Source organism: Phyllopteryx taeniolatus, chromosome 2 (genome assembly GCF_024500385.1).
Source record: "Phyllopteryx taeniolatus isolate TA_2022b chromosome 2, UOR_Ptae_1.2, whole genome shotgun sequence".
In the NCBI taxonomy this organism is placed as follows: Eukaryota; Metazoa; Chordata; class Actinopteri; order Syngnathiformes; family Syngnathidae; genus Phyllopteryx; species Phyllopteryx taeniolatus.
Window position 1 is genome coordinate 39648442 of NC_084503.1, and position 60948 is coordinate 39709389.

The 60948-nt window shown below is 44.3% G+C and overlaps 1 protein-coding gene across 1 annotated transcript; it reads right to left on the reverse strand.

The window, feature by feature from the left end:
* Positions 1–34424: 34424 nt before the first annotated feature.
* LOC133474460 (uncharacterized) lies at positions 34425–60009 on the reverse strand. Its single transcript, XM_061766210.1, has 13 exons — positions 59883–60009; positions 56438–56634; positions 55781–55915; positions 54201–54318; positions 53815–54001; positions 52850–52991; positions 52573–52728; positions 52411–52466; positions 46896–47071; positions 46349–46749; positions 45795–45891; positions 35648–35948; positions 34425–35534 (listed from the first exon to the last, which is right to left on the reverse strand). The coding sequence occupies exons 1-13, from the start codon at positions 60000–60002 to the stop codon at positions 35341–35343; spliced, it is 2280 nt and encodes a 759-aa protein (XP_061622194.1). The 5' UTR covers positions 60003–60009; the 3' UTR covers positions 34425–35340.
* Positions 60010–60948: the final 939 nt, after the last annotated feature.

Here is a 60948-nt window from a genome sequence, read left to right on the forward strand (position 1 = left end):
CCAGGTCCTCAGAACTGGGTTATTAAAAGAAAAGTTATTAAAAGAAAAGTTAAATTACTGTATATATAGCGCACAAAAAAAATCATTTCAAGGCACGTTCCATATGGAATAAGGCTGACGCTCTAACCAGTCGGCCACCAGGCCACCTGCCACAAACACACAGCTTTTATTTTGGTACTTTCGTTTCTTGGCAGCGTGGATTTTCATATTAACTAAATATTTAGTTCAACCTGAAACATATAGAATTAGATTTAGCATTTAATTCACACCAGGTTTTTCAACATGTTTTGAAGCTAAATGTGACAAAATGTTGCCGTTATTTTTGGTGTGAGCAGCTTTACAAACGGCAGCCCATTGATATAACGTACTGGTCCGGCCCACTAGAAATCAAATTGGGGTGAATTTGTGTGAAATCAAATGAGTTTGCCACCTGCCCATAGGTGGCACAGTGAGAAAAGTGGTTCGCATGTCTGCCTCACAGTCAAGAGGTTCTGGGTTTGAATGTCAGCTCAGGCCCTTCTGTGTTGAGTTTGTTTTTCCTTGGGTTTTCTCTGGGTGCTCTGACATCCTCATTTCCAAAATATACATGTTAGGTATGAATGTGTGTGAATGGTTGGTCCTGCGACTGACTGGTGACCGGTCCAAGGTATACCACACCTCTAGCCCAGTCAGCTGGGATAGACTCTAGCTTACCCACAACACTAATGGGGTCAAGCACTGTAGAAAATCGAAGGGTGGATAGGTACCTGGCAACTCGTTCTTTCCACCTCAACAGTCCCCGCAATTAGCAGCTGTTCTCTTTGTTACTTGAAGGCAGAGTTCTTCTTCATCTTCATCGCTCAGACAGAGGGTAATGAGTTCTATGCTATTGAATTTACTGTCAAGCTTCAGACCCACCACACACAAAAAGCATACCATTTTTAACTGTACAGGTGTGTATTACAAGTATCTTTTAGAATTAAAATTATTCCAACAAGAGGAACTTGTGAAGTTATTCTGCAAACTGAAATATTCTCCTCATATGCAAAGAACAATTCTATGCTGGAACTGAAATTTTTAACACACTTCTCAGTGGGCATTGTTTGTCTCGTGCCTGGTTTTTGGTTTTCAAATTGATTCATTGTTTTGCCATTTCTTTGAACCGAAAGTAGTCGTTCATTTAAAACAGGTGTATTGACTGAGTGGAGATTTACCACAAGGAAGTAAATGTTCTCATAACAAAATAATAGGCTTATCTAGATCAGCATCACATATCATTTGACATGAAAATGTTTATAAAGCCAAAAAGGATTATCTGGATTCATGAGGGCGAGACCATTTTTACGGTCTGCTGCATTTTAAATATCTAGTTTCATTTTCTGTCACGGAAGCAAGCTTCTCACATCTGCATTACTTACTGTTTGGATGCCAGTTCAAAAATTAGCAATGTACTCCGATAAACTTGAACAAGAACAAACATCCATGCAAATTAATATCAGTCTTTGGTCTATTAATTACCTTCGCATACATTTTTGAGGGGCTGTGGGGTAAACGTGCAGATCAGATATACAGTAACCTGTCAATGCGAGCTTGACGTCATCGAAAAATAGACCTACACACCTGCGTCTGCCCAAAGAGACAGAAAACAACAAATACAACACAGCTGTAACTCTAAATTACAGCAGAAGCCTATCTAATTTAAATATGCCGTAAATACTGGACATATGGTGGTATCATAAATAAGGAAAATAATGGAGCCGGTGGAGTAATGTGGAGGTTACACTCATTTAAAGGGGAACCAAAGCTCCCAAAATTTTAAAGAAATAATACTTTGTGTGTGTCAACACTATTCCAAACATTTTTATATTGCTTATGTTTAGCTCTGGACAGGAAGACACATACGGTTTAAGAAATCTATTGCTGTCTTTGGGGCCAATATCACATGTTGAATAGGTAGGCTGGATGAGTGGAGCTCCAACCTTTAGTTCCCTGCCCATCTTCATTCCTTCCTACATAACGTCACTGTTGTCATATGCAGTGTTATACTGTTCTGTTTATTTTTGCTCTGTTATCGCTTTTCTCTCTGTCTGTCCAGATATACAACCTATGGTACCACAGTGTTTACGGCTCTTGTGGTGTCAAGGCACAGACTGTATATTATAAAAATCTCATGGTACACCACCAAACAAAAAATTTACACAAGGTATACACTGTACGTATTAGGGGTGGGAATAGAAAACCGGTTTCGACTTTGAACCGGGTCCAATTGATCGATTCCATTGGAATTGCACACCTCCAACAATAGTGGTTCTCCTTAATGATCCTTTCATTTCCCAGCATAACGTCACTTCCCGCCACGTACCTATTGACGCTGGTCCGCTTGAGCCAGAAGTACACATTTCTAAGTCACCGAAAAATTTCGCCAGCTGAAAATGAACCAAGTGCATTTTTGGACCGAAATACTTTGATCACTGAAATATCCTGGCCGAGATCTTATGTTATGATGACAAAAGGAAAAACCGGGACATGCGCTAGACAGGAAACGGGCGTTAGCCTCAAGTCACAAGCCAAAACTATTGAATCTAACGCTGGCAGCGGGACCAAAAATCTAAAGCATAAGCAAAGCAAAGCAAATTTATTTATATAGCACATTTCATGCACGAGGTAACTCGATGTGCTTTACATGATTAAAAGCCTTTAAAAACAAAGAAAAAAAACATCTTATAAACATTTGTAAAAAAGAGTAAAAACTAAGAACAATTAAAACAGCATACAGTGCAAGAAATATCATTTAAAAGTGGAAATGCTCCAAAAAGCATGAGAAAAAGGAAGAGTTTTAAACCTGCACTGAAAAACATTCACACTTGGGGTTGACGTCACTTCTGTTGGCAACTTATTCCATTTGTGTGTAGCTGCTTCACCATGTTTGCTTTGGACTCTGTGCTCCACTATTTGACCTGAGTCTGTCGCTCTCAGAGCCCTTCTGGATTTATATTCCATTTGCATTTCTTTCATGTATTTAGGACATTTAGTGATTTATAGGACAGCTGTAGAACTTTAAAATCTATTTTAAAGTGGACTTTAGAACTGGAGTCATATGCTCTGACCTCTTTGTTCTGGTCAGAACCCGAGCTGCTACATTCTGAATGAACTGCAGCTGTTTTATGGTCTTTTTAGGGAGTCCAGTCAGAAGACCATTACAATAGTCAAGTCAACTTGAGATAAAAGCATGGATGAGCTTCTCCTGGTCTGCTTGGCACATGCAAGCCTTCACTCTGGATATGTTCTATGATATGATGGTAGGAGGCAGTTTTAGTAATTGATTTGATATGACATTTGAAAGTCAGATCGGAATCTATCAGTACACGAAGGTTTCGCACTTAGTTTTTGGTTTTTAAAGAGTGTGACTCCAGGTATTTACTAACAGCAATCCTCTTTTCTTTATTGCGAAAAACAATTATCTGAGTTTTGTTTTTGGCTTATCTAATTATTTATCTGTTTTAGACAGTGACACAACCCCTCAATTGAACTATAATCATCTGGAGACACCGCTAGATATAACAGTGTGTCATCTGTATAGCTTTGATAGTCCAACTTAAAGTTCTGAAGAATTTGACCCAAGGGTAGCATATACAGGCTGAACTGGAGGGGTCCAAGAAATGACCCTTGAGTGACCCCATAGGTCATTGCCATTCGAGATTGAACATTTCCAATGCTTACAAAATAAATCCTTTCCTCCAGGTAGGACCTGAACCATTTAAGGACTGTTTCATTTAGTCCTACCCACGTTTCCAACTTGTTCAGCAGTATATTATGATGTACCGTATCAAAAGCCGCACTGGGGTCCAACAAGACCAGAATTGACAACTTTCCTGACTCAGTATTAAACATTATATAATTTAGCACTTTGATAAGAGCAAATTCTGTACTGTGATGAGTTTGGAAACCTGATAGAAATTTGTCAAACAGTCCATTTTAAGTTCAAGAAATTGAACAAGAAGAATTTGATTCAAAATAACTTTCTCGGCAATCCTGGCTATGAAAGGGAGATTGGAGATGGGTCTATACCTTGCTAACATGGAAGCGTCCAGCGTTATATTTTTTAGAAGACGCTTAATGGCAACTGCTTTAGAAAATTAACCTGACTGAAGTCAGCAATTGGTTATTTGCTGCAAATCAGTTAGCACAGACTTCGCAGTAGCTTTGAAAAAGTCAGATTGTATTGAGTCAAGACAGCTCGTTGTTGGTTTTAACTGCTGAACCGTTTTCTCTACAGTTTTTTGGTCAACTGTATCAAATTCTAACATGGTAATAGAGTTTTTCCTGAGTGGCTTCAGATGTAGTATCATTTTGCTGATTTGTGCTGATATTCAACCAGATGGATTGTATTTTTTCACTAATATAACAAGCAGATTCATTGCATTTAAGAGCTGTTAGGAGTTCTGGAGCGATCTGTTGCGGGGGGTTGAGCTTGTCAACCACAGCAAACAGAGTGCGAGTATTGTTGAAGTTCTTACTGATGATTTCATAAAAGTGTTCCTGTCTAGCCCTGAATAACTCTTGGTTAAAATTACAAAGACTTTGTAGAGGTCATAGTCAATTTAGAGTTGATTTTTTCTCCACTTATGTTCTGCTTTCCTACACTTTGATTGAGAGATCTTTACCATCATTGTGCTCCTCCATGGTGTTCTAGGTCACCTGAAGATTGTCCATCCATCCATCTTCTTCCGCTTGTCCGAAGCCCAGACTTGCCTCTCCCTTGCCACTTGCTTCAGCTCTTCCGGGGGGATCACAAGGCGTTCCCAGGCCAGCCGAGAGACGTAGTCTCTCCAGTGTATCCTGGGTCATCCCCGCGGTCTCCTCCTGGTGGGACGTGCCCAGAACATCTCACCATGGAGGCTTAATCAGATGCCCGAGCCACCTCATCTGGCTCCTCTCAATGCGGAGGAACAGCGGCTCAACTCTGAGCCCGTCCCGGATGACCGAGCTTCTCATCCTATCTCTAAGGGAGAACTCGGACACGCTGCTGAGGAAATTCTGGCCGCTTGTATCTGGGCTCTTGTTCTTTCGGTCATGACGCACAGCTTGTTACCATAGGTGAGGGTAGGAATGTAGACTGACCAGTAAATTGATAGCTTCACCTTTCGGCTTAGTTCATTCTGCACTACATCAGACCGATACAAATTCCGCATCACTGCTGACACTGCACCGATCCGCCCGTCGATCTCCCGTTCCATTCTTCCCTCACTCATGAACAAGATCCCAAGATACTTGAACCCCTCTCTTGGGGCATGATCTCATCCCTGACCTGGAGAGGGCACTACACCCTTTTACGACTGAGGACCATGGTCTCAGATTTGGAGGTGCAGATTTTCATCCCAGCCGCTTCACACTCGGCCGTGAACCAGTCCAAAGAGAGATGGATCACGGCTTGAGCCAACAGAACCACATCATCTGCAAAAAGCAGAGATGCAATACTAAGGCCACTTAACCGGATCCCCTCTATGCCTCGGCTGCCCCTAGAAATTCTGTCCATAAATGTTATGAACAGAGTCGGTGACAAAGGGCAGCCTTGGAGGAGTCCAACCCTCACCGGAAACAAGTCAAACTTACTGGCACCAATGCAGACCAAACTCTGACACTGGTCGTACAGGGACAGCACAGCCCATATCAGGGTGTTCAGTACCCTATACTCCTGGAGCACACACCACAGGACTCCCCGAGGGACACGGTCGAACACCTTCTCCAGACGTTCCCAGCGGACCCTCACAATATGTTTGGGCCTGCCATGTTGGACCGGCTTCTTCCCCCACCATCGGAGCCAACTTACCCCCAGGTGGTGATCAGTTGAGAGCACCGTCCCTCTCCTCACCCAAGTGTCCAAGACATGCGGCCGCAAGGCCGATGACATGACCACAAAGTCGCTCATTTAACTGCAACCTAGGGTGTCCTGGTGCCAAGTGCACGTGTGGACACCCTTATGCCTTAACATGTTGTTCATTATGGACAATCCGTGGTGGGCACAGAAGTCCAATAACAGAACACCACTCGGGTCCTGATCAGGGGGGCCATTACTCGCAATCTCGCCCTTCCAGATCTCACTGTCATTGCCCACATGATCTTTACAGTCACCTAGCAGAATCATGGAGTCTCCAGCGGGAGTGCTATATAGCACCTCCTACAAGGACTGCAAAAAGTGTGGGTAGTCTGAACTGGTGTTTTTTGCATAGGCAAAAACAACAGTCAAGACCCGTTCCCCCACCCGGAGGCGGAGGGAGGCTAGATTCTTCATTCTAGGCGTGTTTAATTGAACAAAGCTGACATTAAGTGAGTCAGTCACTCGTGGTGTAGTGGTGCACTCGCCTGACTTTGGTGCGGGCAGCGTGGGTTCTGTTCCCACTCAGTGACGGTTTGAATGTGGGTGCGAACGGTTGTCCGTGTCTATATGTGCCCTGCGACTGACTGGCGACCAGTTTAGGGTGTAGTCAGTGTTTCGCCCAAAGTCAGCTGGGATAGGCTCCAGCGCTCCGCGACCCTAACCAGGATAAGCGGTGTTGAAAATGGATGGATGGATAATATTAAGTGGAACCTTGATAAAACGGATTTCGATATAACGGTCATTGGATAAAATGGACGACCAGGACTGAACAATGTGTCCAAAAATAGTTTTCATTTGTCACTTAAACTGGCGTTGACAAAGTCTGTTAGTTCCAGAATTGGCCACTGTTGTTTACTGGCGCTGTGGCTGAATGCAGACAGAGAATGGGACTGACGTATTTCCGGGTCACAGATATACAGTATGATCAATGAAAATGAAATGAATGAAATCAATTCTAGAAGACGTACCTATGTGGTGGCCATGTTGAATGTGGTGTATAGATGTGGCACCCATGTCATGATGATTTTTTTTGTTGCACTATGGTCTATTGTGCAGTTGAGCGCAGTGTAGAGAGAAAGGGAGCGGCATGGCGGCAGTGTTGACTCTGAGGAACACAAAACACAAGTCTCTGGAGTCTGGAACATGCTATTTTTGCTACAGTAAATGTTTTTGTTAAACCGTTTGACTTTGGCAACGGTTTTAGAACAAGGAAGCACACTAATGACTCGCGGCTCGTGAAAGCAACTCGCCTATGATGAGTACTGTACGTCAACGTCACCATAACCAAGCACACCGGCATGGTAAGTTTCGATAAAATGTGAACCTCTCAAACATTTTCAAGTTCTTTTTCTATTTAGTTACAATTACTTTGTACAGTACTGGACGTTTTAGGCCACAAAAAAAATAAAAAATATATATTTCAGTAATATGGGTGTATATGGCTTCACAAAAAAGGGCTTCAATGTAACTGTGAAAGAATTCATTACTATTATAGTTATCTTGTTTAAAGCATATTCACATTTCGTAGAAATTCCCCCACGCAGATTTGTGGACGAGACAAGGAGGCTGTCTGGTTCACACTTACTCAAGCTGTCAGTTTCACACTTGCTCAAGTCGACGTGTAACTATGCTGTCTGTTAGAAACTGTTAGAACAACAGGAAACGATCTAAGCATTTTTCCGGTGCACCTGCGCATTTTGGTAAAGTTCCACTGTGTTGCATCCTGCTTTGCTTCAAATAAACAGCGGACGAGGGCAGCAATTCTTTGACAGACTTGGTGAGCACTCTCCCAGTGAATTGCTCTGCTGTCCCTCGCGAGCAGAAAAGGACAATCTTGGTTGGTGTGAGTTCACTTCGATACAGTCCTCAGGCTTATCTCAGTTGTTTTGAAGAAACTTCTCTGACAGTAACGCACAATGGGTTATATCGGATGACCTCCGCGCCCCTATTAGTCCGTTCTATCGAGATTCCACTGTACTTGCAGGAAGTCATGACTTATTCAGTTGTATGAATGGCAACTGGTGGATACACTGTTTTATTGTACCTTCTTCCATCTAATGGAAGGGCATTTAATTGTTCTGTGTTTTACTATACAAATGCTGGGTCTCCGCTCTGCCCCCAAGGATGATCTCCTCACCTCATCTCCTGAGCTGGTTTACGGTCAGCCACTACGTGTCCCGAAGGAGTTCCTACCGGATGCTGGAGCCCTCTGGTCTGCCACCTCTCACCAGGCTGTGTCCCGGGCGGTTGCCGAGATTTTCGTCCTCATTCCAATATCTGACCACTGTCTCCCCCAGTCTTATGTGTCCACAGACCTAACGTCAGCCAAGTAAGTCTTTGTCAACCACAATGGCCATTGGACCCCATTGCAGGCCCCCTAGGAGGGGCCGTTCCGTGTTGTGGAGGTGAGGGCTAAGAGCTTTGCGATGAAGATGGGAGATAAACCAGAGCGGGTCACGGTGGATCACCTACAGCCTGCTCGTGTGGATATTGATGTGCCACCCCTCGGCAGGGGCGCCCGCCCTCTGCAGTCTCCAGCCCCGGTTTTGGCCCAGACTCCGGACCCACCCAGGGCCTCTGAGCCCCCTCCTAATGAGTGCAGCAATTCTGGCCACTTAATCCGCCCTTCCCGTTAATGAACCCCGGTCCTCAGAACTGTGAGGCAGACATGCTAACCAGTCGACCACCATGCCACCTTAACCCTTTCATTTAAAAAAATAAAATAAAACATCCTCTTGATTGCAGCAACCATAGGACCATTAGTCTGTTAAATGGAGATCAAAAGTTTTTCACAAAGGTCTTAGCCATCGGTTTGCAACCAGCCTTGCCCACCCTGATTGCCACAGACCAGACCGGACAAGGAACGTGCAGGAAGGGGGAGCGTGAGCAGGTGAAAGAGCTCGACAGCGTGGATGGAGTGGGCAGCGCAGCGGGAGGGTACTGGTGGAGACAGTCTTGAGCAGAGACACATGAAATGTCGTGTGGATTTTGAGGGATTGAGGGAGCTGCAACTGAACCGAGGTGGTGATGACTTTAGTGATCTGAAAACGACCAATGACGCGTGGAGTGAGTTTACGTGATTCGGTCTGGTGAGGAAGGTCATGGGAGTCGAGCCAAACCATCTGAACCACCTTGTATACAGGCGTAGGGGAGGGATGAAGATCCGCCAACCGCTTGTTTCTTTCGGCTGACCGAGCCAGCGCAGCCCTGATGTCCTTCCTAATAGAGGAGGAGTACCAGACGTAAGTGCTCCCTCACCGAAGGAACCTCCACCGCGTGTTCCTGTTCCTGGAAACCGTAGCATGCCATGAAGGGAGACATAACTGTGGCGGAGTTGGTGTAGGAGATGTGGGCCGGATGACTCCGGAGGCAAGGGAGTTGCGGATGTAATTTTTCATAGCTTCCTTTTATAGTCGGGAAAGTATAAAGAGGCGGCAGGTGATATCCTGAGATGAGCGGGCTCAACGGTGGCATTTGGTGGGAGTTGCCCGTCCAGGGCCGTAACCTTTTTAGGGAACGGGAGGGGTTCTGGAGCTGACAAGCCAAGCACCTCATGAATAAAGTTGTCCGCGCCGGAGTCGATGAGGGCTGTGACCGGGGTATTGCAATCGGGACCAAGGACACACGAGGGAACGGTCATACGGGAGGGAGAGCAGAGAGAGGTGTAGGTTTGGCTCACCACGGCGCTCTCGGTTCGTGGTGAGTCCTGTCTTTTGGTTTTATTGAGCAAGTGGCAATGAAGTGGCCTGGCTGTCCACAATTGATACATAATCGTTGCTTGATGTGGCGCTGTCGTTCCAGAGGGTCTAATTGAGTCTTGCCAAGTAGCATGGGCTCCTCCAGTCTAGTGAGGGGTGAACACACAGGAACCTAGGTCCCAGAGTAAGGTTCGGGAGGAGGAACGTGAGGTTCTTTGCACGGGAGAAGGCCTTGGTCGGAGGCTTGGGAGGAATACTCACGGGGGTGTTGATGAGGTGGAGGTTTGTGGACTGCATCTGGGAGGACAGGAGAGATACTTGCTGTGTGTGGGTGCTTAATGAGTCCATGATTTCGTGGAGTGCTTTATCCTGTCTGCCTATGAGGGAGCCTTGGTGGGCAAGTGCTTCCCTCAACGCTTCCGGTGTTGCTGAGTCCAAAAGCAATTGGTCGAGTGGAAATATTTGTTCGATATATTATCAAAGTTTGTGTCACAATATGTAATCGTATTGGTATTGGACTGGACCCAAAAGTAGACCGAGGCGGAGTGAGTAGATGAGAAAGGTTTATTTGGGGGTAGCTCAGGATTTGTATTTCCAAGGCGTGATAGTAGCCTGTAGGTACAAGGAACATGCAGGAAGCAGGGGCTTGAGCAGGTTAACGATCTTGACGGCGTGGTTGGAGTGGACAGCGCAGCGGGAGACAGGAGTAACACTGGATGCAGAGAAGAACACAAGTGGATGAGTACAAGTGCGGGTAGCTGGGTAATCAACTTACACACAAGAGTAGGAATCATGAGAGTGGGCCTGTATACCACAAATGAGTGTGAATACTCTGGTGCTGGCTCCCTAGATCTGGCAGGCTTGTTTGCAGGCAGTGATGAGTGCTGATTGAGAACAGGTGCGCTGGCAAGGAGGTGATGATTGCTGGAGGGAGAGAGAGGGAAAAGCGAGACACAAAGCGCCACCCAAGCTCCAAAAAGGAACTGCAGAGCACAGATCACGACACTCTGTGTTGAGTTTGTTTTTCTCCATGTGCTTCTTTGGGTTTTCTCTGGGTGCTCTGACATCATCATTTCCAAAATATACATGTTAGGTATGAATGTGTGTGAATGGTTGGTCCTGCGACTGACTGGTGACCGGTCCAAGGTGTACCACACCTCTAGCCCAGTCAGCTGGGATAGACTCTAGCTTACCCACAACACTAATGGGGTCAAGCACTGTAAAAAATCAAAGGGTGGATAGGTACCTGGCAACTCTTTCTTTCCTCCTCAACAGTCCCCGCAATTAGCAGCTGTTCTCTTTGTTACTTGAAGGCAGAGTTCTTCTTCATCTTCATCGCTCAGACAGAGGGTAATGAGTTCTATGCTATTGAATTTACTGTTAAGCTTCAGACCCACCACACACAAAAAGCATACCATTTTTAACTGTACAGGTGTGTATTACAAGTATCTTTTAGAATTAAAATTATTCCAACAAGAGGAACTTGTGAAGTTATTCTGCAAACTGAAATATTCTCCTCATATGCAAAGAACAATTCTATGCTGGAACTGAAATTTTTAACACACTTCTCAGTGGGCATTGTTTGTCTCGTGCCTGGTTTTTGGTTTTCAAATTGATTCATTGTTTTGCCATTTCTTTGAACCGAAAGTAGTCGTTCATTTAAAACAGGTGTATTGACTGAGTGGAGATTTACCACAAGGAAGTAAATGTTCTCATAACAAAACAATAGGCTTCTCTAGATCAGCATCACATATCATTTGACATGAAAATGTTGATAAAGCCAAAAAGGATTATCTGGATTCATGAGGGCGAGGCCATTTTTACGGTCTGCTGCATTTTAAATATCTAGTTTCATTTTCTGTCACGGAAGCAAGCTTCTCACATCTGCATTACTTACTGTTTGGATGCCAGTTCAAAATTAGCAATGCACTCCGATAAACTTGAACAAGAACGCACATCCATGCAAATTAGTATCAGTCTTTGGTCTATTAATTACCTTCGCATACATTTTTGAGGGGCTGTGGGGTAAACGTGCAGATCAGATATACAGTAACCTGTCAATGCAAGCTTGACGTCATCGAAAAATAGGCCGACACACCTGCGTCTGCCCAAAGTGACAGAAAACAACAAATACAACACAGCTGTAACTCTAAATTACAGCAGAAGCCTAGCTAATTTAAATATGGCGTAAATACTGGACATATGGTGGTATCATAAATAAGCAAAATAACTGATAAATGGAGCCAGTGCAGTAATGTGGAGGTTACACTCATTTAAAGGGGAACCAAAGCTCCCAAAATTTTAAAGAAAGAATACATTGTATGTGTCAACACTATTCCAAACATTTTTGTATTGTTTATGTATAGGTCTGGACAGGAAGACACATACGGTTTAAGAAATCTATTGCTGTCTTTGGGGCCAATATCACATGTCGAATAGGTAGGCTGGATGAGTGGAGCTCCAACCTTTAGTTCCCTGCCCATCTTCATTCCTTCCGACATAACGTCACTGTTGTCATATGCAGTTTTATTCTGTTCTGTTTATTTTTGCTCTTATCGCTTTTCTCTCTGTCTGTCCAGATATACAACCTATGGTACCACAGTGTTTAAGGCTCTTATGGTGTCAAGGCACAGATTGTATATTATAAAAAATCTCATGGTACACCACCAAACAAAAATTTTACAAAATGTATATGCTGTACGTATTAGGGGTGGGAATAGAAAACCGGTTTCGACTTCGAACCGGGTCTAATTGACAGATTCCATCGGAATTGCACACCTCCAACAATGGTGGTTCTCCTTAATGATCCTTTAATTTCCCAGCATAACGTCACTTCCCGCCACATACCTATTGACGCTGGTCCACTAAAATCTTCGCCAGCTGAAAATGAACCAAAAGTGCATTTTTGGACCGAAATATTTTGAGCACTGAAATATCCTGGCCGAGACCTGATGTTATGATGACAAAAGGAAAAACCGGGACATGCGTTAGACTGGAAACGGGCGTTAGCCTCAAGTCACTAGCCAAAACTATTGAATCTAACGCCGGCAGCAGGACCAAAAATCTAAAGCATAAGCAAAGCAAAGCAAATTTATTTATACAGCACATTTCATACACAAGGTAACTCAATGTGCTTTACATGATTAAAAACCTTTAAAAACAAAGGAAAAAAATCTTATAAACATTTTTAAAAAAGAGAAAAAAATAAGAGAACAATTAAAACAGCGTACAGTGCAAGAAATATCATTTAAAAGTGGAAATGCTCTAAAAAGCATGAGAAAAAGGAAGAGTTTTAAACCTGGACTTAAAAACATTCACACTTGGGGTTGACGTCACTTCTGTTGGCAACTTATTCCATTTGTGTGCAGCATAATAGCTAAATGCTGCTTCACCATGTTTGCTTTGGACTCTGTGCTCCACTATTTGACCTGAATCTGTCGATCTCAGAGCCCTTCTGGGTTTATATTCCATTCGCATACCTTTCATGTATTTAGGACCTAAACCATTTAGTTATTTAAAGACCAACAGTAGAACTTTAAAATCTATTTTAAAGCTGACTTGGAGCCAGTGTAAAGACTTTAGAATTGGATGAATATGCTATTTGTTCTGGTCAGAACCCGAGCTGCAGCATTCTGAACGAACTGCAGCTGTTTTATGCTCTTTTTAGGGAGTCCACCCATTACAGTCTACTTGAGATAAAAGCATGGATGAGCTTCTCCTGGTCTGCTTGGCACATGCAGAAGGCAGTTTTAGTCATTGATTTGATATGACTGTTGAAAGTCAGGTCGGAATCTATCAGTACACGAAGGTTTCGGACTTGGTTTTTGGTTTTTAACGAGCGTGACTCCAGGTTTTTACTAACAGCAATCCTCTTTTCTTTATTGCCAAAAACAATTATCTTTGTTTTGTTGTGGTTTAATTGAAGAAAATTTTGGCTCATCTAGTTATTTATCTGTTTTAGACAGTGACACAACCCCTCAATTGAACTGTCGTCATCTGGAGACATTGCTAGATATAACTGTGTGTCATCTGCATAGCTATGATAGTCAAAATTAAAGTTCTGAAGAATTTGACCCAAGGGTACCATATACAGACTGAACAGGAGGGGTGCAAGAAATGACCCTTGAGTGACCCCATAGGTCATTGCCATTCTATGAGACTGAACACTTCCAATGCTTACAAAATAACTCCTTCCCTCCAGGCAGGACCTGAACCATTTAAGGACTGTTCCATTTAGTCCTACCCACGTTTCCAACTTGTTCAGCAGTATATTATGATGTACCGTATCAAAAGCCGCACTGGGGTCCAACAAGACCAGAATTGACAACTTTCCCGACTCAGTATTAAACATTATATAATTTAGCACTTCGATAAGACCAAATTCTGTACTGTGAAGAGTTTTGAAACCTGATAGAAATTTGTCAAACAGTCCATTTTAAGTTCAAGAAATTGAACAAGAAGTTGATTAAAAATAATTTTCTCGGCAATCCTGGCTATGAAAGAGAGATTTGAGATTGGTCTACAGCGTGCTAACATGGAAGTGTCCAGCGTTCTATTTTTTAGAAGAGGCTTAATGGCAACTACTTTAAGAGCTTTAGGAAATTAACTCGCCTGAAGTCAGCAATTGATTATTTGCTGCAAATCAGTTAGCACAGACTTCACAGTAGCTTTGAAAAAGTCAGATGGTATTGAATCACGACAGCTCCTTCATGGTTTTAGCTGCTAAACCGTTTTCTCTACAGGTTTTTGGTCAACTGTATCAAATTCTAGCATGGTAATAGAGTTTTCCTGAGTGGCTTCAGATGTAGTATCATTTTGCTGATTTGTACTGATAGTCACCCTGATTGATTGTATTTTATCACTAAAATAACAAGCAAATTCATTGCATTTATGAGCTGTTAGGAGTTCTGGAGCTATCTGTTGCGGGGGGTTGAGCTTGTCACAGCAAACAGAGTGCGAGTATTGTTGAAGTTCTTACTGTTGATTTCATAAAAGTGTTGCTGTCTAGCCCTGAATAACTCTTGGTTAAAAATAACTCTTGATTTTGAGATCTTTACCATCATTGTGCTCCTCCATGGTGTTCAAGGTCACCTGAAGATTGTCCATACAGCCATCTTCTGCTTATCCGAGGTTGGGTCGCGGTGGCAGTAGCTTTAGCAGGGAAGCCCAGACTTCCCTCTTCCCAGCCATTTCCTCCAGCTCTTCCGGGGGCATCACAAGATGTTCCCAGGCCAGCCGGGAGAAGTAGTCTCTCCAGTGTGTCCTGGGTCGTCCCGGCAGTCTCCTACTGGTGGGACATGACCGGAACACCTCACCAGGGAGGCCTAATCAGATGCCAGAGCCACGTCATCTGGCTCCTCTTAATGCGGAGGAGCAGCGGCTCAACTCTGAGCCCCACCCGGATGACGGAGCTTCTCATCCTATCTCGAAGGGAGAACTCGGACACCCTGCAGAGGAAACTCATTTTGGCCGCTTATATCCGGGATCTTGTTCTTTCGGTCATGACCCACAGCTCGTGACCATAGGTGAGGGTAGGAATGTAGACTGACCAGTAAATTGACAGCTTCACCTTTCGACTTAGGTCATTCTTCACTACATCAGACCGATACAAAATCCGGATCACCGATCTGCCTGTCGATCTCCCGTTCCATTCTTCCCTCACTCATGAACAAGATCCCAAGATACTTGAACTCCTCCACTTGGGGCATGATCTCATGCCGGACCTGGAGAGGGCACTACACCTTTTTACGACTGACGACCATGGTCTCAGATTTGGAGTTGCTGATTTTCATCCCAGCCGCTTCACACTCGGCTGCGAACCGGTCCAATGAGAGATGGATCATGGGTTGATAAAGCCAACAGAACCACATAATCTGCAAAAAGCAGAGATGCAATACTAAGGCCACTAAACCGGATCCCCTCTACGCCTCGGCTGCCCCTAGAAATTCTGTCCATAAACGTTATGAACAGAATCGGTGACAAAGGCCAGCCTTGGTGGAGTCCAACCATCACCGGAAACAAGTCCGACTTACTGGCAGCAATGCAGACCAAACTCTGACACTGGTCGCACAGGGACAGCACAGCCCATATCAGGGTGTTCAGTACCCTATACTCCCCAGCACACCCCACAGCACACCCCCAGGACTCCCCAAGGGACACGGTCGAACACCTTCTCCAGACGTTCCCAGCAGACCCTCACAATACGTTTGGGCCTGCCATGTTGTACCGGCTTCTTCCCCCACCATCGGAGCCAATTCACCACCAGGCGGTGATCAGTTGACAGCACCGTCCCTCTCTTCACCCAAGTGTCCAAGACATGCGGCCGCAAAGCCGATGACATGACCACAAAGTCGATCATTTAACTGCAACCTAGGGTGTCCTGGTGCCAAGTGCACGTGTAGACACCCTTATGCCTGAACATGGTGTTCGGTATGGACAATCCGTGGTGGGCACAGAAGTCCAATAACAGAACACCACTTGGGTTCTGATCGGGGGGGGGGGGGGGGGCATTACTCGCAATCACGCCGTTCCAGATCTCACTGTCATTGTCCACATGAGCTTTACAGTCACCGAGCAGAATGATGGAGTCCCCAGCGGGAGCACTATACAGCACCTCCTACAAGGACTACAAAAAGGGTGGGTACTCTGAACTGGTGTTTTGTGCATAGGCAAAAACAACAGTCAGGACCCGTCCCCCCACCCGAAGGCGGAGGGAGGCTAGATTCTTCATTCTCGGCATGTTTAATTGACCAAAGCTGACATTAAGTGAGTCACTGGTGGTGTAGTGGTTCACTCGCCTGACTTTGGTTCGGGCAGCGTGGGTTCAGTTCCCACTCAGTGACTGTGTGAATGTGGTGCAAACGGTTGTCCGTGTCTATATGTGCCCTGCGACTGACTGACGACGAGTTCAGGGTGTAGTCAGCCGTTTGCCTGGAGTCAGCTGGGATAGGCTCCAGCACCCCACGACCCTAACCAGGATAAGCGGTGTTGAAAATGGATGGATGGAGGGATGATATTAAGTGGAACCTTGATAAAACGGATTCCGACATAACGGTTAGTGGATAAAATGGACCACCAGGACTGAACAATGTGTCCAAAAATAGCTTCCATTTGTCACTTAAACTGCTGTTGAGAAAGTCTGTTAGTTCCAGAATTGGCCACTGCTGTTTACTTGCGCTGTGCCTCAATTTAGACAGAGAATGGGACTGACGAGAGAGAAAGAGAGCGGCATGGCAGCAGTGTTGACTCTGAGGAACACAAAACACAAGTCTCTGGAGTCTGGAACATGCTATTTTTGCTACAGTAAATGTTTTTGTTAAACCGTTTGACTTTGGCAACGGATTTAGAAGAAGGAAGCACACTAATGACTCGCGGCTCATGAAAGCGACTCGGCTATGATGAGTACTGAACGTCAATGTCACCATAACCAAGCACACCGGCATGGTAAGTTTCGATAAAATGTGAAACTTTCAAACATTTTCAAGTTCTTTTTCTATATATTTACAATAACTTTGTACAGTACTGGGAGTTTTAGGCCACAACAAAATTACAAAACAAATATTTCAGTAATAGGGGTGCGTATACCCTAAAAAAAAAAAAGTGCTTCAATGTAACGCACAATTGGTTATATCGGATGACCTCCCCGCCCCTATTAGCCCATTCTATCGAGGTTCCACTGTACTTGCAGGAAGTCATGACTTATTCAGTTGTATGAATGGCAACTGGTGGATACACTGGTTTATTGTACCTTCTTCCATCTAATGGAAGGGCATTTAATTGTTCTGTGGTTCACTATACAAATGCTGGGTCTCCGCTCTGCCCCCAAGCAGGACCTCCTAAACTCATCTCCTGAGCTGGTTTACGGTCAGCCAATACGTGTCCTGAAGGAGTTCCGACCGGATGCTGTAGCCCCCTGGTCTGCCACAATGTTGGAATGAGGACGAAAATCTCATCTCCTGAGATTTTCGTCCTCATTCCAACATCTCACCACTGTCTCCCCCAGTCTTATGTGCCCACAGACCTAACGTCAGCCAAGTAAGTCTTTGTCAACCACAACGGCCATTGGACCCCATTGCAGGCCCCCTAGGAAGGGCCCTTCCATGTTGTGGAGGTGGGGGCTAAGAGCTTTGTGATGAAGATGGGAGATAAACCAGAGCAGGTCACGGTGGACTGCCTCCAGCCTGCTCATGTGGACATTGATGTGACACCACAGCTGGCCCTGCCCCTCAGCGGGGGCACCTGCCCTCTGCAGTCTCCAGCCCCGGTTTTGTCTCAGACTCCGGACCCACCCAGGGCCTCTGAACCCCCTCCTAATGAGTGCAGCCATTCTGGCCACTTAATCCGCCCTCCACAACGTTGACTCTTTCTCTTGGCATGGTTCATGATTGAGTGTTATTTTTTGACTTGAGTTATGGTGAATTCTTGGGCGGCCTGAGTGGTGACCCACAAGAGTACTCACCAGACATTTGGGAGTGGCACAACCATTGGAGAGGCTTGCTTCGCCTAAAGTTAATACTGATTTGGCTGACTGAATCGGGGCCTCGATGATGACGTCAGGACTATGTTAGATAATTGGACAGCTGCAGACTGGTACATCGCCGTGCCTGATGGGTTTGTGGTAGAATTCTATAAATCCTATTTGGAATTGATAACTCCAGATTTGGTTAACCTGAATATCAAATCTTTTTCTCACAGTAGATTACCCCCAACTTTGTTTGAGGACAATTTCACCCTTTTATCCATCCATCCATTTTCCATACTACTTTATCCTCACAAGGGTCGCGGGCGTACTGGAGCCTATCCCAGCCATCTTCGGGCGAGAGGTGGGGTACACCCTGAACTGGTCGCCAGCCAATCGCAGGGCACATATAAACAAAGAACCATTCGTGCACACATTCACACCTAAGGGCTATTTAGAATCTTTAATCAACCTACCATGCATGTTTTTGGGATGTGGGAGGAAACCGCAGTGCCCGGCGAAAACCCACGCAGGCACGGGGAGAACATGCAAACTGTGAGGCAGACGTGCTAACCAGACCAGCCGCAGACCAGATCTGGTTCTTGTGTGGACAGAACTCCTCATTTAACAGCAGGCGACTTATTAATATCATTGGTTCCCCTCACCGTGACGTACCTGAGGTCGTAATTTCATTGGAGGCAGAGAAAGCATTTGATAGGGTCGAGTGGAAATATTTGTTCTATATCTTATCAGGAGTTTGTGTCACGATATGTAATTGTATGATATTGTACTGGACTCAAAAGGAGACTGAGGCGGAGGGAGTAGATGAGAATGGTTTATTTGGGGGTAGCTCAGGGTTTGTATTTCCAAGGCGTGATAGTGGTCCGTAGGAACAAGGAACATGCAGGAAGGGGGAACATGAGTAAGTTGAAGAGCTTGACAGCATGGTTGGAGTGGGCAGTGCAGCGGGAGGGTACTGGTGGAGACAGTCTTGAGCAGAGACACATGAAATGTCGAGTGGATTTTGAGGGATTGAGGGAGCTTTAACTGGTGATGACTTTAGTGATCGGAAAACAACCAATGAAGCGTGGAGTGAGCTTACATGATTCGGTCTGGTGAGGAAAGTCACGGGAGGTGAGCCAAACCATCTGACCCACCACAGACATAGGGGAGGGATGAATATTCCGCCAACCACTTGTTTCTTTCAGCTGACCGAGCCAGCGCAGCCCTGACGTCCTTCCAAATAGAGGAGGAGTACCAGACGTAGGTGCTCCCTCACCGAAGGAACCTCCACCGTGTATTCCTGTTCCTGGAAACCGTAGCATACCATGAAGGGAGACATAACTGTGGCGGAGTTGGTGAGGGAGTTGTGGGCCGGATGAGTCTGGAGGCATTGCAATCGGGACCAAGGATACACAAGGGAACGGTCATACAGGGAGAGCTGTTGGTTTGGCTCACCACGGCGCTCTCGGTTCGTGGTGAGTCCTGTCTTTTGGTTTTATTGAGCAAGTGGCAATGAAGTGGCCTGGCTGTCCACAATAGATACATAATCATTGGTTGATGCGGCGCTGTCGTTCCAGAGGGTCTAATTGAGTCTTGCCAAGTTGCATGGGCTGCTCCAGTCTCGTGAGGGGTGAAGAGGAGGTGGCAGATGTTTCGATGAGAAGTGGAATTGCCCGAGGCGCTGTGCCCGCCCGCGGAAGGTACCACCCTGTGCGTTCTACCCCCTTTCTCTCGATCTCTTTACCACAAACGATTGCCCAATTTAATAGCTACAGAGATTAATTCTTCCAGTGAGGAAGGCACCTTACTCCTTGTCTTTGAGCTGCTCAGAAAGTCCTTTATTGAAAATACTCTTCAACGCGGCTTCGTCACACCCACACTCACCCGCTAGAATCCGAACATCTATGTAGGAAGAAGCCACAGAACTCGAGCCATGAGTGAGGTCTAGGAGGCGCCAAGTGGCTTTCCTGCCCTTAACGCGGTGGTCGCAGACCAGAGAATTTGTCAAATGATGCCAACACTGGCGAAGAATTATGCCATAGCGCGGGAGCCCACTTTGCGGCTTTTCCGCGCAGGAGATTAATGATGAAAGCTATTTTGGATTAGTCAGTAGGGTAACTCAGTGGTTGCAGATTGAATACTAGTGAACATTTCAGTAAGAACTGACCACATGATCCTAGGTCCCCCTTTATACAATATCCTTGATTGGCCTTTTTGAAATATTAAATATTATTATTATTTATCTATTTATTTTTTAATAATATTTAATCTTTAAAAAGGGCAAACAAGGATATTGGATAAAGCAAAACTACACAAAGTCCCACAACAGATAACAACCAAACCAAAGTAACAAAGAAACACTCTAAAACTGGAAAAAAACTATGACCTGTGAGTAAGACGTGGAATTGTGGATTGTCCCTATCTGGACAATGACACCTGACAATGACATACCACAATGACAACGACAACTGGCGACTATGACATGGCAAAGACATGTGACAATGACAATGAACCGACAAGAACTGAAAGAAACCAGGGAACTAAATACAAACAGATTGATGAGACAACGAGGAACACCTGGACAACACACGAGTGGCTGGAGAGGGCTGATTGGTCGACACAAGGTAGACGAAAACAATTGGACACAACAACCTAATGAGCACACGACAAACATGGAACACAGGAAAACATGGAACAAAACTAAACACAACCCAAACCAAAACACAGACCATGACAAGTAGTGCTACACCCAGTGAGAGGAGGACAGGACAAGATAGGACAGGATTGAACAGGACAAGGGCAGGAGGGGAAGCTTGCAGGACAGGTACCTGACCGGACCTGACTGTAGAACTGAAATGTGGTGGGTGTGGCTATGTGAATTATAAATGTCTATAGGACCACAGTGTAAGTCAGGGTATACCCAAGAAATTCTCAGTCATAAGTTATTTGTCACAATGAGTGAGTGGCCCCACACACCGCAAATAAGTCCTATATGTATGTGTCTGCAAGATAATTGACACCGTTTTGATTGTCAAAAGGTGTTCTGTAATTGTTGTGCCTGGACCGCGGGGGCTGAGGACCCCACCCCACCCAATTGAAAGGCAGGGTCAGGCCAGGAGTCCATCCGAGAGCGGCCCGTTGGACGGGACACGCCCCAGACCGAGAGATTCAGGGCGGTCCATCGGCCCCACTAAGGCAGCCCGACAACCGGCCACCCAGAGGAGGCCGCAGGGACCCAATGCCAGCCCCCAATCCAACACCCCCCCTCACCCGCCACTACTGCCCCCCACCCGCAGGACAGCAAGATGCCCCCCCACCAACCTGCAGGGCTCACAATGCAGCCAGTCCCCGCCCAGTCCAAGAGCGACACGGTGCACCTTGTTTGGTGGAAAGGAGGGAGCCCACAAGCCAAGCAGCCATCCAGCTCGAGGGGCCCAGCCTCAGGAGCACCGCCATGAGGCTAATGAAAACTCCAGCACCTGCGGAACATGGGGAAGTCCACCAACAATGCCCGCCTGGAGATCCGCCAATTGAGTGTGTTGAGTAAAGTGTGTTCTACGGAGCACTTTATATTGTATAAGCTATGAATTTGTGTTCTTCGTCATCCTAGACATGTTGTTAAATATCTGTATCCAGTAATTATGGTCAGAAGACTTAGTGAGGTCTTCTTCCCATTTAGTTATTGGTAAGTGCATTGATTTATTGCATGAGATTAATTTATAAACTTTTGGGAGTTTTTTTTTTCCTTTATGGGAGAAGGGTGAAGGGTGCTCTGAAGTGTTGGTATTCTTTTTTTATTTCTGCATTTAATTTATTGTATTGAAGGAAGTTTCTGCCTGTTATTTGAAATTCTTGGAACAGTTCATCCCCTCCTTGAGCCGTCACCTTATCGTGGTGGAGGGGTTTGTGTGTCCCAATGATCTGAGGAGCTAAGTTGTCTGGGGCTTTATGCCCCTGGCAGGGTCACCCATGGCATACAGGTCCTATGTGAAGGACCAGACAAAGCACGGCTCAAAGACCCCATATGAAGAAGACAAATTATGGACTCAGGTTTCCCTTGCCCGGACGCGGGTCACCGGGCCCCCGCTCTGGAGGCAGGCCTGGGGTTGGGGCGCGAAGGAGAGCGCCTGGTGGCCGGGCCTGCACCGATGGGGCCCGGCCGGGCACAGTCCGGAAGGGTAACGTGGGTCCCCCTTCCCATGGGCTCACCACCTGTGGGAGGGGCCATAGGGGTCGGGTGCAGTGCGAGCTGGGCGGTGGCCAAAGGCGGGGACCTTGGCGATCCGATCTCCGGCTACAGAAGCTGGCTCTAGGGACGTGGAATGTCACCTCTTTGGCTGGGAAGGAGCCCGAGCTGGTGTGTGAGGTCGAGAAGTTCCGACTAGATATAATCGGACTCGCCTCCACGCACAGCTTGCGCTCTGGTACCAGTCCTCTCGAGAGGGGTTGCACTCTCTTGAGATCTGGAGTTCCACATGGTGAGAGGCGCCGAGCAGGTGTGGGTATTTTTATTGCTCCCCGGCTCGGCGCCTGTACGTTGGGGTTCACCCCGGTGGACGAGAGGGTAGCCTCCCTCCGCCTTCAGGTGGGGGGACGGGTCCTGACTGTTGTTTGTGCCTATGCACCAAACACCAGTTCAGAGTACCCACCCTTTTTGGAGTCCTTGGAGGGGGTGCTGGAGAGCGCTCCCGCTGGGGACTCCATCGTTTTGCTGGGGGACTTCAATGCTCACATGGGCAATGACAGTGAGACCTGGAAGGGCGTGATTGGGAGGAACAGCCCCCCCGATCAAAACCCAAGCGGAACCCAACCCAATCTGGGATTCAACTTCCCGACGGACCCTCCTCTCCACCACCCCTGAATAGACCTTACCAGGGAGGCTAAGGAGTGTGATCCCCTGTAGTTGGAACACACCCTCCGGTCCCCCTTCTTAAAAAGGGGGACCGCCACCTCAGTCTGCCAATCCAGAGGCACTATCCCCGATGTCCACGCGATGTTGCAGAGGCGTGTCAACCAGGACAGCCCTACAACATCCAGAGCCTTGAGGAACTTGCCACCGAGGAGCTTTTTAACCACCTCGGTGACCTCAACCCCAGAGATAGGAGAGCCCGCCTCAGAGAACCCAGACTCTGCTCCCTCATGGGAAGGCGTGTCTGTGGAATTGAGGAGGTCTTCGAAGTATTCTCTCCACCGGCTCACAACGTCCCGAGTCGAGGTCAGCAGCGCCCCATCCCCACTATACACAGTGTTGATGGTGCACTGCTTTCCTCTCCTGAGACGTCGGATGGTGGACCAGAATTTCCTCGAAGCCATCCGGAAGTCTTTCTCCATGGCCTCACCGAACTCCTTCCATGCCCGAGTTTTTGCTTCAGCGACCACCAAAGCTGCGTTCCGCTTGGCCAGCCGGTACCCATCCGCTGCCTCAGTTCCACATGCCAAAAAGGGCCGATAGGACTCCTTCAGCTTGACGGCTTGTAATATAAATATTATTGGTAAATAGTTGTTGTATGTGGTCAATTGCATATTGTTCCCAGATGCTAAAATAAAGGGGTATATTGTTATGTTTTGAAATCTGGATTATGCCAGATTGGGGAGAGCATACGGGGAGCTAATTGAGATCCTGTAGCTTCTAAAGTTTGCCACCAAGCCGTTAAGGTGGATGCGATTATTGTATTCTTGAAACATTTATGGCGTTTAAGACTTATAAATGGGATTTTTATGCTTGTCCTCCCCACTGCCTGCCACCTGTCCAGGCCGCCGCCTGCCAACACATCCAGGACCACTTCCATTACCTTCCTAAATAAAGCTGTTCATCACAATCTATCTGCCTCCACCTTCTCTTGGGTCCAGCTCCTCGCACATGACAGAATACTTTGGCCATCATGGACCCAGGAACTCCGGAGGCACTGATGAACGCAGTCACCCTCCAAGGCACCCACATAGGAAGACAAGAAAAAACTCTCCAAGAACTCATGGAATCCCTACACTCTCTCACACAACAAGTTTTCCTCCTTTCCTCAACGATGCTATCCAAACTTCCTCCTGTAAGTACGCCTTCCGAGCCCGCAGCCTCAGAGCCACCCTCCCTCAAAGAACCGCTGCCCGAGCCCTACTCCGGGGACCTAGGTGCATGTAGCCAGTTTTTACTCAATTGCTCACTGGTTTTCAACCTTCAACCATACAGTTATCCTACCGAACAATCCAAAATTAGCTTATGTCACTAACCTTCTCCACGGCCCAGCAGCAAAATGGTCCACTTCCTTATGGCAAAACTCCTCCCTGGTACTCCACTCATTTGATTCGTTTTCCAACAAACTCTGTAAAGTATTTGATCACCCTGTAAAGGGCAAAGAAGCCACCCATCGTCTCCTCTGGCTCACTCAGGGTGCAAAGTCAGTAGCAGAATACTCCACTGAGTTCCGGATATTGGCAGTTGAATGTGGGTGGGATGACGCGGCACTTAGGGGGATTTTTTCTAATGGCCTCTCCGAGCAACTCAAGGATGAGCTCGCGGTCCGGGATGAGCCCTCCTCTCTCGAAGATCTCATCGGCCTTTCCATCCGTCTGGATAACAGACTGCGAGAGAGAATACGAGAGAGGGGGGGTTCGCTTGCGCAAAAACCCTCCCACACCGTGCACCACGCCGTCAGCTTCTCACCCGCCTCCCGCACCGTCTTCCGCACTTCCATCACTCCCCGTAGCCACTGAAGAGCTTATCCAAATTGCCAAGACACGGTTAAATCCACAGAAGTGTCAGCGGCGTGTCATCCAGCAGCTGTGTATCTACTGCGGTCAATCCGGTCACTTTATTTCCTCGTGCCCCCTCCGACCAAAAGACCAGGCTCACTGCGTCCCGAGAGCGTCGTGGTGAGCCAAACATCTATTCCCTCTTGCTCTCCCTCCTGCATGACCGTTCCCGCTTGCATTATAGTTTTGGATCATGACACCCCCATCAATGCCCTTATCGATTCCGTTGCCGATGACAGTTTAATTCATTAAGCCATAATTCACCAGCTCGAAATCCCTCTCCAACCACTTCCTTCTCCCAAAAAAAGACAGCCCTGGATGGCCGAGTCATATCCTCTGTCACCCACCAAACAGTGCCATTCACTCTGTTTCTCTCCGGAAATCACCATGAGGACATTTCCCTTTTTGTTATTCCTTGCCCTGAGACCCCATTAGTCGTCGGTATTCCCTGGTTTATACTACATAACCCTGCCATAGACTGCACACGTTGAGCTATAACTGGAGGGAGCCCTCACTGCCACTCACACTGCCTGCGTTCTGCGATACCACCAAACCTACCACCATCTGCCACGCCCGTTGACCTCTCCCGAGTCCCTGAAGAATATCATCACCTCTCCCTTGTTTTCAGTAAAGATCTGGCCATTTCTCTCTCTTTTTTTGTTTTGTTTTGTTGAGAAGAAAGACACCACTCTCCGCCCTTGTATAGACTGCTGTAGACTTAATGACATCGCCATTAAAGACAAATCACCACTACCCCTCATTGACCTGTCATTTGAAACCCTATGCGATGCCCAAATATTCACCAAATTGGATCTACGAAACGCCTACCACCTCATCCATATCCGAGAGGGGGATGAATAGAAGACCGCTTTCAATACCCCTCTTGGACACTTTCAATACTTAGTCATGCCATTCGGATTAACCATCGCCCCTGCAGTCTTCCAAGCCTTCATCAATGACGTTCTCCATGACATCTGTAGCATCTGCACCACTTGCACATTGACTGAGGAGTATCTGCTACATTTGCACAATCAACATTGTCCCAGATTATCGCATTACTATTCACTTTAAACTGCATACACTCCTTGAAGTCTCGGCGCCCTTTGCACAATGGTCATTGCACCGGACTCTTGCTATATTAGTCATTCAAACTGCTATCAGTGCTAGAGGACTCTGGATCTTTTTGCACAATTGTCAAAAAAATTATAATAATTGTACCGGCATTACCAGATAACTAGCAACCCTTTATTGCTCAGTGACTGTTTTTCTCAATGTTTTTATGTCTCAAAAGTGTTCTCTTTCAATTGACTGTCTGTCAAATTCCTTGTGTGTTTTTTGGACATACTTGGCAAAATAAAGATGATTCTGATTCTGATGGTCATGTTAAACCAGCTCGTTTTTGTTTACCTGGACGACATTCAAATTTTTTCCCCAGAAGAACACCATAATCACATACGCCAAGTCCTGGAGCACCTCCTCGAAAACCGTCTGTACGTCAAACCGGAAAAATGCGAATTCCACCTCTCTTCTGTACATTTTCTCGGCTACATTATTGCCAAAGGTCAACTGCAACCAGACCCCTCCAAAATCCAAGTAATCATAGACTGGCCAATTCCCACCACCCGGAAAGCACTGCAACATTTCCTTGGATTAGCCAACTTCTACCGCCGCTTCATCCGCAATTACAGAAAGGTCGCACTTCCCCTCACCAGCCTTACATCCATCAAGTCTCCCTTTCAGGGGACCCCGGCACCATCCCAAGCTTTCAAGCAACTCAAAACCCTTTTTACCAGTGCTCCCATCCTCCGCCACCCCGACCCCTCCCTCCAGTTTGTGGTCGAGGTTGACGCCTTGGACACGGGGGCAGGGGGTGTCATCTCGCAGCGGGACCCCACGACCCAGAAACTCCACCTCTGTGCTTTTTTTCCCGTCGCCTGTCCCCTGGCGAGAGGAACTACAACGTCGGCAACCGAGAGCTGCTGGGCATTGTACGGGCCTTGGAAGAGTGGAGGCACTGGCTGGAGGGACTGAACTTCCATTTATCATTTGGACTGACCACAAGAATCTCTCCTACCTCCGTACCACCAAATGCTTTAACCCTCGACAAGCCCGCTGGGCCCTCTTCGTGAGCAGGTTTACCTTCAGCCTCTCCTTCCATCCTGGATCCTGAAACAGCAAACCAGATGACCTATTCAAATTTTTCACACTCCCCTCCAGTCGAGAAGAACCGGAACCCATCCTTCCTTCCTCGTGCTTCGTTGGAGCAGCCACTTGGAAAATTGAACAGGTGGTTAATGAGGCTCAAAGACTCACCCGGATCCCAAGACCGGGCATCCAAACCGCCTGTTCGTACCCGATTCCACACGCTCTGACGTTCTTCAGTGGGCTCACAACTCCAAACTCACCTGTCATCCCGGCATCACCCGCGCCATTCAGTTCATCCGGCAGGTGGCCCAGTCTTGTTCAAGACACCCGAAAGTTGGTCCAAGCCAGCTCCGTCTGTGCCCGAGGGAAGTCTTCACACTTGCCCACAGCTGGGCTGCTGCGTCCAACCCCTCCTCCTGGAGCTCATTCCTCCCGTGGATTGAGTACGCCCACAACTCCCTCACTAGTTCCGCTGCCGGTATGTCCCCGTTCATGGCTTGCTATGGGTTCCACCCACCTTTATTCAAGGAACAAGAGCAGGAGGTGGCAGTTCCCGCTGTTAAAGACCACATCAAGAGGGTCCAGGCCGTATGGAAGGATGTCCGGGCGGCCTTGACCCGATCCGCCGAAAGGAACAAAAGTCTTGCGGACCTTCATCGCTCTCCTAGATCCGAATACAAGGTGGGTCAGTCAGTTTGGCTCGTTTCACACGACCTCCCACTTCAAACGGAGTCTCCATGTTTCATCGGTCCTTTCCCCATTACTAAAATCATCAAGCCCACTTCCGTCCAATTAAAACTTCCACAGTCCTTGAAGATTCATCTCACATTCCACGTCTCTTTGCTGAAGCCTTTCTCCACCTGTGCCCTGACATAAAGGATATCGCTATTTCTGACCATTTTTGTGTATTCTCTGAATTACAAATTTTCCAAAAGTTCAGACAACCTCTATGTCTAGTAAGAAAAGGTACATAAATGAGAGTACCGCCACTATGTTTATGGAGACCATAGCTGTGCCACATACTGTGAATGCTGAGACAGTTGATGAACTTTTGGATCATTTCACCTGGAAAATCTCAAATGTCATGAATGTTGTCGCTCCTATTACAACCCCAATTCCAATGAAGTTGGGATGTTGTGTTAAACATGAATAAAAACAGAATACAATGATTTTCAAATCATGTTGAACCTATATTTAATTGAATACACTAAAAAGACAAGATATTTAATCTTCAAACTGATAAACTTTATTGTTTTTAGCAAATAATCATTAACTTAGAATTTTATGGCTGCAACACGTTCCAAAAAAGCTGGGACAGGTGGCAAGAAAGACTGAGAAAGTTGAGGAATGCTCATCAAACACCTGTTTGGAACATCCCACAGGTGAACAGGCTAATTGGAAACAGGTGGGTGCCATGATTGCATATAAAAGGAGCTTCCCTGAATTGCTCAGTCATTCACAAGCAAAGATGGGGCGAGGTTCACCTCTTTGTGAACAAGTCTGTGAGAAAATAGTCGAACAGTTTAAGGACAATGTTCCTCAACATACAATTGCAAGGAATTTAGGGATTTCATCATCTACGGTCCATAATATCATCAAAAGGTTCAGAGAATCTGGAGAAATCACTGCATGTAAGCGGCAAGGCCGAAAACCAACATTGAATATCCGTGACCTTCAATCCCTCAGGCGGCACAGCATCAAAAATCGACATCAATATGTAAAGGATATCACCACATGGGCTCAGGAACACTTCAGAAAACCAATGTCAGTAAATACAGTTCGGCGCTACATCCGTAAGTGCAACTTGAAACTCTACTATGGAAGGCAAAAGCCATTTATCAACAACATCAAGAAACGTCGCCGGCTTCTCTGGGCCTCAGCTCATCTAAGATGGACTGGTGCAAAGTGGAATAGTGTTCTGTGGTCCGAGGAGTCCACATTTCAAATTGTTTTTGGAAATTGTGGACGTCGAGCCCTCCGGGCCAAAGAGGAAGAGAACCATCCGGACTGTTATGGACGCAAAGTTCAAAAGCCAGCATCTGTGATGGTATGGGGCTGTGTTAGTGCCAATGGCATGGGTAACTTGCACATCTGTGAAGGCACCATTAATGCTAAAAGGTACATACGGGTTTTGGAGAAACATGTGCTGCCATCCAAGCAACGTCTTTTTCATGGACGCCCCTGCTTATTTCAACAAGACGATGCCAAACCACATTCTGCATGTGTTACAACAGCGGTGCTTTGTAGTAAAAGAGTGTGGGTACTAGACTGGCCTGCCTGCAGTCCAGACCTGTGTCCCATTGAAAATGTGTGGCGCATTATGAAGCGTAAAATACAACAACGGAGACCCCGGACTGTTGAACAGCTGAAGCTGTACATCAACCAAGAATGGGAAAGAATTCCACCAACAAAGCTTCAACAATTAGTTTCCTCAATTCCCAAACATTTATTGAATGTTGTTAAAAGAAAAGGTGATGTAACACAGTGGTAAACATGACCCTGTCCCAGCTTTTTTGGAACGTGTTGCAACCATAACCATAACCATAACCATAATTCTAAGTTCAGGATTATTTGCTAAAAACAATAAATTTGATCAGTTTGAACATTAAATATCTCGTGTATTTGTCGTGTATTCAATGAAATATAGGTTGAATATGATTTGCAAATCATGGTATTCTGTTTTTATTTATGTTTAACACAACGTCCCAACTTCATTGGAATTGGGGTTGTAAAATTAAGACAATCTTGAGGCGACCTAGAACAGCGTGGAGGAGCACAATGATGGTCAAGATCTCTAAATCAAAGTGGAGGAAAGCAGAACGTTAAGTGGAGAAAAACTCACTCTAAATTGACTATGACCTCTGCAGACAAAGTCTTTGTAATTTTAACCAAGAGTTAATCAGGACTAGACAGCAACACTTTTCTGAAATCATCAGAAAGAACTTCAACAATACTCGCACTCTGTTTGCTGTGGTTGACAAGCTCACAACCCCCACGAATCAGATAGCTCCAAAACTCCTAACAGCAGATAAATGCAATGAATTTGCTTGTTATTTTAGTGAAAAAATACAATCCATCAGGTTAAATATCAGCACAAATCAGCAAAATGATACTACATCTGAAGCCACCCAGGGAAAACTCTATTACCATGTCAGAATTTGATACAAAAAACTGTAAAGAAAACGGTTCAGCAGCTGAAACCATCAACGAGCTGTCTTGACTCAATACCATCTGACTTTTTCAAAGCTACTGCAAGTCTGTGCTTGCTGATTTGTAGCAAATAATCAATTGCTCACTTCAGTCAGGCGAGTTTCCTAAAGCTCTTAAAGTCGCTGCCATTAAGCGTCTTCTAAAAAAATAGAGCGCTGGACGCTTCCATGTTAGAAAGCTATAGACCCATCTCAAAACTCCCTTTCATAGCCAAGATTGATGAGAAAGTTGTTTTTAATCAACCCAGCAATTTCCTAAACTTAATTTGTCTTTTTGACAAATTTCAATCAGATTACTGAACTAATCACAGTACAGCCTGCTCTTATCTAAGTGCTAAATGATATAACAAATATATATAACAAAACTGAGATAATTGTTTTTGGCAATAAAGAAAAGAGGATTGATGTTAGTAAATACCTGGAGTCACTCCCTATAAAAAGCCAAGACGAAGTCTGAAACCTCGGTGTTCTGATAGATTCCGACCTGACTTTCAACAGTCATATCAAATCAATTACTAAAACTGACTTCTACCTTCAGCTCATTCAGAAGTCTGCAGGTCGGGGTCGGACCAGAACAAAGAGGTCAAAGCATATTAATCCAATTCTAAAGTCTCTATATTGGGTCCCAGTCAGCTTTAGAATAGATTTTAAAGTTGTGCTACTGGTCTATAAATCACTAAATGGTTTAGGTCCTGAATAAATGAAAGAAATACTAATGGGATATAAACCCAATGGGGCTCTGAGATCGACAGACTCAGGTCAAATAGTGGAGCACAGATTCCAAAGCAAACATGGTGAAGCAGCATTTAGCTATTATGCTGCACACAAATGGACTAAGTTGCAGACAGAAGTGACGTCAGCCCCAAGTGTGAATGTTTGAGTTACCTTGTGTATGAAATCAGCAAAATAAATAAATTTGCTTTTCTTTGCTCTAAATGGAATCATTGAGAATACATTTATTTGAGGTCAGGTTTTCATTTTTATTGTGGCTATTCTTCCCAGTAGTGATATCGGCAAGTTATTCCAGCGTATTAAATCAGCTGAGATTTTTTCCAGAAGTGGTGTGTAATTTAGATTGGTTAGCTCTGTGAGTTTTGGTGAAATATTAATACCTAAATACTTAATGTTTCCTATAGGAATGGGGTAATCTGGGATTTGATCTACAGGATTCCATGAGTTTGCTGTTATTGGGAGCATTGTTGAGTTTGTCCAGTTGATAGAGTAATATGATAATTGTGAAAAGGTTTTAATGAGATTGAAGATGGCTTGAAGAGATAAATCGGGTTTCTGTAAATAAAGAAGAATATCCATCCATCCATCCATTTTCTGAGCCGCTTCTCCTCACTCGGGTCGCGGTCGTGCTGGAGCCTATCCCAGCTGTCATCGGGCAGGAGGCGGGGTACACCCTGAACTGGTCGCCAGCCAATCGCAGGGCACAAACAAACAAACAACCATTCGCACTCACATTCACACCTACGGGCAATTTAGAGTCTCCAATTCATGCATGTTTTTGGGATGTGGGAGGAAACCGGAGTGCCCGGAGAAAACCCACACAGGCACGGGGAGAACATGCAAACACCACACAGGCGTGGCTGGGGATTGAACCAGTCGGCCACTGTGCCACCAAGAAGAATATCATTAGCATACAAATTGATTTTGTGTTCTGTCAGTGGTGAGCAGATACCTTCAATACTAGCACTCTGACGTATAGTGGTAGCAAGTGGTTTGATTAATATTGCAAACAGCATTGGTGAAAGTGGACACCCTTGTCTGGTTGCTATTTGTAGAGTAAAACTTTGTGATGTGATCCTGTTCGTGGTGACTGTCGCTTTTGGCGAGGTGTATAATGTTGATATCCAATGTATAAATTAGTCTCCAAAGCCACATTTGGAAACGGGAAAGACCAGTTAACTTTATTGAAAGCTTTCTCTGCGTCAAGTGACATGATGATTGCTTTTAGATTTTTACGCCGTGACATGCTTATTAAATTTAAGAGACGTCTGACATTATTTGTGGAACTTCTACCTTTAATGCAACCTGTCCGGTCAAAGTGGATTATGGACGGGAGTACCTTTTCAAGTCTCCCTGCAAGGGCTTTCGAGACAATCTTGATAAATAGCCAGGAGAGTTGGGTCTTTGCCTGATTTTAGTAGTAAATTAATTGGAGCTGTGTTCATATGGCTACTAATTTGACCTTTATCTTTTATCTCTTCTGAAAAATAGAGGCGCTAGTAATGGCCAGAAATGTTTAATGAATTTGACAGAAATTACGTCCAGGCCAGATGCTCTTCCTGATTGCATATTTTTTAATGCATTATGTTATTCTGTGATGGTTAAAGGAGCATAAAGACTGTCATTAATTTCTGTGTTTAATTGAGGGAAGCTTAGATCATTAATCCATCCATCCATTTTCTGAGCCGCTTCTCCTCACTCGGGTCGCGGGCGTGCTGGAGCCTATCCCAGCTGTCATCGGGCAGGAGGCGGGGTACACCCTGAACTGGTTGCCAGCCAATCGCAGGGCACATAGAAACAAACAACCATTCGCACTCACAGTCACACCTACGGGCAATTTTTAGAGTCTCCAATTAATGCATGTTTTTGGGATGTGGGAGGAAACCGGAGTGCCCGGAGAAAATCCACGCAGGCACGGGGAGAACATGCAAACTCCACACAGGCGGGGCCAGGGATTGAACCCGGGTCCTCAGAACTGTGAGGCTGACGCTCTAACCAGTTGTCCACCGTGCCGCCTAGATCATTAATAAAAGTTTCAATTTCTTTTTGGTCTGGATTGCTTGAAGATTGGTATAAGCTGCTATAATAAATGTAAAAAATTGTTTTATTTATTTCTAGTGGTAACTGTGTACAGTTGCTTTTTGGTGAATCTTGAATGGCTGTAATCAATGATTTTTCTTGATTGCGTTGAAGTTGCTTCACGAGAAATTTGTCTTATTTATTATTGTACTCAAAGTTAGTGTATCTTAACTCTTGTAGAAATGCTGTTCTTTTTTATATGATGACGTCTAATTGATGTTTTGCCTTTAGAAGTTGGTTTCTAAGCACTATCTGTCAGATTAATTGCATATTCTTCTATGAGATGTTTCATTTTTTCCTCCATTTCATTTGATAATTTTAGTTCTTGTTTTTTCTTGTATGTAGAGTATGATATGACTATGACCTCTCATTACAGATTTCCCGCTTTCCCACAGCAGAGATGCGGGTATGGTCGAGGAGTCATTGAATTTAAAAAAATCGTCCCATTCTTTACTCACAAATGAATCAAAGTTCAGGTCTTTCAACAGGGACGTGTTAACGCGCCATGTTGGTGGAGGTCCCAGATTTCACAAAATTTTTAGGGACAGAGAAATTGGTGTGTGGTCACTGATGATGATTGGATGTATTTTGCAAGTAATTCTTTGAGCTACCGAATTGTTTGAGAGAAAAAAATATTGGCATATGTCATATATGTCGACTGCATTTGTCGCAGCCTGTAACCTTGCCCTAACTTTAGGAGCTTCCATGACAATGTGTGAAATTTCCTTGGAATGTTGAGCCCTTTAACTGCATATGCTATGGTGCGTTTTCATTTTGAGAGATGCCTCTAGTGTTACACTTCATAAGTGGAACACTCGAGTGTTTTGTGGATACTGATACCTGATATTGTGAGGACTGGTAGCTGGTCGTATTTGCTGTTGGTTTAACATGATGATTTCTGCGTCAGTGCTTCGCGAATAGAGTAGCGTTAAGGATGATGAAATATATGTCTGCATGGTAACAATAACTGTGCAAGATGTTTTATATTATTCAGGTGGAAACAAGTTCTCTCTCCATCACACAATAGTTGGCTTTGGGAGGTATTGATTTATATCAAATTACACAAGATGAGACACTCGCTTTTGGGTGCTCATACAGTTTTCTGATATCCCCCCCACCCAAATGTATTTATTTTGGTTTATTTTATTTTATAATATGTTTACATAAATATATGTATGAATGTTATGTATGTGCAAGTGTTGATAAGGGATTAAGGGTAAAAAGGGTTCCTTTTTTAAGATTAAGCTTTTGATGTTCTCTCAATATACACTGCAAAAAAAATAAATAATTGACAGCATGTTACTACGGTGCATCATGTATTGCGGGCTGTAAGTGCTAAAATCCAGATAAAACGATTAGTAAAATTTTTTAAAAGTAAAGCAATTGTACAATTTAATTTCCCCCACAGCCACTACCAAACACTATTATTCTTTCTATGGACCACCTCTACTTACTGAACTTCTAGTATCCAGCCCCAAACAAATGAGAAAGCAAGGTAAAAGTGGCAATCTTTATTAGGAGTCAAACTGAGTCGTCCACAATTTGTACCTACAAAGCAACCTGAATAAACATACTATTTTGCATATTTATTGACAGTTGTGGCTTACTAAGTCTTAAGAAGGAGGAATATTGAAAACAGTAGAAATGAGAGGCGAACCATGTACATAATTGAAGAATTATCAGAAAACATTGCTGGCTAGTAAATCAGACTAGTCTGTGAAAATCACAACCAGCTGGTCAAGTTGAGTGTCTAAAGCTGGCGCTGCGGGATATGACCTTATTCAAGGTCCGTAAAACACATACCGCAACAGTTTGTTACAATTATTAAAGAGCAACAAGAACATGTAAATACATTCAGGGCTTGACAACATTCACAACCACAAGGCTAATATCCAAGCCAGTCCAGGCCTGTGTCAAATCATCCATCCATCCATCCATTTTCTGAGCCGCTTCTCCTCACTAGGGTCGCGGGCGTCCTGGAGCCTATCCCAGCTGTCATCGGGCAGGAGGCGGGGTACACCCTGAACTGGTTGCCAGCCAATCGCAGGGCACATAGAAACTAACAACCATTCGCACTCACAATCATGCCTACGGGCAATTTAGAGTCTCCAATTAATGCATGTTTTTGGGATGTGGGAGGAAACCGGAGTGCCCGGAGAAAACCCTCGCAGGCACGGGGAGAACATGCAAACTCCACACAGGCGGGGACGGCGATTGAGCCCCGCACCTCAGAACTGTGAGGCTGACGCTCTAACCAGTCGTCCACCGTGCCGCCGTGTCAAATCATGTAACCATGAATTTGAACATAAAAAAGGTTAGGCCCCATTATAAAGATGTATATCACTTTGTTAAGGAATAAGGTTAGTTAGTTAGTTAGTTAGTTAGTTAGTTTAGTTAGTTAGTTAGTTGGGTTCAGTTCATGGATTGATAAACCAGAAGAGGTTTCTGGTCCCCTCCTTTGCTCTTTCGTGTGTAGTAGGCAACAACCACAGCCAACACTACCACAGACAACGAGCACGCACTACCAAAGACCATAGTGCTGATGCTGGTGCTGAACATCTCTCTGATTTCCATTTGTCCTCCCCTCAATTTGGTTTCTCCAGAAACTGACAAAAAACATGAATGCAAAGTTAGATGATACAGTGCAGTATGCAGGTAGATATGTGATATAAGATATGTGCGTTGTAAGATATGTGGGTACTATACAGTATATAAGCACCTGGCATAGGAGTGTCACTCTTTCTCATCACATCACCGTAGTCCATCTCAGTCGTCTTTCTCACATCAGCTTTAATCATGTCAGCATGCCCTATTTTCACCACACCATTGTTGTGGTGGACAGCTGCACTGGGAACAGCCTCACTGACAAACTGAAAAGGACCTTGAGTCAACGAGTGGATGGAGGTCTGCATGCCCACTGCTCGTCTGCGCCTGCGGAACTTCTCGTTCAAACAACCCATGGCACATCTGGAGAGGGGATCGTTCACGTCGCACATAAGGACTGTGCAAGTGATGTAAACCTGTAAGATGGCACGTCAGTCTAATTAATTTATTAGCAAATATTAAATAATTTCATATTAACCATTTTTAGTTTAGACTTGTGATTCTCAACTGGTGGAACTAGTGAACACGGAACTGGTGGGTCGCAACCTTAAAATTTGGGTGGGTCAAGGACAGCCAGCAAAAAATTGCATGCAGAGTGGTGCCTTGAAATACAAGTGACCCTGACTTTTTTCGAGATACGAGCTGTCGATCAGTCATTTTTTTGCTTTGACTTGTGACCGCAAAATTGAGATACAAGCGCTGTATGCTGGCAGGTGACTCAACTCACAACAAAAAGCAGTTTGGCAGATGACATTTGTAATTATTTTTCAAAAAAGAGGTTTCAAGCTGTTTATTGCCACTCAGGTGAAGGTTACTTTCAAAATAAACATGAATGCAATATAATGGGAATCTTCATAGACACACGGGCTAACAATTTGCATCTATGTGACAGATATCTGAACAGAAATAGTGCGGCAATACATGTAGACAGATAATATAACAATATTCACAGGCATATACCGTATTATTTATCCTTTGTGAAGAACGACTAATATCACTGCCATACTGAGACCCCGAGAGAGGTGCTCCGTCTCCAGTATAGCATATCTGTGTGATTGTCTTATATTACCCCCAGGAGGCCAAAGCGTGCACACCAGAATGAGCAGCACAATGTGCATTGAAGGATAAAGTGTGACAAAAACTTTTTAATCACTTTAGATTCTATTTAATTATGTCATTACTGTATGTTCGTCTAAAGTATAATATTATAGAGTGCTATTTTCTCTTTTTTGGGGGAAGGCGAGAACGAATTATTGGCATTACCATTCATTTCAATGGGGAAGATGATTTGCGATACAAGTGTTTTGAGTTACAAGTGTGGTCACGGAAAAAATTAAACTTGAACATAGATAAGGGAAAGGAAGTATACAGGGTTCCCCCACATATTCGCGATTCGCTACTTGCAGATTAAACTTTTTTTTTTTAATGTTGATTTCTTATTTTTATTATTATTATTTTAACTATCCTTAGTTATTTGCTGCGGCACGGTGGACGACTGGTTAGAGCGTCAGCCTCACAGTTCTGAGGACCGGGGTTCAATCCCCGGCCCCGCCTGTGTGGAGTTTGCATGTTCTCCCCGTGCCTGCATGGGTTTTCTCCGGGCACTCCGGTTTCCTCCCACATCCCAAAAACATGCATTAATTGGAGACTCTAAATTGCCTGTAGGTGTGACTGTGTGTGCGAATGGTTGTTTGTTTGCATGTGCCCTGCGATTGGCTGGCAACCAATTCAGGGTGTACCCCGCCTCCTGCCCGATGACAGCTGGGATAGGCTCCAGCACGCCCGCGACCCTAGTGAGGAGAAGCAGCTCAGAAAATGGATGGATGGATGGATAGTTATTTGCTTAAGAACTCACCTATACACGGTTTCTGTGTTCAGACCAAAGCATTGTCTAATATGAAACTATTGCTTCAGCACCATCTTATGGCATCTTGGTGCCAAGGAACTTTGTTGAAGTGAGATGAGGAGCTTGTAGCATCTGTGGTAACTATACACCTTTTTGGGGGGCCGTGAATTATTTGCGGATTTATGCTATTCGTACCTGCCTCACGCTCTAGCTACTCGTAAACAATGCAATGCAGTTCAGCCTCTGGATAGGTGATGTCATGGATAGTGATGTTTTTGGGAGTACATCAAACTAATTTGAAAAGGTGTTTAAAAATGTTATATTGTGTACGTTTCCAGAGGCAATTTTTAAACAATAAATGTTCTTTATTGTTCTTAACATCTATGAAAGTGGGTCACGTCTTCGCAATAAGAGGGCCATTGTAGTCGAGGGTGACAAGAGCTGGGACCACTGGTTTGGACTGTACTTAAATAATAATCATTCATTCATTCATTCATTTACCGTTACGCTTATCCTCACTAGGGTCGCGGGCGCGCTGGAGCCTATCCCAGCTATCTTCGGGAGAGAGGCGGGGTACACCCTAAACTGGTCGCCAGCCAATCACAGGGCACATATGAACAAACAACCATTCGCACTCACGTTCACACCTACGGGCAATTTAGAGTCTTCAATTAACCTACTTAAATAATAATCAATAATAATAAAATAGCTACAAAAACAGAAAAACAAAAATCGGAGCTCTATTGCATCCTTTCCCATTCTTAGGATTTCATCTTGGCAAAGGGTTTTATTATTAATGTCTTCAATAATTTAAATTGTATCCTTTATTTTTAAATATTTATATGTCGAGTATGTACAATATATCACAATACATGATGCAAGGATTTAGGTTGTAGTCAGAACTGGAATGCGTCAAAATGAAAGTCGTTCCTAATATTTTCGACTCATGCAACTAATTCAGATAACCGAACATATTAGATACGCTCTCATTATGCTGCAGTATACTGTAGCTTAATGCCAGGGTGGGCAAAGTATGGCCCACGGGCCACATACAGCCCCTCTCCGTTGAACAATTCAAATCAAGCAGAATAAGCTTTTACTAGTAGTGGGCGGATCGATCCAAATATCAATAATATCGAGACCAAGTCCGTATCGGTACCAGATCGATACGAGCATGGAAATATCGATACAGTAGTTTCAGTTTCACTCTGCATTGCCTCGGTTTCATCAAACAGGCAACACCAGACTTAGCGTTTCTGTCTCAGCGCAGAGCAAACATACTTTGCTCCTCCTCCCTACATTTTTTGTTTCGATTTTGTGCTGTCACATGAATTAGCAGCGGAAAGCAAATAAGTAAGCAAGCTGCTGGCTCGGGGCCGCCAGTCCACCAGTAGTTAATTTTCAACGTGAAACTGTCCATATGTTACTTTAGCCAACTCAAATGATGAATTATGTTAAAACCTTGATGTAATACATTAATACCATTGAAATATTCCGTTCCGTTCCATTACAGGAAATCATACAAGAAAAGAGGTTAGCTGAGCAGAAGTGGGACACTGAGAGGACCGAGGAAAGGAGAAAGAAATACATGGAGATGTGACTTAGGGCAAAGGTAGAGGTGGCAAAGGCCAAACAAGAAGCATATGATGACATTTATGCCAGGTTTGACACTAAAGAAGGAAAAAAAGATCTATACAGGTTGGCCAGACAGAGGGATAGAGATGGGAAGGATGTGCAGGAGGTGAGGGTGAATAAGGATAGAGATGGAAATGTGTTGACTGGTGCCAGTAGTGTGCTGGATCGATGGAAAGAATACTTCGAGGAGTTGATGAATGAGGAAATTTAGAGGGAAGAATGAGAAGAAGAAGCAAGTGTGGTGGACCAGGAAGTGGCAATGTTTAGTAAGGGTGAAGTAAGAAAGACATTAAAGAAGATGAAAAATGGAAAGGCAGTTGGTCCTGATGACATTCCTGCGGAGGTATGGAAGCCTCTAGGAGAGGTGGCTGTGGAGTTTTTGACCAGCTTGTTCAACAGAATTCTGGCAGGCGAGAAGATGCCTGAGGAATGGAAGAAAAGTATGCTGGTGCACATTTTTAAGAACAAAGGTGATGTGCAGAGCTATGGGAACTATAGAGGAATAAAGTTGATGAGCCACACAATGAAGTTATGGGAAAGAATAGTGGAGGCTAGACTCTGGAAAGAAGTGAGTATTTGCGAGCAACAGTATGGTTTCATGCCTATAAAGAGTACCACAAATGCATTATTTGCATTGAGGATGTTGATGGAAAGGTACAGAGAAGGTCAGAAGGAGCTACATTGTGTCTTTGTAGATCTAGAGAAAGCCTATGACAGAGTACCCAGAGAGGAACTGTGGTACTGCATGCGGAAGTCTGGAGTGGCAGAGAAGTATGTTAGAATAATACAGGACATGTACGAGGGCAGCAGAACAGCGGTGAGGTGTGCTGTCGGTGTGACAGAAGAATTTAAGCTGGACGTGGGACTGCATCAGGGATCAGCCCTGAGCCCCTTCCTTTTTGCAGTGGTGATGGATAGGCTGACAGATGAGATTAGACTGGAATCCCCGTGGACCATGATGTTTGCAGATGACATTGTGATCTGCAGTGAAAGCAGGGAGCAGCTGGAGGAACAGTTAGAAAGGTGGAGGCATGCATTGGAAAGGAGAGGAATGAACATTAGTCGAAGTAAGACAGAATATATGTGCATGAATGAGAGGGGTCGTGGGGGAAGAGTGAGGCTACAGGGAGAAGAGATAGCAAGGGTGGAGGACTTTAAATATTTAGGGTCAACAGTCCAGAGCAATGGTGAATGTGGTAAGGAAGTGAAGAAATGGGTCCAAGCAGGTGGAGGATAGCAAGATGGCGCCTACCAGTGTGGTCGTATCGGTTACGCGCTCTCTAGTATTGTTTTTGTGTTTTTCGTTCGTCTTTGGAGACATTACACGACTCACTTACACAAGGGGAGACTTGCTAACCATCAAGGAGGCTACTCCGGACTTTCTTTCACCAACTTTTGCAAATCCGCTCAGTTTTTTCCTAGAGTTACTCACCGGAGCAGCATGGAAATGGATGGCATGGAGACGGATGGAATGGAGACGGAGGCAACGCCACAGAGGGAAGCGAGCCAGCATCCAGGTGAAACTCCGCAAGAGATGATACAGAATGGCGTTTCCGTCCATCCACCTTGCGAATGTATGCTCCCTACCCAACAAAATGGAGGAGCTTCATCTTCTGATAAAGACCAGTAAAGACTTCGGACGTTCCGCCGCCATGTGCTTTACGGAGACTTGGCTTTGTGAGGCTGTACCCGATGGCGCCTTCATGCTTCCGGGCTTTCATCTTCACCGAGCAGACTGCATCACGGAGTTAACGGGAAAAACAAAAGGCGGCGGGATATGGTTCTATATCAACGAAAAATGGTGTACGGACGTCACGGAGCTCAGCACACACTGCAGCCCGCATTTGGAGTCGCTGTTTTTGAACTGTAAACCATTCTACTTGCCGCGTTAATTTGCATCATTCATTCTGGCTGGCGTGAAAATTCCGCCTCAAGCTAACACGGACGCCACACTGCTCACGCTCGCTGAACAAGTAAACGAAATTGAGAGATAAAAACACCTGGACTCACCCCTCATTATTCTTGGGGACTTTAACAAATTGAAACTCAACCACGAACTCCCTAAATACAAGCAGCACATCGACTGTTCAACCAGGGAAAATAACATTTTGGACCACTGCTATACTACGCTAAAAAACGCATCCCGTGCCAAAACTCGTGCAGCACTGGGCTCGTCTGATCACTGCTTAATTCACTTAATACCGACATACAGGACAGAACTTAAATGCGCAAAGCCCATAGTGAAAACAGTGAAAAAGTGGACCAATGAAGCAAAGATGGAACTTCAAAGCTGTTTAGACTGCACAGACTGGAGTGTCTTTGAAAATTCAGCTGACAGCCTGGATGAATATACGGACACTGTCACATCCTATATAAGTTTCTGTGAAGATGTGTGTGTCCCAACAAAGTCATTTCACACATTCAACAACAACAAGCCGTGGTTCACTGCCAGACTTAAGCAGCTTCGCCAAGCTAAGGAGGACGCATATCAAAGCGGGGACAGGGCCCTGTATAATCCCGCTAGAAACCAGCTGACTAAAGAAATTAACATTGCAAAGAGGATCTATGCAGCAAAGTTGGAAAAACAGTTTAGCACTAACGACGCTAAATCAGTCTGGCATGCATTCCAATCGCTGACAAATTACAAGCGACGATCCCCCCAAGCTGAGAACAATAGCACACTAGCCAACGACTTAAGCACCTTCTACTGCAGATTTGAAAAGGACACTTGCACACCCCACACCCACCCAGCCGCACCACCAACCACTATCACACCACCGACTTCTGCGTTAACCATCCGCGAACAGGATGTGTAACGTATCTTCAAACAACAAAAGATTAACAAAGCGGCAGGCCCAGACCATGTGTCCCCATCTTGCCTCAAAGTCTGCGCGGACCAGCTCGCTCCAGTCTTCACACAGATATTCGATAGATCTCTGGAACTGTGCGAAGTACCATCCTGTTTCAAACGCTCCACCATCATTCCAGTCCCCAAGAAACCTACAATCTTCTTCTTCTTTTCCTTTCGGCTTGTCCCGTTAGGGGTCGCCACAGCGTGTCATCCTTTTCCATGTAAGTCTATCTCCTGCATCCTCCTCTAACACCAACTGCCCTCATGTCTTCCCTCACGAAATCCATCAACCTTCTCTTTGGTCTTCCTCTCGCTCTCTTGCCTGGCAGCTCCATCCTCATCATCCTTCTACCAATATAATCACTATTTCTCCTCTGGACGTGTCCAAACCATCGAAGTCTGCTCTCTCTAACTTTGTCTCCAAAACATTGAACCTTGGCTGTCCCTCTGATGAGCTCATTTCTAATTTTATCCAACCTGGTCACTCCGAGAGCGAACCTCAATATCTTCATTTCCGCCACCTACAACTCTGGTTCCTGTTGTCTCTTCAAGAAACCTGCAATCTCGGGTCTAAACGACTACAGGCCTGTCGCCTTGACATCTGTGGTCATGAAGTCCATTGAACGTCTCGTGCTTGACCACCTAAAGAGCGTCACACGATGATGCAGTCAACATGGGACTGCGCTTTATCCTAGAACACCTCGACAGTGCAGAGACCTACACGAGGATCCTGTTCATGGACTTCAGCTCAGCGTTCAACACCATCATCCCTGAACTCTTTTCCTCCAAGCTTCTCCAGCTCAGCGTCTCACCTGCCATCTGGCAGTGGATTTACAGCTTCCTGACGGGCAGGACACAGCAGGTGAGGCTGGGGAGGCCACCTCATCCACATGCAGCATCAGTACTGGGGTGCCCCAAGGTTGTGTCCTCTCTCCGCTGCTCTTCTCTCTCTTCATGAACGACTGCACCTCAACGCACCCGCCTGTCAAACTCCTGAAGTTTGCAGATGACACCACTGTCATCGGCCTCATCAAGGATGGTGACGAGTCTGCATATCGACAGGAAGTGGAGCGGCTGGAGCTGTGGTGCGGCCGACATAACCTGGAGCTGAACACGTTCAAGACTGTAGAAATGATCGTGGACTTCAGGAGGCATCCTTCACCACAGCTGCCCCTCACGCTGTCCAGCTGCCTTGTGTCAACTGTCGAGACCTTCAAGTTCTTGGGAATTACAGTCTCTCAGGACCTGAAGTGGACGATCAACATCAACTCCGTCCTCAAAAAGGCCCAGCAGAGGATGTACTTCCTGCGGCTTCTGAGAAAGCACGGCCTGCCACAGAAGCTGCTGAGGCAGTTCTACACAGCGGTCATCGAATCAGTCCTGTGTTCTTCCATCACAGTCTAGTTTGGTGCTGGACAAACTCCGACTGCAACGGACAATCAAAACTGCTGAAAGGATTGTTGGTACCCCCCTACATACCCTTGAGGACTTGCACGCTGCCAGAACTAAGACAAGAGCGTGCAAAATCCTCTCGGACCCTACACATCCCGGTAACCAGCTCTTCAAGCTCCTTCCTTAAGGTAGGCGCTACCGATCAATGCAAACTAGAACTAGCAAACATTCCAACAACTTCTTTCCTCTTGGAATCAACTTCTTAAACAACTAACCTACAATTCAATTGCAACATGCTGGCAATTTTTTTGTCTTGAGTTTGTTGTCACATTTCTGTCGGGCCAATTATATATTACTTGTGCACTCACTGTAGTAGCCTCACCACGCTGCACTATTTGCATATCTGTTATTGACCAATACTGGCCACTCATGCCAGAGTAGCATCTGCTCCATTTGCACACTGATTGAGCAGTATCTGCAACATTTGCACAACCAACATTGTCCCAGATTATCGCACTACTCGTCACTTTGAACCGCATACACTCCTTGAAGTCTCGGCGCCCTTTGCACAATGGTCATTGCACCGGACTATTGCAATATTAGTCATTCTAACTGCTAGAGGACTCTGCATCTTTTTGCACAATTGTCAAAAAATAAATAAAAAATAAAATAAATATTTACCGGCATTACCAGATAACTAGCAACCCCTTACTGCTCAGTGACTGTTTTTTGTCAATGTCTCAAAAGGGTTCTGTCAATTGACTGTCTGTTGTCGTACTAGAGCGGCTCCAATTACCGGAGACAAATTCTTTGTGTGTTTTTTGGACATACAAATAAAGGCAAATAAAGATTATTCTTATTCTGATTCTGATTCTGAGGAAGGTGTCTGGTGTGTTGTGTGACAGAAGAGTCTCTGATAGGATGATGGGCAAAGTTTATAAAACAGTGGTGAGGCCAGCCATGATTTATGGATGAGAGACAGTGGCACTGAAGAGACAACAGGAAGTAGAGCTGGAGGTGGCGGAAATGAAGATGTTGAGGTTCTCTCTAGGAGTGACCAGGTTGGATGAAATCAGAAATGAGCTCATCAGAGGGACAGCCAAGGTTCAATGTTTTGGAGACAAAGTTAGAGAGAGCAGACTTCGATGGTTTGGACACGTCCAGAGGAGAAATAGTGATTATATTGGTAGAAGGATGATGAGGATGGAGCTGCCAGGCAAGAGAGCGAGAGGAAGACCAAAGAGAAGGTTGATGGATTTCGTGAGGGAAGACATGAGGGCAGTTGGTGTTAGAGGAGGATGCAGGAGATAGGCTTACATGGAAAAGGATGACACGCTGTAACGACCCCTAATTGGACAAGCCGAAAGGAAAGGAAAAAGAAGATTGGCTCAAAACCAAAATATGCAGTATCGTACACCACTAGCTTTTACATTATCTTGTGTCCTGTATTTGATTTTGTTTTTTTGCATTAGTTTCGCTGTTTTGTTTTGTTTTTTTAAATTGCTGTGCCTAGAAATTCTGTCCATAAAAGTTATGAACAGAATCGGTGACAAAGGGCAGCCTTGGCGGAGTCCAACCCTCAGCGGAAACGAGTCCGACTTACTGCCGGATATGCGGACCAAACTATGACTCCAGTCGTACAGGGACCGAACAGCCCGCATCAGGTGTTTCGGTACCCCATACTCTCGAAGCACCCCTCACAGGACCCCCCGAGGGACACGGTCGAACGCCTTCTCCAAGTCCACAAAACACATGTAGACTGGCTGTATGAACTCTCATGCACCCTCGAGGACCCTGCCAAGGGTGTAGAGCTGGTCTACTGTTCCACAGCCAGGACGCAAACCACACTGCTCCTCCTAAATCTGAAATTCAACATCCCGACGGACCCTCCTCTCCAGCACCCCTGAGTAGACCTTACCAGGAAGGCTGAGGAGTGTGATCCCCCTTAGTTGGAACACACCCTCCGGTCCCCTTTCTTAAAAAGGGGGACCATCACCCCAGTCTGCCAATCCAGAGACACTGTCCCCGATGTCCACGCGATGTTGCAGAGGCGTGTTAACCAGGACAGCCCTACAACATCTAGAGCCTTGAGGAACTCCAGGCGAATCTCATCCACCCTTGCCACCGAGGAGCTTTTTAACCACCTCGGTGACCTCAACCCCAGAGATAGGAGAGCCTGCCTCAGAGAACCCAGACTCTGCTCCCTCATGGGAAGGCGTGTTGGTGGAATTGCGGAGGTCTTCGAAGTACTCTCCCCACCGGCTCACAACATCCCAAGTCAAGGTCAGCAGCGCCCCATCCCCACTATACACAGTGTTGATGGTACACTGCTTCACCCTCCTGAGACGCCGGATGGTGGACCAGAATTTCCTTGAAGCCGTCTGGAAGTCTTTCTCCATGGCCTCACCGAACTCATCCCATGCCCGGGTTTTTGCTTCAGCGACCACCAAAGCGGCATTCCGCTTGGCCAGCCGGTACCCATCAGTTATTTAGCAGTTAGTTAAATGAGACACACTTAGAATTCGGTTGTTCAGTTACCTGATCATTGTCTCCATTAAATCTGAAAGCTTGAAACTCCAAGTGGTATGACAATATATCAACTGTTTTCACATTTAAAGACTGATCCTTCACACACCTGTAAGAAAAACATATATGGAACATATCAGACAATCAATAATATACTTATTATAATTTTCTTTAAAATAATTTCCCCTTTACTGTGATAGCCCATTAAAGTGTGTAAATGATGGTCCCGTTAATCTTTGGATAATATTCCAGCTGAACAGTTAAATCCACTACTTTTTCACCGCTACACCCTTAAAAGTTGAAGGAATTGGGCCAGATTTAAAAAATACTGAAACAAAAATTAAAAATGTACCTTAATTTGAATAAAGAATTAATATAAAGAATAAATTGAAAACAAAACCAAATTATATACAGTGAGCATGATGGCAAGTGTGGTCAACCCCCTAACCATATGTAGAAAATGTGCCAACCAACCACACGTACGTACAAGTTTATGTGGGCACATTTTCAATAGTTCAAATACATCATCACTTTTCTGTTTGTAACTGGTTTGTGTCAGTACTCACCCCTCCTTGACAAGGTAATAGAAGTCAGCATTGTCAGGGTTGTCATCAGGGGTGGCTTTACATGAGTCCAGGAACAAACTCATATTTGCTAGTTCTGATTCTGCCTTGATGCCCAGAAAAATGTTTTGAAGAAACTCGATCTGCACTGGATAATCACTGAGCTGTACCTTACTTGTGAAGTTGCCATCTGTATAAACGTCAAACGAATAGCTAAAGCTGTCCAATTTGGAGTCGCTGAAAATGTAATCAGACTTTTCAACATTATAATTTGAGGAGATGGTGGCTGTTTTAGGAAACTGGCAGGAGAACCCAATCTTCACCATCTTTCTTCGGAATACCGTTTTTGACGGATCAGGTATGGTTTGGATCTGATTCTTGAAAATAATATACTTTTCTTCATCCTGTTTGAAAGAGAAAACTGTCAGATTACAAGAAATAGGCAGGAGATCATTTGTGATTTAGACTACCAACATTGTCACAGAATAATTGTGATCAATTGGAAAATGTGTACTCCATAAATAAATAAATAAATAAATAACGTCAGTACCTCAATTATTGTACCACAGTTGGTGAACAACGCAGAGCCAGTGATATGAGTGCTGTTATAAGTGACCAAGCATGATGGGTCATTCAATGAGAGATAGTTCACGTCCACTTCAGGCAATGTAGATATGTCAATAGCAACCATCATCTGGTTGGCTGTGCATGTCACAGCCGTTTTACCTGTGATCGCATTCCATGAAAATATCAAACAACCAGTAAAAGATCATTTCAAACTGTCCAACTACTCTTTAACGGCGATCATTGGGGAAATACCAATTTAATATATTTGCTGATAGATTGAGTAAATGGCGGCATGGTGGACGACTGGTTAGCACATCTGCCTCACAGTTCTGAGGACTGGGGTTCAAGTCCCGGCCCCCCCAGTGTGGAGTTTGCATTTTCTCCCCGTGGGCTCCAGCATGCTCGCGACCCTAGTGAGGATAAGCGGTACCGAAAATGGATGGATAGATGATTGAGAAAATGAAGAAAGGGAACAAATAATATCAATTTCCAAACCATTTCCCCTCATCCTTATGTCAATTACATCACTATGGTTATTCCACTATGGCCACAGGGCACACTTCAAGTTGTAGGGGGCGTACATCGAATATATTCGATGTATTGCAGGTTGTTACATGTGAGATGTATAAAATGACTGTATCTACTACTATCGAGTACAAATCCTCACGTAATGTGTTCTGCTTGGACTCTCTGGTGGTGCGCCTCTCACAGTAAGCAGCACACGCCCCTGCCCATCCAGAACATTTCCGCGCACGTGCGTGTTTTTGTATCAGCTTAAAACTGAGACTATTTTATTCTCATGTTCAAAATCCAACTGTAGTGTCTGCTTGAGTCATTATATTGGTGTCACAGAGATGCCAACTGTTACGATTTGGCCGTATTTTGTCCCGGCCAGTTACCGTGTGTTCCAATTTTACGCCGAAGTTGAAAATAATCCGCAAACCTGAGAGGACGACACAACATGCGGTCATGTAAATTACCTGAAGTGGCTATCACGAGCTCGGTGTACTGTGGCAAGTGATTGGCTATAATAAGATCTGGAATCTACCAACCAATCGCCATGATGTTTGTTGATGATGTCATTGTGTTTTCCTTCGTGTAAAAAAAAACTGGCTTCAAACTCGTCTGACGGGCAGCTGTTAGGCCACGACTGTCGAGCTACTAGCTGCTACTGTGGCTAACGCGACATTGGCACTCCTAATAAAGGTCACTAATCATTGCCTCCATGGCGACAAATAAGCCACAATTCTACCCAAGGTTGAGGAGCATTTACAGGAGAAGACAGCTAAGCCATGCTAGACTGGTTCTCAGCTATCGTTAAATGTCACCAAGCAAACACCGGTGATTTTTACTGCAGTAGGCTCACTGGAACCGCGTTTGTACAGCTGAGAGTAACCAACTATGAAAAGAAAGTTACTGTAATATGTGTGTCTGGAGTTAAAATATAAGACACAGCCACACACAGGACAGTCCGAAAACTGCTATTATTGTTATTATCACACTCATCAGCCAAGAGGAGGGGCCATATACTATATTCAATATTTTATATTAGTAATTTTATGTTGGGTGGCACGGTGAACGACTGGTTAGCACATATGCCTCACAGTTCTGAGGACCCGGGTTCAAATCTGGCTTCCCCTGTATGGAATTTGCATGTTCTCCCTTTGCATGCGTGGGTTTTCTCCTGGGTACTCCAATTTCCTCCCTAATCACCCAAAACATGCGTGGTAGGTTAATTGAAGACTCTTTAGGTGTGAATGTGAGTGTGAATGGTTGTTTATGTGTGCCCTGCGATTCGCTGGCGACCAGTTCAGGGTGTACCCCGGCTCTCGCCCAGGGTTAGCTGGCATAGGCTCCAGCACCCCTGCGACGTGAGTGAGGAAAAAGCGGCATGGAAAATGGATGGATGGATGGATAACTTATTAACTATTTGTCTCACTATTTTTGTTAAGTGAAGTTTACAAAGACTGTTCTCCCCGTGCCCACACAGGCACGGGAAGAACATGCAAACTCCACACAGGCGGGTCTGGGGATTGAACCCCGGTCCTCAGAACTGTGTGGCAGATTCTCTAACCAGTCGTCCACTGTGCCGCCTGAAACTAAATCCATCCATGCATCCATTTTCTGAGCCGCTTCTCCTCACTAGGGTCGCGGGCGTGCTGGAGCCTATCCCAGCTCTCATCGGGCAGGAGGCGGGGTACACCCTGAACTGGTTGCCAGCCAATCGCAGGGCACATACAAACAAACAACCATCCGCACTCACATTCACACCTATGGGCAATTTACAGTCTCCAATTAATGCATGTTTTTGGGATGTGGGAGGAAACCTGAGTGCCCGCAGAAAACCCACGCAGGCACGGGGAGAACATGCAAACTCCACACAGGCGGGGACGGGTATTGAACCCGGGTCGTCAGAACTGTGAGGCTGATGCTCTAACCAGTCGTCCACCGTGCCGCCTGAAACTAAATCATACAAGAAAAAGAAAAAAAAAATCCCCAATTGCTAATAGTTCAAGATGGCGCTATCAATTTTGTAAAATGTTTTCAAGATACAATGGAAAATTAATGGAGGAATTTTCAGAACTGCTGCCAGTTAGCTGTACTGACTACAACTATTTTGTCATAAATAGAGTCCAACCCACACTCACGGTCACATCTCAGACCTAGTAATCTCTGAGAATATTGAGATTTTATCAATTGACATTACGGAATTTGCTTTTTCTGATAATTTTTGTGTTCTTTGAATTACAGATTCTCACAAACGTTCAGTCAACCACTGTGTGTATTTAAAAAAGTTACAAAAAAGATAGTACCAGCACTATGTTTATGGAGACCATAGCTGTGTCACAAACGTGTGAATGCAGAGACTGTCGATTAACTTTTGCTTACCTGGAAAATCTCAAATGTCATGGATGCTGTTGCTCCTATTAAAACTAATACCACCTTGAGGTGACCTAAAACACAGTGGAGGAGCACCATGATGGTAAAACCTCTAAATCAAAGTCTAGAAAAGCAGAATGTAAGTGGAGAAAACTCAAAATGTACTACAACCTCTACAGACAAAGTCTTTGCAATTTAAAACAAAAGTCTAAATCATTAGTAAGAACCTCAACAATACTCGCACTCTGTTTGCTGTGGTTGACAAGCTCACAAACCCCCCTAATCAGATAACCTATATTCCCAAAAGTATTTGCTCACCTGCCTTAACTCAGATATAAATTTAAATAACATCCCATTCTTAATCCATTGGGGTTAATATGACATCGGTCCACCCTCTGGAATAATATCTTAAACTCTTATGGGAAGACAAAGTTTAGGAGTGTGTTTATGGGAATTTATTACCATTTTCGCCAAAGCGCATTTGTGATGTTACACAATGATGTTGGACAACAAGACCTGGCTCTCAGTATCTGGTTTAATTCATCCAAAAGTGTTCTATAGGGTTGAGGTCAGGATTGTGCAGGCCAGTCAAGTTCATCCACATCAAACTCTCTCATCCGTGTCTTTATGAACCTTGATTTGGACACTGATGCACAGTCATGTTGGGACAGTTAGGGGCCACCTCCAAACTGATCCCAGAAAGTTGGAAATGTCCACAATATTAGCCCCTGAGCTCCAGTGAAAGGAACTCTGAATGCTTCAGCATACCAAGAGATTTTGGAGTTTGGGGATTACCCTTTCCTGTTCCAACAAATCTGTGTGCCAGTGCACAAAGCAAGGTCCATAAATACATGGATGAGAGAATTTGGTATGGATGACCTTGACTGGCCTGCACAGTCCTGCCCTCAACCTGATAGGACACCTTTGGGTTTATTTTGAGGAGATAGTGAGACAGGCCTTCGCGTCCCAACACCAGAGCTCACAAATATACCTCCTGAAAAGATGAGCAAAAAATCCTTTTTCAAATCCTTGATGATTTGCTATGCTGCAAACAAATGGAATAAATTGCCAATAGAAGTGAAATCAGCCGCAAGTGTGAATGTTTTTAAGTCAAGGGAAAAAAAACGTTTTTCCCCTCATGCTGTTTAGAGCATTGGTTAATTGAAGACTCTAAATTGCCCATAGGTGTCAATGTGAGTGTGAATGGTTGTTTGTTTATATGTGCCCTGCGATTGGCTGGCGACCAGTTCAGGGTGTACCTCGCCTCTTGCGCGAAGATAGGCGGGATAGCCCCCAGCACGCCCACAACCCTAGTGAGGATAAGTGGTACGGAAAATGAATGAATAAATGAATGTTTAGAGCATTTCCATTCGTAAATGATGTGTCTTGCACTGTACGTTTTTTATTTTTTATTTTCTCTTTTTTTAAATGCTTTTAGGCTGTTTTTTGATTCTATTCTTTTATCACTTTATTTTTATTTTTTAAATACTTTTAATAATGTAAAGGACATTGAGTTAAATTGTGTATGAAATGCGTTATATAAATAACTTTGCTTTGCTTTGCTTCCATTACAACTCCTTATGGTCACCAGTCAATCACAGGGCCCATATAGAGATGTTCACATTCACACCAACACTGCATGGGAACTAAACCCATGCTGCATGCATCAAATCCACCAATTTAACTACTACACCATCAGTGATTCTAAAATTGTAATTGTAATATTAAAATTGTAGACGCAACACGCTGGTATAGTGGTTCTTACATCGGCCTCACAATCGAGAGATTCTGGGTTTGACTCTCAGCTCTGGCCCTCCTGTGTGGAGTTTGCATGGCCTCCCTATGTTTGCAGTGGTTTTTGAATGAATGTGAGTGTGAATTATTTTTTGTTTGTGTGCTACAATCTCCTCCCCCTGGTGACTAGTCAAGGGTGTACCTTGCCTTTTTTCTGAGCTCACTTGCCGCTGCCATTTCCTTACCTTCCATGAGAAAACACTGAAAAATATATTATGAACAAATGCAAAGTGCTATAAAAATGAGGCTGTGACAGACTACAAATTTATATGCATTACTACTTTAACTGCGTCGTGTTACTGCTGTCTTTCGCCTCAACATTCCTTCCTGCTACTCTAAATTGCTCATGTCTGTGAGACTGTGACAGTGTGCCCTGCAATTGAATGGAGATCAATCCTAAATGTACAGTACTCTACCTCTCATCCACCGTCAACTGGGATGGACAGCAACTTCCATCCATCCATCCATCTTTACCGCTTATCTTCACGAGGGTCGCGGGCTGCTGCAGCTATCTTCGGGCGGGAAGAGGGGTACTCCCTGAACCGGTCCCCAGCCAATCGCAGGGTACATCTAAACAAACAACCATTCGCACTCACATTCACACCTACGGGCAATTTAGAGTCTCTAATCAACCGACCATGCATGTTTATGGGAGGAAACCGCAGTACCGGGAGAAAACCCATGCAGGCACAGGGAGAACATGCAAACTTCACACAGGCGAGCCCGGATTTTAATCCAGGTCCTCAGGCGGCAGATGTGCTAACCAGTTGGCCACCATGCCGCATATGGAAATATAAGTAACTTAATAATTTTGATTAACAAACCATGAACGGACGCTGGTTTGCTCACAATGACAACAACACACCTCATCTCTGATTGGCTGAAATACAAAGATACATATAGATTTTACAGGTTTTGTTAGATATATCAACAACAAAATAAAATCAGAAAAATAATAAACATTGTCAACATCATTGAACTCTCACGATTCATTTGTCTCTGCAGTGAAGCAGACTGGTGCAACTCTGTACGCATCACTATCTTGTGGCGTCCAGGTTAAGGTAAGTTCATCTTTTCCATATTCACCATCATTGAAGTGTTTTTTCATGTTGTGGGGGCCGCTGACCTGAAAGTCATTAATGCTTCAAGAACACAAAGACAAGAAGAAACATTTGGAAATAATTATCTCAATGTATTGATAGCTTATATTTTGATAATGTTCGAAATGTTAGAGAATGAGTTCTAATTGGAAGGAAGACCTACATAGCATGATGAGCCTGAGCTTTGGCATGAAGAATCAATTTGTCACCAACAGTGGCATGAAACACATACTTGTGTTTGGGTGTTGGTTCCAAGAACTTGGGTTGCACATGACCAAGTTCACAGTTTGGCAGTGAAGGGAGGACTGAAACAAAGACAGAATTACTGAGACATATAAAAGGAATACTTTACTTTACTGGCTGTCACTTTATTTGTGAATCTTGTAAGGCAAACCAATAGAACATTTTTGCCAAGAGTGTAATCGACGCCCCCCACTTTCCAAAAATGTCCTCTCACACATTAACAGGCAAACACCTTAGAGCCATTGGAAGGAGTTTTATCACAGGGGATATGGGATGACACCTTCTTGTGACTGGCTCCAAGTCAGCCCACATTAGCAGAAAGCTTACAGCTTATAGCTTAAAGTACTTTTATTGTTGGGTTAGGTAATGATAGAACCCCTATTAAAATTGCTTTCTAATAGTTGGGCGGTTTCATTCTGTAAATGGTTTGCCAAAACAATATGGAACAACCTCCTTAAGAAATTTTATTCCCCATAAAAACTAAAACTTAAATGTTAATTCAACTTAAATCCTACTTGTATAATAACTTGTAACAGTGTAAAAGATCTAATATATACCACACCCATAAACATACCAAAAAGAGTATTTTGCCTCAATTGTTAACTGAAAAGGGCTCCAAGGTCAGTCCACACTAAGCTAATGATATTTGAAATTGTATAATATTAAAGACCACGTTTCAGTCCTGCCTGCTTCCTCATGCTATCATCTTGATTTTAAATAAGAAATTGTTTTTCTACACTGAAGAACTACATCAAATTAGCTATCGCTTATGTATTGATTGATTGTGTCTTTATAATTTCTTTTGTATGATGTGTCTAGCTCTTGCACGTACTTGCACATCAGATGTAAACACTTCAGAGTTATAGAATGTAATGAATCACTTACTTTCTAGCAAGAACTGCAGTTTTAGCTTGCAAAGAGGTGATGCGTTTTCATCTGAGGTCTCCCAGTATGTTGATGTTCCATTTGCATGGGACAGATTGATTTTTTTTGTGGGGAAATCCTCAAGCATTAATTCAAAAATGTAGACACCATTCCTGACGTGCCCTGTCTTTTCTAGTGTGCAAGTAGTCTGGGTAAACACAAAAAGTGAAACAGTGGAGCTCATTACCAAACATGATATATTATTTTTTGGACTATGTTATATTCTGAAAGTAGAGCGGTATACATAATTTCCCGTTCTTATGTGTTGGCCCTGCTTACATGTAAAGCTACAAACTATGTTGCCCTTTTAACAAATTAGGTACAGCGTAATAACATTCTGGAATTACCTCATTAATAGTAATGTTGTTATGAACTGTGGCTTCTGCAGACGAGTGGCACTTCACATGATCTCCATCTGGATCATACGCTAAAAGATGAATGCTTGAAAAACAGTTCTGGGGCACCCTGCATAAAAACAGATACTGTACTTTATAGTTAACAGAAAAAACATCAAACCTTGATAGGACACTCATTGAAGTAATTGGAAAGACTACATTTTTACCCATTGATCCATTTGCCAACCACTTTAACAATATAGTTCAGTCAACTGTTTAATCATCCATCCATCCATTTTCTGAACTGCCTAGCCTCACGTGAGTCGTTAGTGGGCCGGCACCTATCTCAGCAGACTTCGGGTGAGAGGCGGGGTAAACCCAGAACTGGTCGCAAGCCAATCGCAGGGCACATATAGACAAACAAGCATTCACACTCACATTCACACCTACAGACAATTTACAGTCTTCAAGTAAACTACCATGCATGTTTTTGGAATGTAGGCGGAAACCGGAGTACCTGGAGAAAACCCATGCAGGCAGGGTGAGAACATGCAAAGTCCAAACAGGCGAGGCTGGATATGATCCCCAGAACTGTGAGGCAGATGTGCTCACCAGTCGGCCACCGTACCCTCACTGTCTAATCAATTTATCCATCCATCCATTTTTTTAATCACTTATCCTCACTCGGGTCGTGGGCGTTCTGGAGCATATCCTAGCTGACACTGGGCGAGAGGCGGGTACATCCTGAACTGGTCACCAGTCCATCGCAGGGCACAAACAACCATTCGCACTCACAATCGCACCTACGGGCAATTTCCAGTCTTCAGTTAACCTACCATGCATGTTTTGCATGGGATGTGGGATAAAAGCGGAGTACCCAGGGAAAACCCACGCAGGCACGGGAAGAACATGCAAACTCTACACAGGCGAGGCCGGATTTGAACCCGGGTCCTTAGAACTGTGAGACAGACATGCTAACCAGTCATCTACCCTGCAGGCCTAATCAATTTTTTTTTAATACTAATTATCATCATGACTATAATAATAATAATAATAATAATAATAATAATAATAATAATAATAATAGGCGGCACGGTGTACGACTGATTATAGCGTCTGCCTCACAGTTCTGAGGACCGGGGTTCAATCCCCGGCCCCGCCTGTGTGCAGTTTGCATGTTCTCCCCGTGCCTGCGTGGGTTTTCTCCGGGCACTCCGGTTTCATCAAAAACATGCATTAATTGGAGACTCTAAATTGCCCGTAGGTGTGAATGGTGCGGATGGTTGTTTGTTTGTATGTGCCCTGCGATTGGCTGGCAACCAGTTCAGGGTGTACCCCGCTTCCTGCCCGATGATAGCTGGGATAGGCTCCAGCACGCCTGCGACCCTAGTGAGGAGAAGCGGCTCAGAAAATGGATGGATGGATGGACAATAATAATAATAATAATAATAATAATAATAATAATAATAAATGATGTTCAGGCATACATAAGCAGATCATCATTTTAGCTGCTACTCTATCTTATCTGTCATGTTAGTTGTGGTTATGTGATTTATTGCATACTGAGTCTTAAGCAATAAATATTTATTTACCTGAGGGAGGACACTGTAGTGGTTACAGGACAGTTGTTAAGGGCTTCAGTGTCAGACCGTGTTCTGAGGTCCAAATGTGCATGGGCTGTCCAATTAGTTTTTGTATCGTTCGTTGCCCAGCAGCAACCTGTGTTACTAAAAAGAAGTGTTGTTATTGTTAATCTCTCATGGGTACACACTACAGCATAAATAGTTTACATCCACCTCCAACATATTGTCAAAATACTGGTAGTATGTTGCCATTCTATTGTGACATTGTAGTCATATGTATAAGTAAACCTCTCCCCCTCTTCAACATGATGAACATCGTTTTTGCTGTCATTAATTGGACAGCCTTTGACATATTGATATGATCTCCAACATCTGGGTTTTGTATACTTTACTTAAATAAAGCCATTTTCTTTATATTGCGTGATAACACTATCTCTTATAAAGCTGTTTTGACACATAATCTTATAGTCTAAAATAAACATAGCTATAAACATGGTAGCTTTCAAATCAAACCCATAAATATGCAGCAAGAAAATGTCATTATCTAATTCAAGTTGCACAGTTTTCATTTCAGGGATTACGTGTACTTTAACATGAATTTTAAAAAGAAAATTGTGTTGCCATTAAAAATGATCAAGAATCTGAAAGCCTTTTTGTCATGTGTACCTCAGAGAAATATGGGAGGCATTTAATGAGACATTTGCCATTGTATGTCCCTCAGATTGACACCACCTGCCCTGGCCAGTGTTGTCCTGGTCTGTTTGGATGACACTACCGTTGATGAAGCTTGTACACTTCTCACATGCATAGGATGATGGGTGAACACAGTTATTCCTGCCATTCTGTCTGTGATGGAAGGCCACCTAAAGAGAGATGTTTTGAAGACTATGTCAGAATAATTTAAAAACACCTGATGCCTGCTGCTATTTGTGCGGAATGTTCTGGTAGGGAAAGTATTCTTTTTGTGGAGCTTTAACTAGAACTTGAATATGGACTAACAATTTTCATTTGATATTAGTAAACTTTTAAATTGCATCCATCCATCCATTTCTATCCCGCTTACCTGTCCTGGGTAACAAGAAAACTGTAGTCTAGCTAAATTGACTTGAGGTAAGAAGTGCGGTACACGCGTGACTTATCAGCTGTCAATCAAAGAACTGACACAGACAACCATTCACACTTTTCACACCTTACAGACTGTCACATCCCTGTTATAAAAAGTTGACACTCCCCAGTTGAAATGCCAGGTTTTTGACAGTGATATAAAAAAGAAAATCCGACCAACATAATAATTTCTAAACCTTTTCCACCATTAATTAGCCCTATAGTCCATACAACTCAATTGAAATAAAAGGAAGTCTTTTAAAGAAGGTAAGAAAATTAAACAACTGACGTTATGTGGTTGCACAAGTAAGCACAGGATCTTATGACAGAATGTGACTGTTCAGAATCAACCAATTGCATTCAAAGTCAAACTTAAATGGCCACTATTTAAGGTGCCTCTGATTAATCGCAAATAAAGTCCAGATGTTCTCTTTGTTTTTTTGTTTGGTTTACAACAGAAGCCTGATGGTTTTGTGCTAACACTCGCTGGTATTTGGAATTGTTCATAATCACCTCCTACTTGACTAAGGCTGCAGTTCCAGCTGAAGAAAGACTGTCCCAAACCATGATGCGGTCATCACTTTTGCTTCAAATGTAGCTTATGGTGTTCTTTTGGGGATGAGCAGTGTTGTGTTTCCACCTAACGTACCTTTTGGAATTTTTGCCAAAAAAGTTCAACCTTGGTTTAATCGGACCATAACACATTTCCCCCCATGGGTTTGGGAGATTTAAAGAGTGATTTATTTATTTTTTTGCTGTTTTTGTTGTTGTTGTTGTTTTCCGTAAATCAAGGCTTCCAACTTGCCACCCTACACAAAAGCCCATAGGAAGAAGAAGGGCGATTGCTGTCACATGTACTAAACAGCCAATTCTTGCCAGAAACTCCTCTGCCTCTTGGCAGCCTTCCAGACCAGTTTTCCTATCGCTTTTCATCAATTTTCAAGGGAGATCCTGGTCTTGGTAATATCACTGTTGTTGTTATTTTCTCCACTTGATGACAGTGTTCCATGGTATAGTATTTAATGTCTCGGAAATTATTTTGTACCCTTCTCCTGACCGACAACTTTGAATAATGAGATACTGTATCTCTAATGCTGTGGAAGCTCTCTGCAAACCATGGCTTGTGCTGTAAGATGTGACTAAAAAAAAATGTCAGAAAAAGCCTACTAGAACATCTGAACTTTATTTGGGGTTACTTCGAGGCACTCGTCACAAACACCTGACAAGGGAACAGCTGTGTGAAGACTTCTTACATCCACTTTATGGCCAATTTAGAGAGTTGGATAATCTTAACACACAGTGCCGTGAAAAAGTATTGGCCCTCTTCTCAAATTGTTGTATTTTTACATAGTTTCCCCACTTTAATGTTTAAGAAACATTAATCAAACATATGTAAATATCAGACAAATATAACCCAAGTGAATTTAAAATGCTGTTTTTAAGTTCTGATTTAATTTATTAAGTTAAAAAAAATATTAAAAGTTACCTGGCCCTGTGTGAAAAAGTAAGAACGCCCCTTGGTAGATCATGAATTAATTGTAGCTAATCACAATTTGGGGTTAATTTTCACTGATCACACCCAAGCCTGATTACCTCCAGATGAAACTTTTCAAAGTCAAAAGAAGATTCTGTTCACTACCTTTATGGACAGAATTTCTACGCACAGCCAAGGTGTTAAGGGGGTCCGGTTTTGTGGCATCAGTATTATGCAGCTTTTTGCAGATGGTGTGTTTTTGAAGGTTCTCAAGCCATGACTTTCAACTCTTGTTGGAGGGGTTTGCAGCCAAATATGAAGCGGCTGGGATGAAAATCCACACCTCCAAATCTGAGACTATGGTCCTCAGTCAGAAAAGGGTGGAGTACCCTCTCCAGGTTGGGGAAGAGATCCTGCCCCAAGTGGTGGAGTTCAAGTATCTCGGGTTCTAGGGAAGGAGGAGCGAGAGATTGACAGGCGGATCGGTGCATCGTCTGGAGTGATGCGGACTCTGAATCTGTCTGTCATGGTGAAGAAGAAAGCCGAGCCGAAAGGCAAAGCTATCGATTTACTGTTCAATCTACGTTCCTACCCTCACCCATAGTCACGAGCTGTGGGCCGTGACTGAAAGAACAACATGAGCAGCCAAAATGAGTTTCATCCGCAGGGTGCTCTCTCTTAGAGATAGGGTGAGAAGCTCGGTCATCCTGGAGGGACTTAGAGTCAAGCCACTGCTCCTTCACATTGAGAGGAGCCAGATGACGTGGCTCGGGCATCTGGTTAGGATGCCCCCTGGAGGCCTCCCTGGTGAGGTGTTCTGGGCATGTCCCACGGGGACACGGAACCCAGGACACGCTGGAGAGACTATGTCTCCCTGCTGGCCTGGGAACACCTCGGGATCTCCCCAGAAGAGCTGGATGAAGTGGCTGGGGAGAGAGAAGTCTGGGCTTCCCTGCTTAAACTGCTGCCCCTCTGACCTGATCTCGTTTAAACGGAAGAAAATGGATGGATGCATGTTCTTTTATGTGTTCAAAACTGTAACTATGAGTTTAAACTTTTCAAAATCTCAGACAAACTAATGGACTGCACAACAAGGTGGAGGTTCCACGTCATATTTGGAAAAATTTCATGTTTGAAATTATAGCAGAATGGCACATGAGCAGAGAGAGCCAATCACAAGCGTGGGTTTTGTTTTGTTTTGAACATTTATTTTGTAATACCTTTAAAAGGAGGAAGTGATGGGGTGGGGGGGTGGGGGGGGGGGGTGCGAATAGTTTTCAAATGTAACAAAATTGTAGTCATGGAAATTTCGAAAAGCAACTGTAATTTAATTACACATTTCCTCCCAGTAATGTAATAGATTACAATTACATACATTTTGCAATTCAATTATGTAATCTCATTACATGTAATTAGTTACTCCTCACCACTGCCCTAAACTGGCAAAGTTTAGTTTATCTTACTTATATGACTCGATCTACTTTTGAACGCACCATTCATTTAAAAGGGGATGCCACGCATCGAGCACAGTACCTTAATATTTCCATCAGGGTCCTTGTGTGGCTTCATAAAACTAATGCTATCCCCAAAAAAATCAGCTGAAGTTAAACCCAGTACTGCCAACAGCATCAGGAGTATGACACCTGCTGCCATGATGCCGTCAAGGATCTGTTCATACAAAGCTTGCTCAGTAAGTTTCAAACTGAGCCCTGAAAAGGCGTTTCCTTTGGAGTCCACCCAACAGGTCAAACCTGATATTAATTGAAATGTTGTTTTTTCCTCACTCCGAAAAATGCCTTTCTCAGTCTCATCTCTCAGATCATTACTAATTCTATCTTAAAATTCAACTCAGGTGTACAAAAAGTCAGAGCAGAATGAATCGACCTGACAGCAAAATCTGATTCTGTGATTTGAAAAATGAAGGATGGAAACCAATGGGTCCCAAACCCATTTTAGCACTAGACTGTGAAAGATTTGCTGTCCAAGGCTTCAGACATTTACTCGCCCATTATTTAAAAGAGGAGAAATTGGGCTTACTATTGAGTTAATACTATTACTCTAATATTAGTGAAAAGGGGAGGTAATAGCATTTTTCTACATCAATTAATAATAAATAACCAAATAAACCCCCAGTAGATATCCACTATTATACGAAATTCTAAGCAATCAGTGTTATATAAAAGTAAACTGGGGGCGGCTTGGTGCAGAGAGTAAGTATGCACCGTAAAACCAGGGTCGCCAGTTGATATCCCCGCCTGAGCACACATCGTTGTCGTGTCCCTGGGCAAAATACTGAACCCACATTACCCATGAGGTTGGAGGGGCTGTAGGAGCAGAATGGCAGCCACGCTTCTGTCAGACTGCCTCAGGGCAACTGTAGCTACTCACTGGTGGTATGTTGCCATTCTGTTGGGACATTGTACTCATCATGTGTTTCATAGCCGCAATTAAGGGCAATTAATTTATATGTGGACAATTATCCATACAAAACAAACACAATAAAAGTGACTTACAATCCAAAATGTCCATGATTGAGTTGAATGACATCCAACCATCAAACCAAAAGTAAACCTGTTCTCCACTTCAAAATGATTAATTT

What these genes read in the sequence shown, in the direction of transcription:
- LOC133474460 (XM_061766210.1), bottom strand. Translation starts at nt 60,002, where the DNA reads ATGGCAGCAGGTGTCATACTCCTGATGCTGTTGGCAGTACTGGGTTTA. An exon ending in ACTACAGTGTCCTCCCTCAG is followed by an intron (nt 54,319 to 55,780) that starts GTAAATAAATAT and finishes GTTTTTATGCAG; the next exon opens with GGTGCCCCAGAACTGTTTTT. An exon ending in ACTGCAGTTCTTGCTAGAAA is followed by an intron (nt 52,992 to 53,814) that starts GTAAGTGATTCA and finishes TCTTTGTTTCAG; the next exon opens with TCCTCCCTTCACTGCCAAAC.